Below are 72,089 nucleotides of genomic sequence, written 5' to 3' on the forward strand. Positions count from 1 at the left end.
TTTGTGTCATCTTTCATGTTCTTCAGTTTTAAGAGCACTTGTGATCTGCGTAAACATGTTGAAACGCACAACCGTTCAGCTTTGTACTACTGTGAGGTGGAAGGCTGTGTTTTTACTGCATGGACCTTGCATACCCTAAGGCAGCATAACAAGAGAACACATGAGGTGGGCATTAATAACATAGCATAAATTTGGGCTGTTTCCAAATATTGGTCTGTACAAAATTACATACATGGCTGTATGCAATTTTGCAATCCTTGATCTGGATAAATTTGCAGGAGAGAATTGTTGCACATGGGAGAGGTTAAGTCCCCCTCCTGACTATCAAATGTTATCTACAAACTTCTTGACCTACCATCTGTTTTACCTGGGAAGATGCCAAGTTGGAAATATGTATTGCTAAAGTAAAGTGTAGTTTCTCTCTTAAAAGGGCTTAACTTTTTTTTAAGGGCTTAGATTGCACTGTTGTCTTCATAGACCAACTCTTGGAAATGTTCCTTTCTTATACTGATGCAGGTTTTCAATTCTTAGCTGCACTCTAGTTCCTCTATGCCTCCACAAAATAACCATGTCTTTATATCAGTGGACATTTAGTTCCAACCAAGAACATCAAAGAGCTTTGTGGCATCTCAAAGCAGGGCTCTCCAAACTCAATAACAACATTCGATTTATATGCCACCTTTCAGGATGACTTAACACCACTCAGAGCACTCTTGGTTTGCTACACCAAACTAGCTCAGTGTGTCTGTGGGCATTTTCATCATTCTATGAAGACGGAGTAGGGAAAATGGTTGCCATGAGGGCAGGGCTAATCACAAAATGTTGGAAGTTCCAAGCCAAGTATCCTCCTATGTTTCTGAATGGGTACTCCCTGCAGACACATCTTGGACTCTTCTGAAACACCTTGTACTGCAGTGAGATGGAAGAAAGTTTGGACTATTTGTTTTGGTAAGAAATGCTTTGGAAAAAAGCAGATGGGTGTCAGGACCTACTGGTCACCATAGTATCCTTAGGCACCACGATGGAAATTACTGGCTTAAAATTGTTGTCACACAAGCTTTTGTGGATTAGAGTCTTCTTCATCAGATGTATGATTCTCAGTTGGTAGGGATATATACATATATGTACACATATATACTTCACTACAGAGAAAAATGTAGTGTGAGAAAAAGGCCATGAAATGGCCTATGTCAGTAGGTTACATTATATTATACACATTTTTATCTAATGCTTTTCCCTTTGAGTTCACAGTGACACACAAGTCTATTCCCCTTCTCCCCTTTATCTACACCACCTGAGGTAGGGTAAACTAAGAGGTAAGTGTTTGATGCAAAATCACCCAGTGAACTTCATTACTGAGCAGTGATTTGAACCTGAGTCCCTAGACCTAGACCAGTATTTATCCACTACTGTGTATTGGCTTTCAGTATATAGGTTTACCCTTTCAGTGCACAATGGCATACAATTTATCACCAGAACGATTCACTTTGATGCTTGTTTGTGGATGTTGGTTTGTTAGAACTTTTAAACCTCGACGTCATTAAGAAATCTGGTATATGCATTTCCAGATCTTTCAAAGGACTGAGCCCATTATTGGCTTAAATTCGACTTAGGTATACTGGAACTTAAGAACTGAGTGCTCAAAATACCATAGAAGCTCTACATTAATTCTTTCTGTTGACATCTTTAGCACTGGCTTTGATTTCTAACATTCATATAATACTTTTCCCACAGAAAAATGGCCATTCAAAATACAAATGCCATCTCTGTCAGAAGTGTTTTTCATGGTGCTATACACTGACTCTCCACCTTCGCAAAGTGCACCAACATGTCTGTAATTCTCGCTTCCGGTATGTTTTTTATTGCTATTTTGAAGGGGGAAAAGTCTTCGTGTTGTTAGATAATTAAAAAACCATGAGCAGAGCTTGCTTGTGAAATAGATCTTTCCAGTCTCCCCTTCCTGCTGCATCTTGCTGTAGACGACTCACTCCAAAATCCACTCCTGAGGGCCAGCAGACTCTCAGGAACAGGGTGGGATGCAGCACAGGAGGAGGCTTTAGTAGAAGAAGAAATCTGTGGCAATCTCGGGCCCTGCTCCCCCATATACAAGTGTACATATTCATGCAGGTTAATGGAGGTGGTATTGCTCCATCTCAGTTTATTTCAGGAAAAATGTTTTACTTAATATGGTAGAACAAAACAAAAGAGATATAGTGTAACACTGTTTTTATTTTTGGAAGAAATTTTCCAGACTGGGATAAAATCAACTTAAGAAATAGAACAAGACTTTTATGGTATCATTTCTTCAACAATACAAGATAGATTATAAAATATAAAGGGAATAAAATGCAAAACACATGCAACTGTTTTGTAATCCTTTTTGTATCTAGCTATCACTTGGTGAATTTTATATTTTATTTTATTTATATCTATTTTTCCCCAATGGGGACCCAAAGCAGCTTACATCATTCTCCTATCCTCGATTCCCAACCCAACAAACCCTGTGAGGTAGGTTAGGTGTGTGATAGGCCTAAGGTCACTTAGTAAGTTTCCATGGCAGAGTGGAAAATCAAACCTACATCTCAGATCCTCCGTCACTCTAGCTACTTCACCATGCTGGTTTTCATATTTGGATATGAAATTTAAGTTATATTGTTAAACTTTGAAGTTCATAGAGTTTATACCATTTGTGAGTCTCTGGAATGGAGCCATATGTGCCCCAGATGGAACATGTACCTCTTCCTCACAAGAATGGTCTTCTTTGTTCGGCAAGGCTTCTTAAATTAGCTGCTGAAGCTGCCCTCAGTTGGGCCACTATTACCACTGGAAACATGAATGAGTAAAGAGTAACATCATCTTATTTACATTGTTCCCATTTTGTTTGCCTTAGATACAAGGAAGATGATGACGGATATTTGAGGTTGAACTGCGAGGTATAATACACCCCTGACAATTTATGGTCTTCAGAACCAAATGTTACTAGAGAGGTCTTCATTAAGTCCAGAAGGCATTGGAATAAAGACCTATGCTTCTTGGGGGAGAGGATGATTCATTAGCACAGCCTCATTCCATAAGATGGCTGCCTTAGCTGCAAATTTCAATAGAAGGAAGTATGTGAAGCCAGTGTAGTTTGATCTGAATGCACTCCCCCTCTGCATGAGTCCTTCAGGTGGTGGTGGGAGGGTAATTCTGTTGACTTCCCTTCTTGCCCCATATCCCACTCTTTTCCCAGGAGCCCTCTGATCTTGAGGAGCATCTGATCAGGATTATGCAGGAAGAAAGGGGAGAGAGCTGTTATATGAACTAGTTCCATTCACAGTTTGTTTGACCCAACTCTGTATCTTCCATGTACAAGAAAATGCACATTCCTACCTATCCATTGCCATATGTGATAAATACTCATGTCATGTGTTTATTTCACTGCATGCACAACAATAGCAGCAGTTGGCAGAAGCTTCCCAGTGGATGCATGTTACATATATACATGAAGTGCACCTGCAAAAGTGTAAATATGTTATGAGCATAGTTTTGTACAATAAATTATATTCGTGTATAAAATTTAGCCTGTGAAGTAGTCCTAAAATTCTTCATTATATATCTTTTAAAAATACAGTTGTAGGTTCTTATATGAAAACAGCTTTGTCTTAAGCTGCTATTGAAACCCCACCCAAGAACTAGATTTGTACTTTTGCATCTGGATATTTTTAAGGCACAATATTGCAAAGTAAACTCACCCATCCTGTTCTTCAAGAGAAGAAATGCAGGAGAATAAATCAAAGGAGGCAGAGTCAAATTAGACAAGTTTATTTTTCATTGTCAAAAATGCACTGGGGTGGGGTGGGGACTGGGCAGTTTGCATGTTGGTTACAGTGTTGTTTCTCCTAATTGTAACATCTGTGAAATATCAATTTCAATTAAAATAATAGCTACTGTATTTTAGGTCTAATTCAAAGTCCTTAGTTGGAATGTGATCACCTGTCAGTCCAGTTTAAGTGAAACATGGACGGACAGCCACTATTGGATTCAGTGAAGCAGCACCCTGATTATCCTTGTGCCACTGTAGAGGAAATAGATCCAGGCCAGGAGAGACTGTTTCTGTTTGCAAGAAAACTCTATGCCCTCTCTCATGTTTGGCTGCAAGTGATAGCTTATACACAGGGATGGGATTTTGTGGTTTCTCCATTGCTAGTATGGCTGCAGATAAAGCACAGCAGCAACAGGGGTTTAATACGGCATAATTTCCTTGCCCAATCCCGTAGAAGTGGCCACCCCCCCCTTCTCCGGGGCCACTGGGGCTTCTGCATTTTAAAAAAGGTACAAGAATATTATAGCAATATGAGGTTGTAACAACAGGTGTAACATGTCTGAATTTTCCCCTTTCATTTTTATTAAAAAGTAACTCTGTAGTCCCTTCCCTTGCAAAGATATGCCTTTTCCCTTATATATCTGCAAGTGATCTGGATAGACAATTACTTTTTAAAAAATGAAAGCTGAGACCTGAGAATTCAGATAACCTGCTACACCTACTGTTACAACAGTGTATCACTATAATTTTTAAAATAATTTTTTTTAATGTGGGAGGGGGGGAATAGCTGCTGTAGGGCCAGGGAAAATGTTAGGGAAAACAACTGCCGTATAGGCTGAAAAATCCAAATTTTCTCACCCACAAGCAGCCATCCAGGTTTAATGGCATCCTTTCCTCAAACTTCAGAGCAAAGTAGGTTTGAGAATGATCTCAGAAAACCCAGGGACCCCCCCTCCCCCCAGATGCATGACTGCAACACATCCCAAAAGCATTGAACTCGGGGCAGATGACCCATGTGGAAGACTCCCTAGTCCCTGTTAGCATTCTGCCTATCCCTAGGGACTAAAAGGTTGATTTCTTTCCTAAGCGCCTTCAAGGGTGACGTTAGTGACAACAAAAGAGTTTACAATTTATTTACATAATTTATATGCTGACTCTCCAGAGGCCTTCTTGAAGCAGCCTACAGAGTAAAAGCAAATAGAAGAAAACCATAAAAATAACAACTGTAATGTGAATATTAAAACAAACCTTTTATAATTGTCCTTCTCTGTCTCAACTGATTTTTGGACTCAGCCCACCTGCCCCTTGAGTCACTTTGTGAATACAACAGAGGACTTACAGGGCAACTTTAAAATTACTTCGAAAAAACATCTACTCTTTGTGACAACTTAACCTTCTGCAAGTGCCCTGCTATACTCCCAATCATAGCGATTAAAAGTGAAGGGTATTTCCCCCCCAGGATTATTCATGGATGATAAAGGATGAAAATGCAAACATTGCAAAAGGCACGTGCAGCCTAAGAAACATATACACTACACTACACACACTAGCTTTTTTATTGAACTAAGATGTAACTATTCTTGTTCAGCTTACGTTTCTAACAATTCATAGAGACTTGGTAGTCAATGAGATCACTGATTTTCCAATAATTTCTTAAAGTCACATGTGGACAAAGTGGCTGATATGCAAGGAAAGCTGGCTATTGCTCTGGTACTTCATTGATTAATATGCTAAGTGTATGAAAATCTGAAAAGAATTATGGCAAGGCAGCAGCAAAATATGCTGTTGTCTTTCAAGGAGAAATTGTAGCAAACTGGAAAGCAATATACACAGGTATGTTAGTTACTACAGATTCTTTCATTGGCAGATGAAATTTTAAGGCAGTGGAGCAAGTCCATTTAATTTATTTTAATTAATTAATTTATTCAACTTATATACCTTTTTGCTAACATGTCTGGTGCTCAAGTCAGTTTATTTAAAGATCAGCTGCAGGACTAATATGGCTAACCATCTTCATCTGTCACAAACAGACTGTAAAGCATGGGCAGGTTGACTTGAAAAGCGACTGGTAATAAACTGCCAAGATGGAATTTACACATGCCACTTCACATACTTTTCAGTCTTATTCTCTATTTTGGTGTACGAATGTGAGAAACAGGTATTTTAATTGAAAAAAAATGGATTGGTTAACTAAAGAATCTTATTCAAAATTTCATGCACTTTACATTACAAGACTTTGGTCCTGCATGGCTATCAGTCAACTCATAACTTGTGCATTTATTTGTTTTTCACAGGTTACAGGGTTGCTAGCTCCAAGTGGGAAAATTCCTGGAGATTTTGAAGGTGAAACCTGGAGAGGGTGGAGTTTGAGGAGAGGAGGGACCTTGTATCAACCCAGAGACTCTCATCCCCTGTCCCTGATGGCTCGCCTAGCCACTCAGTTCCCCGAGGAGCCTCTAAGAGCTTTGGTTGTTTTGAAGCACTCTGGCTTCCTGGGATCTTTTGAGTGTGTGTACCTCCTTAGCAAGCAACACTGGTAAAATATATGATTGGAGTTTATTAAAGAAAGAACGTAAGTGTGTGTGCAAGGCAGAAACTGCTCTTATAAAGTATTTAGGCAAGACAGAAAACAACAGCTTGCTAATCTAAATATGTTCTGACTAAAATACTACTGGCTGGCTGGCTGACTAAACATTCTCTGAGTTGGTTCCAAAGCAGGTTGATCTTACCAAAGTCCATTCATGCCAGGCTCACTAGGCATCCTGGAGATGGCATGGAGCTGAGGAGCTCTCCTTTACATTGCAGATAGTTGATAATGGCTACAAGGTAGCAAGACTGGTCTGGAATGGTATGGTAAACTGCCTAGAAACGGAGAGGCTTCTTCAGATCTGGAGGGGGCATCAGCCCACTCAAGGAACCAATCAGGGCTCATTTCTTAATTGGACATTACCTCAGTGTGAAAATTTAGGGAGTATGGGAAGAGCTGAGATCATCACCAAGCACTGGCCTTCCCAAGGCCACTCTCTCAAGAGAAGAAAGCAGCCCAGGTGCAGCCAATTACCAGAGACTGTGCCTTTCCCAGTAAACAGGCCTAGTGAGATTTCCTGCAAGACATGAAACCTGAACCAAAGTTTTACTCTGTATTAGGTGGAACAAGGCCTACACCTTACAGACCTTGGCAGGAATAATGCCAGACAGTCCACCCTTCAGTTTCCTCTAGGGTAACAGAGCTGTGGCCGGGAGATTAGTTGTAATTCCAGGAGAGTGGGAGAGGGCTAAAAATAAACACCCATGTGTGGAATTTGGTTTTACGTGATTGGACCATAGTTGACAAGAAAGAGGCCTGGGATAGAACAAAAGACTACAAGCTAGCAGGTGTTTGGGCCTCTATGCAGCAAAAAAGGGGGCAGAGCAGAAAGAGAGCACTGAACCGAATATATTTCCTTGTTTGGGCGGTGTCAATGTCACTCGATTACAGATGCACAAGGGGGCTTCCAACCAGGTTGCCTCGACTCCTGAAAGCTACTGCCAAGGTGTCACAAGCCCCTCGACTGCACCCAACGAACCCCTCTGGAACTCGGTTCTTGTCACTGTTTAAAGCTGCGAAGTACAGAACAACAGTTCTCTAGAAATGCCCCCACCCCACTCGCTCTCTCCGCGCTAAAGCCTCCTCTTGTTGCAGCCTGCCCTGTTGCAACACACCCCCGGCTTCTTCCTTCCCTCGCTGATAGGGGCTGTTCGGATTACGCTCACAGGCGAGCGGCGAGAGCGAACCCAGGAAGTGATGTAATGGTTGGGCAAATGACTACACCTTGAGTCACCTGGGCCCAGACAGACCGAGGAGCAAGCGCGGAGGAGGCGGCGGGCGGTCGACCGGTTCGGCAGCGCTGTCACACTGGAAGAGCAGAGCCGGGGGGCCGCATGGAGAAGGCGGGTGGCTCCCCGTGGGCCATGGGGCTGCTGAAGACCTTCGACTCTGGCGAGTTCGTCAGCTGGGAGAAGATTGGCTCCGGGGGCTTCGGGCAGGTGTACAAGGTCCGCCACGTCCACTGGAAAACGTGGCTCGCCATCAAGTGCTCGCCCAGCCTGCATGTGGATGAGAAGTAAGCGTGCGTCGGGGCTCGGGAGGGGAGCCCGGCTGTTCGGCTGAGCAGGGCCGAGCATGAATTCCTTCGCGGCGGTGGCGTCTGTCAGGAGCGAGAGAACCCCGTTGAGCAAAACTGGGCTTCGCTGGAAGGGGGTGGGGAGAGAGTTTTCTGTTTAAGCCACCGATACGTGCAAAAAGAGAAACGCGATGCTGCGACCGTCAAGTCCGTTAAACTTGAGCTCAAGGAGTTTAACCTTTGGAGCGGTTCCCTCCGTTGCAAGCGGTTGTTCCTCGGCAAGGGGTCGAGGGTTTGTCGTTTCGCCGCACGCGGCTAGCCGCTTCGGAGAGAGCCCCGTTTGCTGCTTGCAGGGTGAAGGTGCAATTCTAAGAACCTACTGAGAGTAAACTACCTGGGAATGCATTTCGGCTTGCTTCCGAATACACGTGTTTTGTTTGCTCTAGTTTAATGCGTGTTAAGAGATCGAAATTGAAACTTGCTCGGGTTCGTTCTTGGTTTTGTGTCCTGCGTAATTGACTGTCTGGCAGCAGCGTTTAAAAGGCATAGGTTTTCTTTGCTTGCCTTGAAAACCACCCCCTCCCCGGCTCGATTTATTAGGAAAAATATTTGTCTCTGCCTGTATGCGTTGCTCCTATATATTGAGCAAAAGCGGACCCAAAGCCGTTTTCTTTCCAGCTTATTTTGCACATTCCGTTGCAAACTTCTGCTTGCTGAGCGCTTGCAAGAAAAATCGGGAAGAAGTGGGGAAGGTTTGCAACTGCGTCAGTTCCTGGCACTTCCCACGGTCTCGAGCGGTGTAATTCCATATTTGTGTGCTGCAGCCCTACTGCCTCTGGATGTTGCCCCTGTGCGAGATGATTTCTATTATATGGCGTCGTGCACACGTGCTGGTTAGAAGATCGCGTTTGCTAAGCGATGCAGATCTGCTCGCATATAGATTGCGCCCATGGACTTCTTTGTAATACATTCGCTCTGTAAAGGCAGGCTGCTTTCATAAGTAACATGAGTTGACAGTAGGAAGGGACGCTAGAAGCAAGGGGCTTGGCTCTGTGCGCACTTGTTCTGCCTTTGCGTTTCCTTCAGGGCTGTGCCTTGGAGTTCAGCGGAGCGGACCGGTTCTTCTGCAAAGGGATAGGTGGTGGCATGCAAAAGAACTTGCGGAGGAAAAGGGAGCGGCTTGAGAGGTTTGCTAGGATGGAGCGGCCTTACATAGGTGGATGGAAGTGCAGGAATGCTTTCCGTTTTCAGTGGTGCTCTTGGATGAATGTCTTGCGCGAGCTTGCTAGTTGCTTGAGATCAGGCGCTTTTGCCGATTACAGTCGAGTCTAAGCTCCTTCGGAAGCACAGCCTGCCCCTTTTCTTGGGGGTTAGGAGGGAATTTTGTGCCTCGAAGCTTTTGTTTGATTGATGCCAACCTCTCGTTATCTATCCGCACCATTTCTGCAGCCAGAGTGGTGAGTGGTTGTGCACACGTATTTGTAGCTTTCAGTTATAATACACATTTACTCATTGCAGACAGTCAAGCTCTCTTTTTTAAAAAGGGGGCTTTAGTGTAGTTTTCTGAACAGTTTTGGACAATAGATGATGACTAGCAACTGATCTGAAATGGAATCTTCTGGAACAAATTTATAGCTATCAAACGAGATAAAAATGCTTGTTAGTTTTACTGTTATTTCCCGTGTGTGTGTGTGTGTGTGTACATGCTAAGTAAAGTTTTAACAACCTGTAAAAGTTATTCTTCTTATAATGTGCAATTGCTATAATAAAACAGTAATAAAGTCATAAATATTATGAAATAATGTGAAAGCAAGTAAAGGAAATGCTGAAAAACCATAGTTCAATTAAAATAGTGTCTAGTAGGGTCAGCTGATCAGATAATAATTCAGCAATTGCTAGCCACTTCTAGATACTGTAATTTATATATATATATCTTGATGTGCGTGTGTGTATACACCAATTAAGAAATACCAGAGCTAAATCCTGCTAATTTACACGTCACTCAGATCTAACTGTAAAGTGCTGGAATTTGATTGCTAAGATGTCATTATGTATTGCTAAATATATGTACTAGTAAGTATAATTCATGGCCCAAATTATGTGACCTAGTGCTATTGGAGGCATATTTTGCTTCTTGTATGCATAAATATGTCTTGTGGTTACAAGGGGTCCTGTTTCAGGAATTGTGTCAGAAATGCAATCTGGAACAGAATCTTAAAGGTCATCTATTCCAGTCCTTTTACTCAGTGTCAAGACTTATCCACTCACCAATTCTCACAAGTCAAGCTATGACCAAACTATGGTTGCCGCAAGTTAAAAGAAGGTACGGTACAAAACAGATAATTTATATACACGTTTGGAATCTGATCATTTGAGGTCAGGAATTAATTTTAATTCAGGCTGGATTGCTTAGTGATGGGAAGGTTGTATCTTCCCCTGAAACGTATAGCTTGACCCTTGAAGTTATCTTCTAAGACACTGGCAGCTCTGCAAACTCCTAGAGTCCCCACTATGCTTGATAACAGCTAGATAGAAAATGGCTTTAAGTTTGCAAGAGAGCATTCTAGAATGTTTTTTCAATAAATCGTCCTGCAAAAGTGCACCAAAATATTTCCCAGATTTTATGTAATCTGTAAGGGTCCACAAAAAGCAAGGAACGATTTCTCACTGAGATTCAAGGCAGATTGCACAGTGTGAGATTACTACAGTCAATATCAAGAACACTTCCATAAACAATGCCATAGGGTAAATAGACAAGTTCACAAAGACATAGCATTAGCAGAAATCCAATACAACATAGTGGTGAAGTCTATGGTTCCTAACTCATTAGTGGAGCATCTGAGATCCCTCCCCCTTACAATACAGCCCTCCTATCTGAGTAAAAAGCCTGTGCTGATAAGATGAAACCATTCTTCTTGTAAATGGACTGTACCAGCTCTTAGAGTTACACACCTGCAGTTTATCAACATTTCCTTACCTTCCTGAATCTATTATTAATGCTCCTGTATCATGGCATGTATTCTGGGCCTATAATTGTCTATCTTAAAGAGTGAAATGCTTGGCTCTTAATATTTTATGGGTTTTTTTGTTTGGGGTTTTTTTTGCAGGTAGAGGTAAGCACTACATTGTACAATTTTTTACTTTAACCCTCCTCCAAGGAGCTCAAAGTGGCATATATCATTCCCCCCCCCCTCCATTTAATCCTCACAACCACCCCAGGAGGTATACTGAGTGTGTGTAACTGGCAAAACTTCATGGGACAGTGTGGATTTAAACTTGGATCATTCTGGTCTTAGACTTATATATGTATTTATAGACTGCCTTTCTCAGTGAAACTCAAGGTAGATTAAAAACCAATAAAAGCTCCCTTCTATTAGGAAAGATCTAATAACAACACTCTTCTTTGCAGCCAAAACTTCACTGGCATTAGATTGGAAATCAAAGTCAATTCCCCTCTATTAACACCCGGTTCAATAAAATTTGGGATCTCTTACTGATGGAGAAAATAAATGAAAAGTTGTACTTAAAATCCAACCCCACCGGTACTTCAAATTTCTATGCCAAATGGGAACCTTTCTTAGAATTTTTGTCTAAAAATAATCTTATATTAACAAAATTAAGATATCAAGAAGCTGTCGAAATGGAAATGTGGGGACTGTGGTAAATCCTATTGAAAGAAATGTTTATTGAAGATACTTCTGTTATAACTACGGATCTCTTGAAATGTGACTTTGTACAGACAACAGTTAATTTTTGCGGATACAAAGATATATTTGTAGTTGTAATTTGTAATGGTTTGTAGTTTTGTAAGTTTTGTTCGTATAAAATTCTTTTTTAAAAAAACCAATAAAAGCAATGCAATCAATAGAGAAACAAAACTGAATTATAAAAGTAGATAAACAGTCTAACAGTATGGTATAGAAAACAAAGCAGTGGAAACTGCCCAAGGTTTCAGACCGAGACTGTGCCCCTAGTTAAGTTGGACACTCTAACCACTGTGCCAGGTACAAGGAGGCTGAGGATTGCTGGCAGTAGAATAACAAGAGTCATGAAAATAGTATAAAATCATTGTCATGTACTCCTTTTACTGTGACTGAGACAAAGGCTTTGGCTCCCAGACTGATGACTATCTGAATGTTTGACACTGAAGTATAAAGTGGTAAAATTCATTTCAGCATTTAAAGGAAACTTGGGCAAACAACATTTTTGAATCATGACCCATGTGGTGGTGTTTGTACTTGTTTGCTGGTACAGCTTAGAGATACAATGGTTATTTTTGTTTCTGAAAATGCCTTGCTGAAGGAAGTAAGCTAGTCTCATATTTGTAAGAACAATATGTGATTGAGTAATGCATAAATCATGGAATTAAAAAATACTCAGGTAAGTGAAAGATTAAATGTTTTTGGATTCCTTTTTTTTGCTAATTGGCTAGAGCAAAATGCAAAACAAGTAATGAAACAAGTTATTTAATATGTCTAGATATACAGTCTGTAAATGTTTGCATTTTGAAGGTAGGCCATAATATGGCTGGGTCCCTGTCATACTGCTCAGTATTATGAACTGGCTCAGATAGGGGTGCCAGGTCTCCCAGGGGCCAAACCAAGGGGGGCAGTGAGGTACTTACCTCCACACCTACCTGTTATGCTGAAAAATAACTTCATTTAACGGCATAACAAGAAAGCATCTTTGTGCTTAGGGTGCTGCCTCCCTCTTAGGTGCCTTCGCCTCCCCCCACTGGCCTGGTAAGTGGCAGCAGGAGGGCAGGGGGCAGGAGATCCCCCATACTAGTGGTGGGATGGCACCCATCGTACACCCATAGTATAAATGATGATTAAATAAAGCTGATAAACTTGTTGTATGTAGCTGATGTCTTTTACCTTAACTAAAGCAGAAAAATGTTGAGAGCAGCTCCAGCAGCCTGTGTGTTGCTCATTGCCAACAATGCCCTGGGCAGGTCTACGATTATGGGGTTTAACTACTTCAGGCTGCTGGCAAGTATATCATGCTAGCTCAGTTGAAATGTCATCTTATGCCCTCTTGGCTGGGAACAGTTCCCAGCATACTGAGCCGTGCCTTAGTTAGGCATGTGTTGGCTTGTCCTAATAAACTGTACCCGTTGCAGCTCCAGAGGTCAAAACAGGCAGCACTGAAGCAGGAAGTGCTTCAGGTGTTTTTTTTAATATCTGAAGTACAAATAAAAGAATGGAATGGAAGCAGGATTTTCTAAGCCCTTTGTAACACACACACACACACACACAGTCTCTTTTTAAAAACTAAGTCTGTGCTGGGGATGAGTAGAATGATTGGAAGACAAGTATAATTACCTTATGGCTTATCTTTGTTTGTATTAATTATCAGATGCTTTGTCAAGGGATAACTGGTGGTATAACTGCATTAAATTGTATTGCTGGTATTCTAATCCAAGTAAGATCTTGCATCCCATTTGGTTCGTGCTTCAAAATTGTCCCATTTTGTCATTCCATTTAACGTGACTTGATTTCAGTGGGTGGCTAGCTGCATGCAAAGGTACCATTCCTGGTATTGAGGTGTTCATTTATCTCTAAAGGTCAATGGAACATTTTTTTCTGTCAAAGAATGGAGAACTCTCTCCCACAGTCTCCCACACGAGTTCCACTGTGTTGACATCCTCACTGTTTTGTGGGGGAGGGTGAACTGGGTGTTCCTTACTTCCATTACCTAGAAATAACCATAGTTGATTGAGGGAGGCAAAATAGAAGAGGAGTGTTCAGAACTTTTTTGAGGGGAGAGCTGGTGTAACTATTTCCCAATATATCATTGCATCCGGTTCTGTCACCCTGAACTGCCCAAAGATCTCTGGCTAGTTTCTGTTGATTTTCTCTTGATCCTGTTTATGACTGGCATCTTCTTTTCACATTTCTCTCCAAAATCACCTTTTCTATAAAGTTACTTGTCTTCATTCCCAACTAAAACAGAGCAAAAAGTACACTGCATTTGCTTACCATCACTCATTTTTCCTCCCTTTGTTCTGACACCACTGTCAAACTGAAATTTATAATTTCCTTTGAGGCAGGGACCTTTTTTTGCTTATGCTGCTGTAAATGCACCCTGGTTGTTCATGATACTGTATATATAATGCACTAGAAAACTGTTCACAACTGCCACAGTCCTCTGTGACTAAAATGGCTTCCAGTGTAAGCAATTCAGATGTAAAACCTTAAAGTGATTTATTGTTGCTCTTAATTCAGATAGGGTGTGTGTAAGTGAAAGAATTTTGATTATGCTGAGTCATCAAGAGAAATAATGGGAAATTAACTTTGATTTTACATGTTTGTGGAGTATGCTGCTAAGCATTATCTGCAGTTAGTCTACAAACTTTAGGTACATACTTTATGAACTTTTAAAGTCTCTATATTAAACAACATTGAGTTTATTACAATAGAAATAAGTATTTACAAAGCAGAAATACTTTAATTTTATTTTCCCCATTTGTACTTATTCTGATGTAACTTTTTTGAAAATAAGTTCCTCAGATTTTCAAGGGAAGAATTGTTCCTATCCACACAGAGTTTTAGCCAGTATCTTCATAGCTTAAGTATTTGTTTGCTTTTTTATCACACAGTGTGCTGCTGTGGGCCTCTCATGCTTAACATTGCTGCTTCCTAAAGAAAGATACCAGCCCTTTACCATTCTGCATCCATTCTTTGGGCATCTCAGTGCACCTCAAGCATTTACTCCGTGCTACCTCCCACCAACTGCAGTCCACACCTCAATCATACTAACCAGATCCATTCAGATGCCGGATTGGGTGGTACAAAGCAGCATCACTGGTGAAGAAAGTGATAACATCTGTTCCACATAATGTGGTTCTCTTTGCCACTGTGCTGTAGAGAGACTTCATAGGGTCTGGAATGTGGTCTGCAGTTACCGTTTGGTTTTGGGTAGTGAGTGAACACTTCGGTGTAAAAGGCTGTTCTTTGGTAAGCATTGTACAGACTGACGTCTCCTATAAAACATTTAGCACTGAAAGCACAAGCCTTCAGAATGCAATGAAACCATTTGTACAGTATTTGATTCTAAATTATTTTTAAGTAATGCTAGTCATTTTTCCATTGTGTTGTTAAGTATCCCAGTTAACTGAGTATCTTCTGCAAATGATAACCTTTTTAAAAAGCATGTAAGACCCTGAGCCCTGCTCAGACCAGTAGTCAATCTAGTCCAGCAACATGTTTCAGACAGCAGCCAATCAGTTGGTCTGTAGTGACAACATACAGGTAATAGAGGCCTTCCCCTGGTGTTACCTCCTAGCCACTGGTATTAAAAAGTTTGCTTTCTCTGAATATGAAGGTCCTCCTTAAGTATGCTCACTTAGAGTGAGTTTTCTGGGTATTTGGCCCATGAAGACTGGATCCACATTGGGTTTCTATAATTCCACACTTGAGGGAGTTGAACTGAAGTAGTATCTGATTTTTTATTTCTCCAAACAGAAAAATGCCCCTTTTCTGCTGCAGGTTTTCTGGTGGAAGACAACATCAGCGGTTATGTCAGTGTGGTTTTATTTGTGCATGTGTTACAATATTATAACATTTGGACATTAGATGAGGTTGTGCTTAACCTCGCTTCACTCTTCTTGTACTCTAAATTTAACTAAATTTCTGTGTTGATTGGCTGGGGTGTTCTGGAAGGAGAGTTTAAAATTTCAAACTGGGGGGGGGTTACTTAAAAAAAACAATATTGCAACATTGTTTTTTTTTTAGAAAAAGAAAAACCTGGACTAAAAAATAGAGGAAGCACTCCTGTACAAGTTTGTGTTGGTGAGAAGACCATTTTACTACTGAGGTTAATGTGCACATGCAACACATGACAAATCATGCCTTTTTTAAAGGATAAAAGCAGAGAGCTGTGGGAGAAGAAATGGGGAAGGGGGAGAGTGTGGATAAACATTGCCGTTCAACCAGTCAGGATGCAGGGGGATAAAGGGGAGGCTGAAAGGCAGGGCCAGGGCTGACGCTGGAGAAAACATTCCACACTACAACAAAAGCTGTCTTTGAGTTTGCTGTAAAAAACAAACAAACAAACATTGGGGTGTGTGCACATGGGGAAAAACCTGCAGAAAATCCAAAGAAAATTAGATTCTGTAGCAGATGCAGCCTTTCACCATGCGAATGCAAAAAAGTATATAGGGAGCAATTTGGATTCGGATTCAAGGTATTTTTACCGTGTATGCAGAACTTTGGGCATGTATCAAAGCTTTATGGGGCCAGAATTAATGAAAGCACCCTGTGCAGAAAAGGCCTTAGTCACCATTGCTAGTAGCTTTTGATGGACCTCCATATATACATCTCAGGCTAATTTAAAGCCATCGGTACTTGTAGTAATCAATATATTCATTGCAGTGAATTCCACAACTTAATTTTTCATGGAGTAAAGAAGTATTTCCTTTTGTATTTCCTGAACTGATTCCCAATCAGCTTTCTAAGTGTTAGTATTATGGGAGAGGGGAAAGAGATCTCCTTCTGCTTTCTCCTCCTCTCTCATCCCCCCTCCCCCGTCTTTGCTTCTAAACTGAAAAGTCCCTGATTCTTCAACTTTTCCTCATAGAAAATGTGCCCCAACCCCTTCATCATATTGGTTCCTCTTCTGTACTTCCTACAGCTCCACAATATCCTTTTTGCGATATGGTGACCAGAACTGCACACAGTACTCAAAATGAGGCCACACCATAGATAATACACGGGCATTGTGGGATTGACCATTTTATTTTCAGTCTCTTTCCTAATTATGTCCAGAGTAGAGCTGTTCTTTTTTAACATTGTAGTACACTGAATCAGCCCAGTTACCAAACTATCCACTACAATCCCAAGATCTTTCCCTCTCAGTCAATCTACACATCCTCACTGTATATTTACAGTTATTTAAAGGATTTTGTTGTTTCAGTGTGCATCACTTTACAGTTGCCTACACTGTTTTTTTTTTTTTTTTTTGCTATGCTGTTGCTCACTCACACAATTTAGAGGGATCTTCCTGGGGCTCTTCCCAATCTGTCTTAGTTTTCACCATTCTGAATTATTTGATATCATTTATGAACTTGGCCACTGCCCTGGTGACCCCCCGTTTCAGATCATTTAAAGAGCATCGGTCCCATTACTGATCCTTGTGGGACCTCATTGCTTACTCCCTTTCACTGAGAGAACAATCCGTTTATTCCTACTCGCTGCTTCCTGGTTTTTTAGCCATTTTTATTCCACAAGAGGACCTGTTCTCTTATCCCCAGACTACTGAGTTTAGAAAGGAATCTTTGATGAGGTACTTTGTCAAAAGCCTTTTGGAAATCCAAGTATCGCCCTACTGGGTTGCCTTTAAGCACATGCTTGCTAACCTTCTTAAAGGCTGGTGAGGCAAGACCCTTTGCAGAAGCCATGTTGATTTCCCCTCAGCAAGCATTGATTTTCTATGTGCTTAAATAATTCTACCTTTATTAACAGCTTCTGCTAATTTATTTGGGGCACATATTAGGCTAACTGGCCTGTAACTTTGGAGATTCCTCTTGGACTTAACATTTGTATACTTTCCAGTGTTCTGGTACAGAGGCCAATTTTAGTGACCAGTTGCATATATTTGTTAGTATGGAGCTCACATTTGAGTGCCATAAGAACCCTTGGTGTATGTCATCCAGACCCAGTGATTTATTTTATTTTATTTTTTTAATTGCTAATATCAAAGAAAAAAACTACATACAGAAAAAGGAAAAAAAACGGGGAGAGGGAAAAAACAACATATAAAAACACAAACTACAGCTACAAGTATTGCATTCCCTTCATAATACAATTATTTAAAGTTAAACTTTCTAATATGCTATTAGATTGGTAGATCTTATAAGATATGAACTACAGTCAGGATCAGGTCTTCTTCCCCCCCTTGCGTCTCGGTCTCAGTTCTCTCTGAACAGCTACAATAGCTGCGCTCACTCCCTCCTCCCCACTCCCCACATTCTGAATCTTCTTCTTGCTGGAACTCTTGATGATTAAGCACAAAGTCCCTCAGCTGTACTTCCGATATTATCTTGTAGGCTTGGTCTTTATATCTGAACCAGATGGCTTCCGGAAATAACCATTTGTATTTTAAATCACGCTTCCTCAGAAGAGCTGCAAACCTTATGTACTTTAATCTTCTTTTCCGAGCTAAAAATGGAACGTCCTTCAATATCTTAACCTTGTTGCCAAGAAAGTCCAAGTCCACATTGTTCGAATTATATAAAATGGTGTCCTGAGTCTTCTTAGATGAAAAATCAATAATAATCTCGCGAGGCAGCTGACGCTTCGTTGCATATTTTGAAGATGTCCGACGGACTTCCAGAATATCGCTTTTTAACTCTTCTTTAGTTGCCTTTGCGGATGACGCCAAAAGTTCCAACACCAAATCCTTCAAGTTTTCACTTTCCTCCTCCTTCACATTCTGTAGACGCAATACCGTCTGAGCACGGTCCACTTGTAGTCCTATCAATTGATTCTCCAAAAGCTTTACTTCTTTGTTTGTTGCTCTCATGAGTGTTGCATTTTCCCGAGCAGATTGCTCTGCCCTGAACGCTACATCTTTAATGGTTTTCACTTCACTTTCAACTGAGCCAACCCTTTGTCCGATTTCATTTAGCTTATCAACAAAGGGCTTCATAGCTTCAACGACTGACAGTTTAACCACCAAGAGATTCTCCCTTCCCTTGTAACGCTGCTAGAACAGATTTGCTCACAGCAGGGCTCTGCTTTTTCTTCGCCATCTTGGGGGGGGGAGTCCGCCAACTAAGTTCCAAAACTCAGTGAAGGGGAATATATCCGAACCTTCTTAAGCTTCAACTCCCACCAATCCTTCGCATACGCTTAGAATGACAGAAGGGATTCGCTTACTTACAGGTTTTCACCTTAAATCTGCTTGTTGCCGTTCTCCATGGCCCGGCAGCATGCGATGTGCTGCGCAAGTCTGCTGGCCTCCATAGGAGCAGATGGGCTATTAACCCCCTGGATCGACTTCAGGGGGCTCTTCCCACAGCGCTCCGGACCCTGACCCCCTGACTGGGAGTCCTGGGGGTTAACCCTCGCAGGTCAACCACCCGGTCAGGCTGCTCGGCCGCTTCCTCCCGAACCTGCGGAGAGGAGCGTCCGACATGGCCGGGAAAACGAAAACGAATCCAGACCCAGTGATTTATTTATTTCCAGTTCACCTAACAGTTCTTGAACCTTCTCTCTAGTCTCTTCAGTTTGACTCAGTTTTTCAGACACCCTTCCAAAAAACAGTGGCTCCATTTTCTACAGTGAAAATAGATGCAATTGATTAAAGTAAAACTTCTAGTGAAGCTTCTTCCTATTAGTATTTCTCCCAAGATAGTGACTGTGTGATAGCTTCTCTAGAGAGACATGCAGCCTAGGAAGATACAAGTGCTTCTTAATTCCCACCAGTATTCTGACTGAACCATGGAAACAGTATGCCATATGCACAGTGTGTAGCCTAGGAAACTTCAGTTGTTGTTTGTCAGTGGTGCTGTGCTCAAAAAGCCAACCCCTGCTTTTTTGCTGAGCAGTGTGCCTTAGAACATGCTAAATATGGTCTTCTCATATTGAGCCGTAGTCAAGGGCAAGTACAACTAACTTGTTCTGTGCTTGGGTTTATGTTTATGTTTTTAAACAGTTAATCCTGATTTAGGGATAATTGCTATGACTGTGTATCCGCACAGTTACAGAAGCCACACACATCCATTTGCAGATGTTTTCATTAAGATGTTTAAAACTCTTACCCATAGTGTGTTATGGGAAGGTTAGAGTAATGCTAATACTGTCAACCTGATCTGTGAATATTCTGATAGTCATTGTAAACTGCCTTGAATATTCAGGGAAGGTTGTCTAGAAACTTTCAGAGTATATAAAACACTCTATTTTGGAGCTGCTTAAGCAAACCATACATTGGCAACTGCTATTGGCAACTCCTTCAGGGTCAACTCATTTAATACAGCCTCTAGGGAGGGATGGAGATTGTTGAGTACCTAGAATGATTTTTATATGTCTGCAGGTCCCAAAGAGAACCTGGGGCTTCAGTGAAAGAATGCCGTGGCTGTAGTTTTAGTGTCACTTCATTGCATTTCTGAAATCTAAGCTCTTTGTGCTAGATAGAGCTAGGAATAAAAAAGACTGGGTGTGCAGCCAATAATACTTTTTCTTTGCTTTTAAGATGGTATTCATGACAAAATCCATCCAGCTTCTAGAAACCTAATCTTTAAGACAACTTGATCTGTTTTTATTGAGAGCCAAAATTCTTGTATCTGATACCACCACTGAGCTGGTTCTGGCTAAGTAATATGCAAACAAGGTGCTGATAGATCACGGCTGCAACTTTGAGAATGTTGAAATGACAGCTTGGCTTCAGTTGAACAGGAAGGCAGCGAATAAATGCAATATTTGAGTCTGTGCAGGATGGTTGAAACCTGCCATACCTTCTGCCTGCCTTCAGTCCCCAGATCAGTTTTACACAAGGGGCCACATTTTTTTTTATAGCTATAGCAGATCTTCGGTTCTCAATCAAATGTGGCCATAAGGCAAGGAATTACAAAAAGAAAGCCTTGTTCTGCTTTGGTTTCTTGTACAAGTTAAACCAAAAGTAAAGGGCTTTGTTTAAATGCTGTATCCTTTCATCTGTGGAGGGAGGAATACAGCTGGTGAACAAACCAGCATTCAGTCTGTCACTATGGAATATGTCATGTCAGTTGCAAAACCAGGAAGAAATTCGACTTGCATCACACCTGAAGAATTTGCTGTCTTTTTCTGTAGAAACACAAAAGATGTTCAAAGGATATAGCAAAGCATATTGTCAGAGAGAAATTCATGAAGATGGTCTCCTGAAAATGGATGACTTAAGAAAAACATATCAAAATCCTGAAACTTCACACATATGAAATTTGCTTTCTGTGATTCCCAACAGAAGAAAGTATCTTGAAGGCTCTTTGTTGAAAATGTGTATGTGTTTGCAGCCTATAGCCAAGGGCAATGAGAGGGAGAAGGCAAGATGACAAACTCAGACTCACACTTTAGCTGGGATGAAAATGACCACAACTTTATTGAATACAGCATGAAGGAGGATTGGCGATGCATATGGATCGGATCCCAAAGCATCGGCTGACCCACCTGCCAGCAGATGATCCCTCACCCCCAGACCACAGCTGAGGGAGGGAACAAAGGAATGACATTAAGGGGGAGATAGCCTGGGTGTACACCTCTGTGTGATTTCCCCTGCCACCTGGGAGTGAATATGGCCCCTAGCTGGGCACATGCATCTCCACAACTCACTCCCATGATCCCTTATGGGGTCCCCTTAATGGAGATTGGGCATGCAGGCCCTGCCTCTCTCCAAAAGGGATCTGATCCAATGACAAACTGCCCAACAAAGTTGTGACAAAACAATAAACATACAAAACAGAGAGAGGTGGATGGGTTTTCGCTGGCCGAGAGCGAAGTATAGGGAGGAGCGGGGCATCAGCTGAATAAATACCAAGCTGCGGGACCAGAGGGAGAACTGCCTCCCTGAGGTCTGAAGCCCAGCCCTGCCCCTGGCGAGCTCACCCCTCCCCAGCCATTCCTGATAAGTTGGTTGGGGATTCAAAGTGATCGGCCATGGGTTCACCTGAGGATGCCAGGCGAGCCCTCTAACATGGCAGCCACCCTGCCTCATCCCTCACTCCTCGATGGCTGCAGTGAGTCTGGTGGCTGTCATTTCTTTTAAAAGTAGTTGAATCTGAAAGTATTTCTCTACTTGAAGAAGAAATGAGGGAACTTTTAGAATAATGACCTTTCTTCTAAGGTTTTTGTCTGTGAAAGTTTTGTTCCCATAATATGTGTTCTCAATCTGTATTCTACCACAATTGAGAGCCAATGTAGTGTGGTGGACTAGCATCTGGGAGATCCAGGTTAAAAAACCTTTATGCCATGGAGGCTTGCTGGGTGACCTTGGGCCAGCCTAACCTTCCTCTCCAGCTTGTTGTGAGGATGAAATGGAGCAGAGGAGCTGCTTTGGGTCACCATAGAGGAGAAAGATAGTGTATAAATTAAGTAAATACATACATTCTCTGAACACCAATAAGGTGCTCCTGGGTGCTCTTCCCACATTTGTTTCTGGCTTTTGCCTGTTCTATCAGTATATTTTTCCACTAGTGTGATAGTGTGGGAAAGCTAAGCTTGTCTCCTTCCCCTTCCTCAAGGTCAAATGCTGCGTGGTGCAGAGAACCTGCTTTGAAACGTAATAATTACATGACATTTAAGGCTAACTTAGCCATTTTCTCATGGTGCTCACACATAGAAGCCATCTTACGTGTATTTTGTCTTAAAATTATATTTCGAATTTCTATACCCTGGAAAATCTTAACGTAAATTGAAGGGGCAGGGTATGGTGACTTGCAGCCTTGTTACATCTTGCAGTATTCATCATGTTAACAGAATTTTATAAAAAGCTCAGATATATCATCATATGAAAATGCTGTGCAGATCAGCTTGTCATTGAAAGCTAATTGGGTAAGATGGTTCAGGTACAGAATACAGCAGCATTTTATTGAAGAACAAGTCTCCTTATTCAGTAAGTGAAGAGCGCAGCTGGGATAGTCTGGGTTATTTTAATGTCTCAGATGTGGCCCACAGTGCTTGAAATCATGGGTGAGATGAATCAGGTAGATCTCAAGAACAGGCTGCTAATTATCTGAAAGGCGTTAAAGAATGTGCAGTTGCTGCACTCTTCACACCTGTTCTTGCCCATACATGTCTGTGTGGCTCCTAATTGCTTCCTGCTGCATCTGGTACAAATATCCCCATAGAAACAGCTTCTGTTGGTCATGGTTTGAAAATATAATTTCTAGTGACTGTGAGTTCAGTTTTTGTCTGGTATGGCTCCACTGTCTTTTACAGTACCATGGCTGGCAGAAATTTAACAGGTAAGGATTATTTTGACTTTACAATACCGGGAACGGTTTACCTGTTGAACTTTACTCTCAAGGGCATGAGAACTAGATAGAAAAACAAATCGTGGCAGTTTGAACAGTGTTTGTTGTACTGCGTGTATAGTCTGACTTTCAAAATACTTATCCCCCAAAGACAAAAGCAGTAAATAGTGATACCTGTATTTGTACCCTGTACAAAAAAAGGGGGTTTATGGAGAAGGATGAGTTCTAGAAAGGTGCTCTTGAAGCTTCCTACTGGGAATAGACTGATATCCTCCTCCTGTAGCTTGTTCACAGATTAAATAAGCAAATTATTTTTTTTACTGACTTTTGCTGGATCTTTATCTTCCTTTTTGAAATAGCAATGAAGCATTTAACTGGCTTTTCTCAGGATGTAGATGCTAGAAACATACACTTTTAAAGTAGTACTGCTTGCCCATCCAGTTTTTTATAATTGTAATCTGCAGAGTACAGTCCTTTGGGCATTACAATAAAGTAGATACACACAAATTTATGGAGACAAAGGCCACTTAAATGATACAAAGAACAATCCAGCTGCTTGTAAGAGGGTACAGATGGAGCAGTAGGTTATGGTATTTCTTTAGGTTACTGAACAGCTCTTTCTGGAACCACCATAGCTATCTTCTGAATGGTACTGTCCAACAGGCATGGTATTCTTGGATCAGTTGAGACCAAAAAAAAAATCTGCCCCTAATTGATTAAAGCCATTTATATGTAATGAAGCTCTAAAACAAGGAGGCTTTCCCTTTGATAGAATTGCAAGGTTTTGCTGAGCTTGTCTGCTCTTCATGACTACTGCTCATATGCTGGTCATTCAGAATTCTGTTTTGAAGGATTACATGCTGTTTATTGACATAGTTCTGGAAAACTGGAAGATTATGAATAGGGACTGAATAAGGCTGGTGGTGATGATCTGAACAATTGTGTTCTGTTGACTGAGGCTGAAAGATAGGAAAATAAACCTAACATGATCTGTCTAGCAAACTTTGTATAAATGGAAGTGATGGAATAATAACAACAACATTCTATTTATATACCGCCCTTCAGGACAACACCCACTCAGAGCAGTTTACAAAGTACGTCATTTTTATCCCCACAACAATCACCCTGTGAGGTGGATGGGGCTGAGAGAGCTCTGGAAGAGCTGTGACTGGCCTGAGGTCACCCAGCTGGCTTCAACGGGAATAGTGGGGAATCAAACCTGGCTCTTCAGATTAGAGTCCTGTGCTCTTAACCACTACACCAAACTGGCTGGAACAGGACATTGCCACTAAAAGCCATTGATGCCTTTCTGCTTGGAACGTTGGTTTAATTACGCTTGGTTTAATTACGCACATGCAGTTCCTCTTACAGTATAGCACTTCTCATTGCAATGATCCACGTAGAAATATTCAAGATGGTGGTAGTATGAATGTCTGCCTAATTGAGGATAGTCATTCTAGTTTTCTCTGCTTTTTGTTGATTTGGCAACTGATAAAGCAGGAAACATCTTCCTCAGATAAAGCTTTGTTTGAAGATTTATGGGCTTCACGGAGCTAGTTTCTTCTAGGTTCCATCAACTTTTCAGTCTGAATATTGCCAGTGTGTGAAGCATGGAATATTGAACTCAGTTTTAACCCCAGTGCTTGCCCAACCTTAACATGAAAGCTATTCCACTATTGGATGTGGATGTGGAGATTCCAGGCACTGAACCTGGGACCTTCTGCATATAAAGCAGATGCTCTGCCATGTAGCCTTGTCCTTCATCTCTTACTATACCTAAATTGAAGAACTGTTGCTATTTAAAGAGAACTTTTGCAGAAATGGACTCCAAGTCTTATGGAGACTTGGCTCTTTAATTTGCTCTTTCTTCTTGTAATTCATCAGTCTTGTCTGTCAGAAATGTTAACAATTCACACTTTTAAATGTGGGGTTGCCAGTTAAAGACTGAAGATTTGATCCAGACCTCATTGAAACCTTACTTGCCAGTGGTAAGCCACTTAAAATAATGGGAAGAGGGTTTTTTTTAATGGCTCTTTATCCCTCCGACTTAGGCCCTCATGCATTTCCTCAGTGTTCCTCTCTTACAGGAGCAGTGTTTTGGAGAGCTAAATTTGCTTTGTTAGAAAGTTCCTTAATTTCCCTTCTGTTAGGAGAGCTCGGTCCTATATCTGTCATTGAAGAATAATAATTTTTCACAGTTCTCATCAAACTCCAATGAGAAACTTCCCTAAGAAGATGTGAATAATAATAATGGTAACGCATTCCTTTGAGCTGTAGGTACTTAACACATTACCAGTTCTCTTGATACTTAACTACTAAATGGGTGGCACAAATGCTAGGTTTTTCCTGTCTTCTACACCTATTCAGCTGTCATAATTAGACAAGGGCACGAACCGTATTACAAACCAAAAAAACCCATGAACCACCTGATCGTCTGTTCGTGAACTGGTGGTTCATGAGGGTCCATGGCCAATGAACCAGCGTTCATAAGAGGCCCGGTTCATTGTGTTCGACTGTGGTTCGTGAAGCCAGACAGTCAGGCACCATCAATCAATTCCCTTGGAAATGGAGCTGGGGGAATGCCTGAACTCTCTCTGCACTCCTTCTGTCGCCCTGGAAACCCGAAACGAAGCCCAGCTTACCTTGATCGGCAGGTCTTCCTTCCAACCATGGAGCTGCAAATTGGTTACAATTGGTTACATGGGAGAAGACACCCAGAGTGGGGGAGGGGTGTTCTGTAGCTATGGGCACTCCAATCTCATCCCTGCAAACCCTGATAGGCAGTTCTGACGGCCAACCCCTTGTACACTGGGCCAACATCAACTGGTGGCTCTAATTATATCAAATGGGAGTTCCCTGGGGGCCTCGGATTGGAGAGGGTATAAATCCAAGATCCCTATTGCAATCTTGACCAAACTTGGATGCTGGCTGGAGGAGAGCCTGCTAAACACTCCCTGGGAATATGGGCTCTCTAAGTCCAACAGGGGCCGTTCTGACGCCCAAGAAACTCAAACCGGTTCCTCAGCAGGAAATGTTCGTTTCGGTTCATTAGTTCGTGTTTGTTGGCGGCACCGAACCACGAACTGCTGGTTCGTTAAATTTTTTTGGATCATGCCCCTGTCTAGTCATCATACCCTCTGATTCTTTTGAAGAACAAGATCTCATGATTTCATTAGTGTGTACTGCATGGAAATTCGAAAAATTCTTTTGAGACCTGCAGTCAGACCCCATCTGGCTTACTCAATACCATACTAAATCCCTTGGTATGCTTAAAGTAAATAGAGTATTTTTGTATATCGTATTCTAATCTATGCTGTAGATTTGCCTTGAACATTTAGCAAATAACCTCAGAAAATCAACACCACCAGGCCTTTTCTGGGTATTATGCACATGTAAGCTGCATGCTAAAGTCAGTTTGTTACTGATTTTAAGTGAGTGGAATCCAGCAACTTAATCTCGTCTTGATAGATGTGTATGAGGTATGCTCACCAGTTTAATGGTTTTCCACGTCAGTAAGCCTGTGAGCATTAGGACTACCAGAAGGGGTTTAATGAAAACACAACTTCTTCTTGTAGGCAGATCATTTAGGAGGGTGCACAGTAACCTGGTTTGTTCTTGTTTCTTTCTCTCCAGTCATAAGGATGAATAATCCATTCTTTTTTTAAAAAAAAAATCATGGAATAGTTCACTTTAGGTCTTTCTCATTTTTTTTTACTGTAGCGCAGATAAAATACAGCACCATGTTGCACATTTCATGTTCATTATCAGGGGATGCATTATAATGAAAGAGTTTTAAGATACTCAATATGTCTAACTTTCATGCGTCTTTGTGCTGTGTTGACGGTAGGCTGTTTATTTATAAGCCAAAATAACTCTACTTGTTCTAGTTACACATAAATTATTTAGGTGAAATTAAGATGTAAAATAATACTTTATAGGTTTTCTTACTGTGCTTTATGTGAAGTCCATGCAATCTTTTAATGAATGGTTTTGACTTGATAATGTTGATTGCTAAATGATATGCATTTAATAAGTTAAACTTCCAGTATATAAATAGCACTGTTCATGATAGAGAGCAAGTGCTCCTGGCTTCCATACATCTCCTGCCTGTTGCCAACCTCGAATGAACTGATTGCAGTATGATTTAAGTACCAGGTTGGTTGTAACTGAGTACTACTGCTTGTTTTAACTGACTGGTGGTGTACTAAATCTGGGGCTGCTGCTTCTGGAGAACTCCCCTGCCTTTCCCAATAATGTCAGGTAGAATTTACCCATCTCATGATGTTAAATGTTGCTTGGTTTACTAAACAATTATGATGTGCCATTGCCACTAGTCTTCCATGTGCACATAAGAGAATTTATAGTGCTGGGAAAGAGGGCGCGCTTGTCCTCAGTCAATAAATAGTCTTCTGTTCCTTAACTCTCAGTAGTGATATAGTGGGAGTGAGAATATGTGGAATTTATTTATTACATGTTGGTTAAAATGTCAGCACCAACAAATGGGCGCAACATCATTAATAGAGATGATCTAAACTAGCCCTGTTTTTTGCTCTTTTTATTTAGAGAGCGCTTGGAACTGTTGGAAGAAGCCAAGAAAATGGAAATGGCAAAGTTTCGTTACATCCTTCCAGTTTATGGCATTTGTAAGGAGCCAGTGGGCTTGGTCATGGAATATATGGAGACAGGGTCGCTGGAAAAGCTCCTGGCCTCAGAACCGCTACCTTGGAAGCTGCGCTTCCGAATCATCCATGAGACAGCTGTGGGCATGAACTTTCTTCATTGTATGTCTCCACCCCTGTTACATCTGGACCTTAAGCCTGCAAACATATTACTTGATGCTCATTATCATGTCAAGGTAAGTCCTAAATTTTGCCTTCAGATGCATAGTGATATCAAAAACAAAAAGTGCCATAGAACTCTCCTTTTATTTTTTTTATAGTATCCCAAAATGGTTTCCCCATTGAACTGACCATATTAAGGTGGCAATTCTGGTATAATAAAAACTTAATTTGTGGGGTTCAGAATAAGTTCTTACCTGTCATGCATAAAGATTGGTCATGAGTTTAATAAGGTATTTTTTGCTTTAAAAGGTTATACAGCTTGCTAAGAACAGCTGCAGTGTCTGTACTATAAACAATGATTTTAAAAGCAGTACCTCGACCTAAAATAGGGCAAAAATATTTTTTTCTGCAGTAAACATAACTAGCTACAGTTTGTATTCAACACTGGGTAAATAAATGTGTGGAATTTTTCCTTGCAAGGAAGATTATGGTGGTGGCTTTAAACGTTTTTCTGTCTCCCCGGCCCTACAAGCAATGTGGTGTAGAATTCATGTTTTGTGTGTGGACGAAACTATGTAAACAGATGCTGGCTGAGATGTTGGCAATAATTCCTTTCTGTATGTATGGGATCTTCTAATTCTAAAGCATAGGTACTCAACTTGTATCACTCTGCAAAATCTTTTTTCCTATTATTTTAACTTGTTGCTTTAATTTTCTTTCTGTTGTTCCCCATTTTCTCTCTGCAGTCAGGAGTGTTTTCTCTTTTTTTCTTCTTTACATGCTCAAGTCCATTCCCTTTTTTATTCCTGGAGTATCTTGGGTTTGCTCATCTCCTCTCCCTTATTTCTGTTCTTCTTACAGAACATGGTGACAACTGTGTACACATCTTTTTCACTTTGTGCACAGGCAGCTGGCAAATACCCCCCCAGGCTGTTTATTTATTGGTTTGTTTATTTGATTTAATTTATACTCCGCCCTCCCCATGAATGGCCTCAGGGCGGCTCACAGCATCCATAAAATACAATAAATTAATCATAAAAGTATAAAACTTTTTCAGCTTGGGAAAATGTTATGGGGACAGACTCCCCTGCTCTCCCACTTCATGGTCTTCAGCCGGATCGGATCCCTGCAGTGCTTTAAACGGAGTTTCCCCACAGCTACTATGTGGCTGTGAGGAAAGCAAGATGGATCCAGGGAAGCCAGACCACCAGGTCCATTACATGCATTTGGGTTACCTAAAATCCAGCTGAAATTCTCCAATATGGTTCCGCAATATTAGAAAAACCCAGATTTATTCAGCCATTATTTTCTATGGGGAAAATTATCTTGAGGGGTGTGTGTGTCATTTTTCAAGCAAACTCCACCAGATTTGCAGGGAACCTACTTCTGATTGTCCTGTAACCCCCACCCACCACCACCAAGTTTCAGGAAGATCAGACTTCAGAGTCCAGTTCTGTGGACCCCTGAACGAGGTGCTCCCAGCCACTGTCCTATGAGGAAAAAGTCAAAGCTCACTCCTACTGCATAAGCATACTGGGGTAAGGCTGCCATTGTCAAGACACACTCCCAAATGCAAAATCAATACACATAACACCCAACAGGACAAAATTGATGTCCCACCAAAACCCAAGTGCCCCCTGAACAAGCTGCCCAGCCACTCTCTATTGTTTCTTATGGTTGGAAAGTTTCCAGACTGGTTTCCAGGCAGAAACACACAGGAGCAAGGCTGCCACTGGTCAGAGGCACACACCCAAATGCATCCTCAATCCAGAGAGAGCCTAACAGAACTATACTGGAGCAAGAGAATGGAATCCCCCCAGAACCGAAATGAAGCAAGACCAACATCAAACCAGAGAATCATATTAAAATTCAGAATTCCACACAAACCAAATTTAAGCAAAGGACGCTGTTGTAACTTAATTTAACTGAACCAGTTTAACTGAACCAGTGTCACTCACAGAAGCCAGGCAGACAGAAGAACTCCTACACAGATTGGCCACTCACTTTCCCTCCCTGCCTTATTTGCCTTACTCCTCCTCCTCTCTCTCTTGGGGGGGGGGGGAAGTGGGAGAAGCTCAGGAAGGAGCCACCCTGAGGCTGAAGCATTGTTTCCTGGATAAATCCAGATTAATTCTAGATCCAGGTGCCAGGATCTGATCTGGGATTTTCTGATTTGATTCAGGAAAACTGGATTTAGGCAGATTGGCAATAAATCTGGCTTTCCCCCCAGACTTAGGATCTGAATCACACACCCCTACTGTTTGCATCAATGAAGAACTGAAAACTCTTAGAAATGTCAATATTTAGGGAACATACATGAAGGCTTGATTTTTATACTTTGAATCAAATGAAAGTTTGCAGTGTCTCATGGATTCTTGGAGTATTTTTTTCCCAATTGCCAATTTACTTGTCTTTTAAGAGTGTAATAATACTCTGATACCGTAATAACAAAATTTATTGGAAAGGAACACTTGTAGTAAGTCTGTTCCTTAGGATTGAAATCTACAAAAAGGTAAACTACTTATTTACTATTACTTGGGTTGCTATTAACTTGGCATTGCAATTTAAAGTAACAAATTGTAGCAATTTGTAAGTGCCAAATATGACGTGGCATCATATTGTCACAAGTCCCATATAGCAGATATTTCTCCAGAAAATGCATCCCTTTTTTTCTTTAAATGTTGTAACAGTTTCTAGTTTGGATCCAGAGTTTGTGTGATGTGAGTAGAAGTTACTTGCTTGTGAAGGTGTCACACAAATTCTCCTCCCCTGCCTCCCAATCTGCAGCTCTCTATGCCATCAGAATATTATAATAAAAATTATAATATACAAACTAGCCTTTGCTTCTACCTGCATTAACTTCATCTCTTAACAGTGGAATTTCAGTCTAATGGAAACTTAGAGACCAACAAGATTTTCAGAATGTCAGCTTTTGAGAGTCAGAGCTCCTTTCTTCAAACAGGTGTCTCTAAGGTGCCACTGGATGAAAATCCTACTGTTCAACTGCAGACCAACACAACTACCCACCTAAAACTTCATCTCTTAGCAGTTGTTTTTTTTGCACTGTGGAAGAAACATGTCTCCTAGTGACATCTCATCCCACTTTTGTGCCTAGGAGCTAAGAACAGCATTATAGCCTGTTCTCAGTGCTGAAGTCTAAGAGATGAGTGGCCCAAAGCAATTTGAATCAATGATGTGTTGAAACCTAACTGTTTCGCATTTTCCTCAGAGCCTTCCTCTGAGGCAGTAGGCTTCACCATCTAGGAACTGCTTCAGATGGTTATGATCTGTTCTTGTTCTTCACTTTCTTAGTTGATGGGAAACTGGTCCATTCAACCAATTGTTGAAGGCAACTTCTTCAACAATGAGTGAGTGTGTAATGAGTGTTTGTGTCAGCTACCAAGTCATGTAAATGTTGAGATGGCTGATAAGTCTTTTAGAACTCTTTCACTGACGTGGAGGGTTCTAATGCTGTTTACTCAGCATTTGTGATGCCAAAATACTGAGTGTTCCAGCTTTCCACATACTACTGAACTGCATTCTTCGCCTTGTCCAAAGGAGAGAGAGATGGTCAGAATGGCTGAAAAAGCCTTATTTTAAAAAATGCACTCAGTGCAATACAAAGATGACTAAAATGGGTGGGGACTCTCTTTGCCTCGTCTGCTTGGGAGAGGGGCATAATGTTAGCTTGTGCAAACACTGCCAGAGCTTAACCTCTAACGCCAGAGCGGAAAGAAGTACCAGGCTCAAGGCCACTTTATGGAAATGGGCATTGTTGGCCACGACTAGCTTATCTACTAAGTTGGCTAAGTCCTTGCAGAGCTTGATGATCAGCTGGATCCAACATCACCAGCCATTGTGCTCTCGGAGGCTCCAAGCCTCTCTTACCCAACCACACCGTCACAGATCCGGAAACATCGCTGGACCTTGATTGCACCAAGTTCATCAGATCTAGCTCCATCTCGAACCTGTCAGTCAGCTTCAGGCACCCTGAGCCCTTTGGATCCAGCAACTTCACAGATCCAACAATACCAAGCTTCAAGCACTCTGAGCCCATTGGGTTCGACAGCTCCTCAGATCCTACAATGCTCCAAATCTAGAGAGCCATCGGATCAAAAGATAGGAATCCAGTCTATGACATCTGCCTTTATGGATCTGCATTCAGCTTCGAGCCTAATAGGGCATAGATCCGAGGGAACTGTAGGGCCAACTTCAGAGTCTCTGGAATCACTCAAAAAGATGACCAAGTCTAAATCAAAGCACTCCAAACATAAGGGTTCTCACAGGATCCAGGTCATAGACTTGGAGGTCAGAGATCTAGAGGTAGTGGAGACCCCTCACACCCCTTCTCCTTACTCAGGTTCCCACTTGGATTACTCCTCAGAGGATGAAGGGGAATTACCCTGAGAACCCTCTTACATGGTCCTTAGGGGGCATGAACAAATTTCACACCAAAGCTGCTGTACACACAAATGTCCTGCATGGTATCAGGGAGTACCTTCATCTTTGGGAGTTGACTGGGGTGAACCCTACAGAGTAGAAGCTGTAGGACTCACATCTGATCTTAGACAACCTAGAGTGCACTATTGACAGTACTCCATTCTATGCCATCCATGGCATTTCATCTGCCTGAATCAGACTCAGAGCCCTACCCGGAAGAGCAGAACCCAAGTCTGCCATCTGAACTGACACCAGATGAGGCTGTGGGAGATAGGGAACCTGTTTGTCCCATAGATGACTTTTGACTCTTTGCCGAGCACATGCTCCAAATGGCAAAATCCTTAAACATAGACGTGGCCTCTTCTGAGCCAAGACCCAAGGACAAGTTACTGCAACACCTCTATTCTAAGAACCCTGCCAACATCACATTCCCCATGATTTGATGTCTATGCTTTGCCAGAAGCCAGCAATCTATTCCCCCTACATCTAAGAAGGCTGAAGGACTTCATAAGACCAAGGAAGATAAATGCCCTTTTCAATTTGCCCATCCTCCTCTGTCACTGTTAGTTACAGAGGAGATGCAATCAAGACATAGGAAATGTCACCATTCTATGCCAGCTAACAGAGGGGGAAAGAAACCGGGTAGCCTGGGATGAAAGGTCTATATGTGTGCAACTTTCAACATAAAAATTGTTAATTATGCTGCTATTATGGGGGCTTACCAAATATTCCTTTGGAATAAGATGGCAGCATATAATGAGCATCTGCCAGACAACCAGAGGGTCCAAGTCAAACTGATCCAAGAGGAGGCAATCAGGCTTTCAAAGCATCAGATAACTGCCAGAAGGCACATGGCCCATTCTTCCACCAGGGCTCTAGCATCAGCAGTAGTTTTTCAGAGGCATGCAGGGCTCTACGGTCCATGGCTCTACCTATTGTGATGAGAGGCAGGATGGAAGATTTACTGTTCAAGGGAGAAACATTATTCTCTTGAAAAACTGATGAATATTTATCCCAAAAGCAGAAGGACTGGCAGGAAGCAAGATCCTACAGAGTGCAATCAAGTTCTCAACCTTTCTGCAGGCAGCAGCAACAACAATGGTACAGAGGTTGCTACTCCAGGTACCAACCTTACTAGCATGAGTATCCTCACAACTGCCCAAAATCTATCAGTCAAGGGCAGTATCAGAGATGTAAGCCTACTCATAAGTTGAGACAAGGTGTCTCATTAACAGGGAGCAAGGATCCGAGCCAAAGTAAGAAGCAATTCTGACTACAGCAGGGGAAACCTGTTGTTTTCAGTGATAGACTAACTCTCTTTTACACAGCCTGGGCATCCATCACCACAGATGTTTGGATATTAGAAGTTATCAAGAGTGGTTATAAAATTGAGTTTAATAGTTCCGCATCTATGAGCATTCCTCATAAACCTATTCAAAATACGTAACCTGGGTTGGTGAAAGAGTTGTCAGCACTGCTAAAGAAGGGAGTAGTACAACTAATATGAATATCCAAACCTAGACTGGAATTTTACTTGAGGTTCTTCCTAATCAAGAAGAAGGATGGGGTTTTTCGATCCGTATTAGGCCTGAGAGACTTAAATAAGTTGGTCAGAATACATAAATTTAGAATGATAACACTCAGTATAGTATTGCAGTTGCTACCCTACGATTCTTGGTTTGCAGTCTTAGACCTTAAAGATTCTTATTTTCATATTTCTATCCATACCCCACAGAGAATTTTTAAGATTTCAGTTTGAGGAGACCACGTATCGATACCAGGTCCTAAAATTCGTGCTAACTATGGCCCAAGGGTATTTACCAAGTGTATGGCTGTAGTAGTTGCACAACTGAGAACTCGTGTTCAGTTTACCCATATCTGGACAACTGATTGATTTCTGCTCATTCTAAGGAGGGCTTAAAGGAGCACATAAACCTGGCTTTAGAAACGTGTCAACACTTGGGGTTAATGGTTAATTTTTAAAAATCCAACCTCAACCCCTATAGAAAAGTGCTATTTATTGGTGCATTACTAGACTCTTTAAAAAAGGCTTTTCTCCCACTGGAGTGAGGGCAAAAACTAAAGGCCAATCAGCTCTGAAAATTCAGGTGCTTTTTGGACTGGTGGCTGCAACTACAGCTGTGATTCCTCTAGCAATACCGCATATGAGGGGCTTACAACTATGGTTTCTATCTGTCCATAATCCCTTCATACATTGCAGAATAGAAAGTATTCTATTCCCAGAGTGGTGGTTAAGTCGCTACACTAGTGGTTGCTAGATCCTCACCTGTTTAGATGGGTTCAGTTTAGTTCTCCAAAAATCAAAATCACAATTACTACAGAAACTTCAGTGGAAGGTTAGGGGGCACACGGTGACCATCTCACAGTACTTGTTTGAAGGGGGAGAGAAGTTTATGTACTGGTGTGTTAGAAAAGAGGGCAGTTTGTTATGTTCTTATCACCTTCGCAGATATTGTGCAAAACAGTCATGTCCTGGAGGCACTGCTTCTAGGACTTTGTCTGGAATCCATGTCAATCTGGGATTGGGCAGTGTGATGCAGTGTCTCCCTCCAGGCCATCCACATTCCAGGAACATCCAATCTGATTGTAGATAGTCTGAGCAGGATTGGTTTTTCCACTCATGAGTGGTCACTTAAGGAGTCATGTATACAGCTGATTTTCCAATAGTGGAGATTCCCAGACATAGGTCCTTTTCACACTTGAACTTTAGCACCTTTTCTGCTTCTCATGTTTGCGGGACTTTCACACTTGTAAGGTAGTCATGGGTCTCAGAACTGATGCTTGTCTGCGGCATCCCCGATCTTTCCCCCTGCAGACATACTGTAAGTTTATTTTGAAGCCACTGCTGAGTCGCGGCTGGTGTGATCAATATCAGTGTGAACTCTGTTCTTCCCTTCTGCTTCTCTTCTCCCCCTTCTCCTTTTCCTCGGGAGCTGATTGGTCTGTGCAGAATTAACCACTCCCACCCTCCTCAGCTCTCTGAACTCCTTGTCTGCCATTTTTTTTTAGTAAAGTGAGGTAAGAGTCATAAGGCTGCTTCTCTGTTGGCTTCCTTCCTCCCGCGAATGCACACACTCTCTTAATTTTGTTTTCCAAAGCCAGGAATGATTCCTAAGCTTGCTACTAATTCCCTGCTGACTTTAAAAGCCAGGGAAGGGTTAAATGTGGAGAACAAAATGGCTATTCCCTTGCAAAACAGCAAAATGGAGGAGGAAAAAATCCACAGGGAATACAATACTAATTTACAAAATTACAAAGCTGTATTCAGAGTGCAAAGGCTACAAAATTTCATCATTGTATTCAAATAAATAAATAACAATCTCTTGATGCAGTTTTCAGGCACACACATCAACAATACAATAATCTTTTACATAATCATACAGGGCAAGTTACAGTAGACACACACAATTCCCAACAGTCTTCTTGGAATAGTTATAACAATTCTTTCCAGGGCCCTGAATTGTTATAACTATTCCAAGAAGACTGTTGGGAATTGTGTGTGTCTACTGTAACTTGCCCTGTATGATTATGCAAAAGATTATTGTATTGTTGATGTGTGTGCCTGAAAACTGCATCAAGAGATTATTTATTTATTTGAATACAATGATGAAATTTTGTAGCCTTTGCACTCTGAATACAGCTTTGTAATTTTGTAAATTAGTATTGTATTCCCTGTGGATTTTTTCCTCCTCCATTTTGCAGGGAAGGGTTAAATGGCTGCTTTCCCCTTCCTCCCTTCAGGTATGCACACGGTCTCTTTTTTAAAAAAAAAAAAAACAGGAATGATTTGTAATGTTGAAACATTATTGCTTATTCTCTCCTGGCTTTAAAAGCCAGGAAAGGGATTAAATGGCTGCTTTCCCCTTCCTCCCTCAGTGGTATGAGCACACTCTTATGTTTTTTCAAAGCTGGGAAAGTGTTGTAAGGTTACTCCTCATTTCTCCTGGCTTTAAAAGACAGGTAAGGGTTAAATGGCTGCTTTCCTCTCCCAGAGTCTTCTGCCAGCATTTTGCACAGTCATCAAGTCAAAGCAGCACGGAAGGAAAGAAGCAGCAGCATTTAACCCTTTCCTGGGTTGGCTTTTTAAAAAAATAAATGAGTGGTCCATGTTTTCCCCCAGAACTCTGCCACCAATTGCCTCTCCAGTATGCAGGGGACAGCCCAAACAGCAAAAGCAGGGGGGAGGATGGGTTCCAACATTGCAACGTTACTATGCCTGCTCAAAGATTTTTTTAAAAAAATACTTTGTTTTATTCCGAATATAACAACCCGTCACCAACATCACTCGTGTAGGGACCTCCAGGCGGTAGATACATGAATATTATTCCATACACTATTATTTCATATTCACAATTACTCCCAGTACAACTCTATTACTCTATAGGTCATTCCACTTAGCCTTATAATTAAATTAACCTCTCAATTTCCTATTAACCGACTAATCATCCCAGATTGATTAAACGTTTCTAAGTACTCCACCATCCTTCTAAACCAATTCTCCTCTTGTTCCCTAACCTTTAACCCATTCATTCTACGTATCTTCATCATAAGGTACTCTAAAACTATTATATTATTCATATTTCCCCTCCAGTGACTAATCGTCAATTCCTCAGCTTCTTTCCAATTCCTTGCTATAACCTGTCTTGCTGCTACTAACATCAAATTGATCCACTTAGATTCCTCTCTTAACCTTAGCCCCATTCCATCCAAATTAATAAGTGCCATTGCTTTAGATATTCTTACCCTTCTTCTCACTATCCTCGACATTTCCATACCAATTTGATCCCAGAACTTTTTTACTAAAGGACAGTCCCACCACATGTGACTGAATGTTCCCAATTCTCCACATTTCCTCCAACAATGTTTACTCCCTGATTTGGAAATATAATATAACTTAACCGGTGTATAGTATCATTTCTGTATCATCTTCAGACCTTGCTCCTGCATCAACCTAGATGTAGTAACTAAAGGAGGTAACCTAAAAATCATTTCCCACTCTTCATCCCTAATTTTACCTTGAATATCTATTTCCCAATATTCCTTCAAAAATTCTCTCGGTGACTCCCCTGTGCCTAATAAAACCTTATACAATTTTGAAACTATTTTTGTCTTATCTTCTCCATACCCTTTCACCAATTTTTCAAAGGGAGTAATTAATCTTTTACCAATATCGTTAATTTCTTCCTCCTTCAACAAGGAGGAAATTTGGTTTTTTTGCAGCCAATTAATCCTATTCAAAATATTATTCTCCTCTTCCACCATCCCTTCTGCTCCCCACACCTTTTTCAACTCTATAATCGTCATCTTCTTTAATTTATCTCCTACCTCCTTTGACATTGATTCCCTCAACGGGCCAAATTTATCATAATACCACATTTTGGTAAGAGGTGATATCCCCGGGGCGAGCTCTTTTTTCCACTTCTCCCATACCCAACAGGGTCCCTGAAAAGTTGATAATTTGTCGCCTATCTTCTTCCTCCTTTTCCTCCTATCAAACAAACTTTCCTTTCCCCCTACTACCTCAAAATTTTCCCATTCTATCCAACCAAGATCTTCTCCTAACTCGCCTTCCAACCAAATCATTAGATGCCTTAATTGATATGCATCGTAATACAAACTAATATTGGGAATCCCCCATCCTCCATCTTTTATTCCATAATATCTATACCTATCCGCCGTCCTTGGTTTCTTAGATGCAAAAACAAATCTATCTATAGCTCCTTGCCACTTCTTCAATATATATCCTGGTATATGCCAAGGTAGTACATAGAAAAGGTAAGTCAACCTTTTTTAAAAAGTGTGACGTGAACTGCAAAGCCTCAAAAGCCCGAAACTGCACCGAGGCCTCAAAGCGGGTCTGAAATGAAGCACAGGTGCCAAATCGAAACTGCAGTGGGCAGTATGAAATGAACGGGTGCAATGCTGAAGTCACTGTGATCAGGTTGAATGCTCATAAATGACGGTTTAAAGTGTAAGTGTGAAAAGGGCCATAGACCTGTTTGCAACAGAGGAGAACAGAAAGGTTCCATTGTTCTGTTCAAGGGGGGTAATGGGCTCAGGGTCCCTGGGAGATGCTTTTCAGTTAACATGATTTATGAAAAGTTGCCTGTACTGTGGGGGAAGAGAAGTGAATCTAATATAAATCTATTTCCATTTCAAAACATTCTTAAAATTTGGGAGGAGCAATAATTTCATGGCAGATCGTATGCTCCCAGGTTTATACCTTGACATCTCCAGTTAACATGGTGCTAGGAAAGAAGTCTGAGATCTAGGAAATTAACTGCAAGGCAGAATAAAGATTGCCCATGCATCTGACTCTGGTGTGATGCCGTCCTTGGTTCATGTTTCACTTGCTGCCTCTATATTGCAAAGACAAGTTGAAACAATGGTCCAAGTACACTTTCCAGAAAATTCAATCAATCATGTGTTTTTTCAGTAATCTTGCTGGTGAGAGAAGCTTTGGGACAACTGTGGCATTTCCTAGGCCACAGATTCATGGCTGGGCTGATTACTTTGCAATCTGTTCAGTAGTGCTCACTTCAGCAATATGTAGAATTTAAAAGATAATTTGAACTGAAAGATAATTTGAATGCATCTGATTGCTACTCCGAGGCCAAGTTCAGCATTAAATATGATTGTATTTGTTGATTTCCCCCCCTCCCCCAGCTTTTTAAAAATATTGTGCTTATTATCTAGCCCATTTTCAAATGGTACATTAAAAGTGTCTCATGCTGGTATGTGCTTATTAAATGTTATCTGTCCTCAAGGTCGGCAGGTTGCAAACCAAAATCAAATTATCCTTAATCAGTAGTTGCCAGTGACTTCAGTTTCATTTCTTTGTTTCTGTATTCCTTTTGCTTTTCCTTTGTGCTACATTCTGTGTTTATTTCTTTTATCCACAAAACATAAATATGTAGATGAAATAAATTGAAGTACATTTCTATATATCCAGCATATAAAGGGAAAGTTCTTAAGCCAGGTATTTCCCTTGAGAGGCAAGGAACTGCTGTGGGGTGTCCCTGCACTACTCTGGTAGACTTCTGGAGAGATCTAAGGTTCTTAAGATACAGAGTACCAGATCCCGTGCTTATGTTGTGCATAATGTCTGCAGAGGCATTGAACAATAACAGTGCCAATGATGTGACAAAAATGTAGAGTGTGTTAAGAATGTCCTCTGCATAATCTGGGAGGAAAACTAATGCATGTTAATGTGAAAACATAAATGAGTCGCATCTGGATGTCAACTCTTAATTGCTTGCTCTTATTCCAGAATTGTTCCCTTTACTCTCTCTAGCTATATTTCTGTGTAGGTGTGTTTGTTTCCATTACTTCATAGGTATGCAACTATTATTCTAGCTTCTGTGGGAAAGCTTGTTGATCACCATGCTTGATTAACAACTTCATCCAACCATTCAACTGACCCATCTGTTAACTGCTTCTTTTCCTTCCTTAAAAAACAAAACAAAAAACCCCTGTATATGTTTATATTTCTTGGAGAGACAAAGCAACATTAATTTTAGAAGCAGATCTAACCAGTGAGCCCTTAAGTATGTATTTTACATGCTTAATACAACATCACATTCTTTACTTTATTTATAGACCTCCTTTTTTTACTGAGGCTCAAGATGGAGCTTAATTTACAGTGAATAAGATCCAGAAGTGCTTAGAACTGATGATCCTAAGGGCCTGAAAATAGAGTTGCCAACTGCCAGGTATCATTCTGGAATTACAACTGAGGTCATGATGACAGAAATCAATTTCCCTGCAGCAAATGGCAGCGTTGGCGGGTGGACTTCATGAAATCACATGCTAATGTGGAGCCAACATGGTGTAGCAGTTAGAATGTTGGACTAGGATACGGGAGACCCAGGTCTGAATCCCCACTCTGCCCTAGGAGCCTGCTGGGTGACCCTGGGCCAGTCTCCCACTCACAGCCTGACCTACTTCACAGGGTTGTGGTGAGGATAAAATCGAGGAGACAAGGAATGATTTAAGCCACTTTGTGGATAAAAGTGGGGTATAGAAGAAGTAAATAAATCTTTTTATTCTCCTGACAATCTTTGTTTTCTTTAATAATTTTGGTAGATGTTCATATTTGTTATACATTAAGTCCCTAGAATCATTTAAGTGTAACTTTGGCTGAATTATTCTCCAAAGTTGAAGTCTTGAGGTTGCATAATGTGAAAAGTCAAGTAAACCCATAAACCTCTTCAGAGTGTCTTGAGCTGTATGTATTGTTGGTAAATGGAGGCCATATATATAATTTTATTAGCCAAACAAAAGTATTTCTAACCAAAGGCTTGTGAAAAAATTGCCTACTGTAGGTAGCCTTAGTTTTGATCAGTGTTGGTCTTATATAAACTTAAGTTGCTTTTAAAAATCTGTGTGACTTTATTTTATAACCTAAGATAATACATGTCTTTTCTGGACTCTCCAAGTGTATTTCCAAGACAGAATTGTAAACTGCCATTTAAGAACTTAGCAGAGTATTGTAAATGGAGCATCTAAAAAATAAATGTTCCAGTTAAACGTCTCTTAAATAATTTTGCATGTGTGGCTTTCTTTTACCAGATTTCTGATTTTGGATTAGCCAAGTGCAATGGTCTTTCTCATTCCCACAATCTCAGCATTGATGGACTTTGTGGCACAATTGCATATCTGCCTCCTGAACGCATTAAAGAGAAGACCAGATATTTTGACACCAAGCATGATGTCTACAGGTCTGTAACTTTTTAATGAGTGTCCTGATAGTGCATGTTTAAATATCCAGAGAATCCCTTGTTAGGTCAAAAACTGAGCAATTACTCTTTTTTTACATTATACATTTTTTTATACATTATGTATACAAAATGTATATGTATACAAACATATGCATAATGTACACATATGTCAGGAACATACATATGTATACATTATATATTTTGATACATATACATTTTTTTACATTATACATCATAGCATCAACAATTAGTGTGTATAAAACCCAGTATAACTAAAGGGATCTAAGGGAGCTGCTGTGGCTTGAGCGCAGAAGATACTGATTTTGTTCAAGTGTAGTTGGCACATGTTGAAATTTCTCCTTATGTTTGGCCCCAGAGATTCTAATTGGAGAAATGTCTATATTGTTTAGAGGGAGTAAAATTGGAACATAATTTTTATCCTGTGCTTCCCCTTGTTACCATCTGGTTCAGTTTAACATGCTGATACACTAAGTTCAAGCAAGTATCCTGCTTTAGGCTTGAGAAAGTTCCTCCAGACCACTAAAAGCCTTTATCAAAATTAATTGGCACTGGAGGATTCCAGTTGGTGCAGAATGCTGTTGCTTGGCTGTTATTGTGAATGAGTAAGCATGAATATTGCTCCCATTCCACAGTTACTCCGTTAGCTACCAGGATCAATTCAAGGTGTTGGCTATCACGTACAAAGCTCTTCATGGTCCAGCATACCTACGGGATCACCTCCCTCTCCATATTCTTTCACAGCAGCTTCACTCATCTGAACAAGGTCTCCTGTACGTGCCACCCTGCACGTGGGCAAAATCAATAACTGCCTGTACATGTACATCCTTTGTGGTGGCCCCCATCCTATGGAATGGCCTACCACAAGAAGTTAGGAAAGTCTCCACTCTTGGCTTTCCTCAAACAATGCAAAACTGAATTATTCAAGAAGCCTTTTTACTTAGATAGGAGGGCTGTATTGTTGAGAGGTGGTCTCAAAGAGATGCTTCGCTAAAGAGATCTTTTACTTCAAGTATGTACATAGTTGATCATACTGGGTAGTTCTGCGTTGTTTAATATCAGTCTTAGAATTGCTTATGCTCTGCTTCAGCATTTCTTCAACTTTATATTGGGTTTTTGCTGATGTTAGGCCTTTTGTAAATTTGCATTTATATACCCTATGGCATTTTATTGAAATGTTTTTTGTTATTTACTGTACTACTCTCACACTATGTAACCTGACTTGAGTCTGAGTGAGAAAGGTGGACTATAAATGACATAAATAAATAAGACTCCTTGGAATGGAACAGTGCTTCAGACTTGGTTTATTGGAGTGGTAGAATGCAGGCCACAGTGTTGGAATGCTGTTACAATGGTTCATTCAGGACCCAACAAAATTTAGTCAGCTGGCTACATGGGGGAGGTGTAACGTCCAGATGCCCCTTCATTTGCTAGTAACCTTCAATATACTTAATGATTTGTTTGTATCAAAGTATATATGGCCAGTGATTTCCACTAGAATCATAGCTTCTTGGTAGTAGAGTTTAGGAAAGAGTTGCGCAATAGATGTATAATATCCTTTTCTGGGGTCTATACTGTGTTCTGATCAATATTATCATAAGTAGTTACAGATCAGGAAAGCCAAGAATACTTTTGCAGACAATGCATAATTAACTTACAGAATGCATATAGCAAGATGGGGCAATGCTCCCTAGCTTATGTGGCTTTAAAAATCTGTAGAGGATTGTTCTGTCATTGTGATTGTTAAACTGAATCTCCATATTCTGAGACAGCAGATTTCTGAATGTCAGGAACACACAGAGCAAATATAACTCTCATCCCGTGCTTACATAACAGCTTCTAGAGGCATCTGGCTAGCTGTGTTGGACTTGATGGATGTTGGCTGGTTACAACAGGGCAATTGTCATGTTACTAAGACCAGGTCTCGCTCTAACATTATTTCTGATGGACAGCATGGCTAGACAGTTGACAGGCTGTCAATGTTTCTCTTACAGTTTTTCCATTGTTATCTGGGGAGTCCTCACACAGAAGAAGCCTTTTTCAGGTAAGCAAGTAAATATACATTTGTTTGGATTGCACTTGAAATGATTTATAACAAACTCCTCCCATAATCGTGTGTGTTCTAGCAAACTTGTCATGATGTGGCTTGCATTTAGTACACTGAACTTCATAATGGCATTGCAGAAAGAAGCTTAGACAGAGTTTGATAAAGTATGATGACATGTATAAGTCATGTGTCTTCTAACATCACCAGCAGTCTCAGGGTCAGTGGCCAGTATTGGATCCTAAGTAGAGATGGGCACGAACCAGAAAAAAACGAACCGTGCAGTTCGTGGTTCATCGCAGTTCACGAACCTGCCTCGGTTTGCGAACCGGTTCATTTGGTTCATGAAAACATCACATCCAGATCAGCAGAATGTCACTTCCGGGTCAGCAGGAAGTCTGCAGGAAGTCCATCTCCTATTGCCTAGGAAACTGATTGATCGGTGCCAGGCTGTCTGCAGTGACAAACCAAAAAATGAACCAAACGAACCAGCCTAAAGTTTGTGGCAGTTCGTCAGAAATGGACTCTGACGAACTGCCGGTTCACGAACTACGAACCAGCCTGGTTTGTCACGAACTTTGGTTCGTATTTCGGTTCATGCCCATCTCTAATCCTAAGTATGATGATAACATATCCACAAAGAAAATGTAATAGAGCACATCTCTGTACTGCAGGGAGTGATGGAAGAGGGAAGATAGGACAATACTCTTGAGTCACTCTAAATGTGCAAAAAGAGTGTGGGGAGGTCCCATTTTTTCTGCTCCACATGGAAGCATTTTGTGCACATGAGGCAGCAGAAGTGGGAAAACTGCCCCCCCCACACACACACACTGTTTTCGCACGGGAGGTGGGGAAGCTTGGGAGAAAGGCAGGAGCTCTCCTCTCCCCAGCAGCAGGTTTTCGTGCCCATTTTGGCTCTCCTTTTTTTATTCAAGCCACTCTCCCAGAGCTGCTTTGTGTCTGCGTTAGCCCAGGTTCTCTTTATGGAGAACTCATGAAGGAAGTAAAGTTTAGAGTGACGCTCTGTCAGCATTGAAGCTGGGATGGGCAGTTCTGGTTGGAGCATAGCCATTCCAGAACAAAATAGGCATACGAATGTTTTGAACCATCAGAAGCCTTGTAAATATTATACATTAATTCTTAACTGTTATTGATGTTGACTACTAATAAATTAATATCTACTCTGTATTCATCTTATTGTTCTCTCTTGTATCTTTAAAGTATATCTGCTCAAGCTTTTGTATATGCAAACAAGCTAATAAAAATAGAATGCTGTATCTGTTCCTGAAAAACTTGCATGTAATATTCTCAGAATTCAATAAAAGGCTTGTTAAGGGCCAAACTAGCTGTGATATTGGAAGTTCAAAGCATTTTTTAAAATAGCATCTGTACGGGGTCCTGATTGGGGCTAGGCAGGAGTAGATTTCACCCTTCCTCCCTGTTCCCTTGAATTTATGTTTGCCCTGCAGAGCTGCTGCAGGTCAACAAAATGGCAGCAGGTGATGGAGAGTTAAACATGACTCTCGTTCACACCAGGGTCCTGATCCAAACTGCATCCCTGCACTGCGGGTGTGCTAAGAGGGAAATGTACTGTGGCCCTGAAACTCCCAGTGTTGCATGTAGTTTGGTTTTGTGTGCTTCCACAGCTAAAAAAGTATGTTTACCTGGGGAAGGTGGGGAGAGGGGAACCACGTTGGGGGAAAAGCAGGTGGCTTAAACTGTCTTAGTAAGGATACTTCTCAAAGAGAGAATTCTAACATGCTTTTTCTTTGCAGAAGAAAATAACATTCTACATATTATGGTGAAAGTTGTTAATGGCCACCGTCCAGAATTGCCAGCTCCCTCTAAATCCAGTCCCCACGTGTGTAATAATTTGATCAAACTGATGCAAAAGTGCTGGCAGGACGACCCTAACAGGAGACCAACGTTTCAAGGTAAACAAATAGTTGATAATATAATAAGTGACTTCAGTGTTTAAGGCTATATTAATCCCTTACAGAACTCTTGTAAATTGATTTATGCAGCACGCACATAATCCACTGTTGTGCTCAGGCGGAAGAGTGGGGAGCTTCCTTGCTACAGGGAAGGCATTAGAAGAGAACATGTCTGATCATGACTGGGTGTTGATGTAGATGTCAGAGATGTGTGGGTCCTGCTTAACTCCCCAAATTGCTGCCTCAGGTGAACTTTCTAAGCTGTATGTTCTAGGTGTGCTGATTTAAAGCAAGGCAAACATAGATGCCTTGTCTCTTGTTTCCTCAGTGTCAGGGATTCTTTTCACACCGGTTATAAGTTGCTCCTCTTTTTATGGATAACCATACATATTGAAGACTCATACTGTGATAGAAAATGCATATGTGTCTAGAACCTCCAGTTTTCATTTAATTTGCTTTTAATACAAATTTTGTGTTTAATCTGACAGTTTCTGCTAAAAATAAATAGAAAAGACTGGTGGTGAAGAAACTCCAGTCCTGGCAGGGAGGAGACACTTTTTTTTCCTCCATCCAGTCCACCTACTGATCTTCCCACTTTCTTAGTCGTTTGTGACTAAATTTACAAATGGCTACATATCCTGTTCAGTTGTGCAACTAGCATACTTCTAGTTCAATAGGTTTTTATGGTTACATAATATGATATTTACTGTACAGAATTTCTCCACTACTTGCATAGAGGAAATGAAGAATATTTGGTGAAGATGTGGGAGGAGGAGGAGTGATGTTGTACCTCATGTTTTGCATCTTGAATGATCGAGGGCATGTATCTGCCACTTGAAACTATGCAGCGTTATGCAGAAGGAGTGGTTGACTCTACTTACAAGCAGGAAGCAGAGTCTCCTGTACCTTTCTTCATGCACAGAGCAACTAATATTTTGCCTTGAGTGGTATAAGACTCTGTTTAAAAGGAAATTGTAGTGAGTGGAAAGAGTTTAGAGCTGCTGCAGCCATGCATCTTTTGTGACCATCTCTTTCTTTATATGTTTCTTTAAGAAATCACTTCTGAGACAGAAGATCTTTACGAAAAACCAGAACATGAAAATAAAGAAGTGATAGTTCAGGAAGATGCAAAGAATACTCAAGAGTTGTACTCTCAGGTATGCATTGAACAGTATATAAAAGGCAAAAGAGAACTTGCCCTTCTTCTGACCCTTTGAAAAGCCAGCACTGGATTCCTTTTAAAATGCGAATCTTTCTTTTCCCCATCTCTTCCCCCACCACTTTCCAGGAAATGTCTGTATTATCCCAACTGAAACAGGCGTCTGATCCCACATCGGTTAAGGATTTCAGTCTCTCAGAGTTGTTGTCCCAGCTGGATTCAGGAATTTCACAGACAGAAGAGCCTGAAGAGCTCAGCCGCTGTGCCTCTGAATCCAGGCTTGCTTCCAGCGATAAGAGGCTTTCTGGAGTGTCTTCCGTGGACTCGGCATTTTCTTCACGAGGTTCCTTGTCACTATCATTTGAGAGAGAGAATTCTGGGAGTGGTAAGTGTGTTATGATTTGGCAAGACAAGGCCTAGGAGATAGTTTTCCCCACCCAAAATGCATACAAAAGTGTATCTTCGTGTCTTGTATTCAAACAAATTTTGCTGTGAATGGATTTGGACAACTATTTTGAGAAAGTTACTGGATGTAACAGAGCTGACAGAGAGCTGTTGTTGTTGTTGTTGTTGTTGTTGTTGTTGATGATGGGTTACAGCATATCAGAGCCTTCACCCAGGTGTGTGTGTCAGTCACTGCATGCCACCTCTGGAGGCAGTCCATGTTTCACAGGGTTTCCAGGTGGTGGGAAGCCATGGTCATGACACATCTACTTTGCTGAGTTTCAGCTGGGCAGCCTGTTGGTCTGCTGTAGATGAGCAAGATTCAGATCCCATAGTACTTTAAAGACCAACAAGATTTGCTAGGGTATAAGCTTTCAAGAGCCATCAGATATGAGTGACATGAAGATCTGAGATTTTATTTTATTTTTATGAGGGGGATAAAAAGACTCATATCTGATGAAACTAGCTTGATACTCAAAAGCTTATACCTTGGAAATTCTTGTTGGTCTTTAAGATACCACTGGACTTAAACCTTGCTCATTTGCTGAGTGGACTGTCTCAAAACAGCTGTCTTCATCTTTTTAATTTAACCATCCAACCAATAGTGGGCCTTTTGAACACCAGGACTCTGTGTGCGTGCGCGTCGGGGGACGGGACCCTATGAATTAACGACCTCATTAAGTGTCTTGATCTGATCTTGCAAACTGGAGGCTGTGGCTTCATTTAAGGCATCTCATTTTGGGTCTTCCTTTTTTCCTGCTGCCTTCCATCTTTCCTAGTATTGTATTTTCCAGTGAGTCCTCATGATGTGACCAGAGTACAAAAGCCTCATTGTTGCCATTTTAGATTCTAGGGAGGCTTGACTTGATCTAGAACCCAGTTATTTGTTTTTTTGGATATCCACAAAATCTCCCCAGACATTAAAACCTACCAGGTACCTGAGAATAGATTCACACTTCTAAAATATTTGCCAGGGTGAACTACTCCTTAGAATGTTTGTGTGGCGTGGGCCGTAGCTGCATTTTTAGTAACTGTTTTCATGATACAAACACATTTCTTAAAACGTTAGAATTGCAGAAATAACTTCCAAACTGTCTCTATGAAGTGCCTAATCATGTTACATTCTCCTCGTGAATGTCGGTTGGGTCATATCACATGTGTGAACACTTGACTATATGAATGGGCTCTAAGTGTTTACTTCTAGTAAGGTCTAGGATATTTATTTAACAGGGTGTGTTCAGAGACTCCCAAAAGATGCTACACACACATTTGCTTCTGATTTTCCTTTGAAATTCAATAGGTCTTCACCTAAGTGCTCAAAGTACTGTCATTAAAAGCCTACTAGTCTAGCTTTGTGTGTGCGCTTATGTACTAATTGAGTGCATGTGATCCCAGTATGTCACATGAAAGCTGTGCATCATAACTGCTGATACACTGACTGCCCACAACATGATTATTACAACCCAGATGGGCTGTGCTGAAACGTTCATTTGTGCAGGGGAAAAAAGTGGGTTGAAGGGAAGGTTTATGTTTCTGGATTTGTGCTGAAATTGCCAGTATGGAACCTAGAGTTTCCATCTCTCTCTTCAGTAGGGCTAATACATACAGTGATACATGTGGATTTTTGATTATAATTAAATTGATGTTACTTTTTTCTCTCTAGATATTGGCACAACTGATATTCAGAAAAGAAAGCTGACAGAGGCGATCATATCTGGGGACACAGGCAAACTGATGAAGATTCTTCAGCCTCAGGATGTTGACCTTGTTTTAGATGGCAACTCCAGCCTTCTGCATTTGGCAGTTGAGTCAGGCCAAGAAGAATGTGTCAAGTGGCTTCTCCTGTATAATGCCAACCCCAATATGACCAACAAGAGAGGCTCTACTCCCCTCCACGTAGCTATAGAGAGAAAGAACAAGAGCATTGTGGAGCTGCTCCTGTCCAGGAAAATTAATGTGAATGCAAAAGATGAGGACCAGTGGACAGCCCTTCACTTTGCTGCCCAGAATGGTGATGAGTTTAGCATGAGAATGCTGCTTGAAAAGAATTCCTTGCTAAATGAAGTGGACTTTGAAGGGAGGGCTCCTATCCACATTGCCTGCCAGCATGGCCAAGAGAACATAGTGCGAATCTTCCTCAGAAGAGGGGTTAACATAGATATGAAAGGAAAGGATGACTGGGTGCCTTTGCATTATGCTGCCTGGCAGGGTCATCTACCCATTGTAAAACTTCTGGCTAAGCAGCCAGGTGTAAATGTGAATGCACAGACAGTGGATGGAAGAACCCCATTGCACCTGGCAGCTCAGAGAGGGCATTACAGAGTGGCCCGTATCCTTGTAGAACTGCAGTCCAGTGTCAATATCAGAAATGTGTTTCTTCATACTGCTCTCCACATAGCTGCTGAAACTGGTCACACCAGTACATCTAGGCTACTTCTCAACCGGGGAGCAGATGTGGAAGCAGTGACAGCAGAAGGGTATACTGCCCTCCACCTGGCAGCTCGCAATGGCCACCTGTCCACTGCCAAGCTCCTGATTGAGGAAGGTGCTGATATCCTAGCTAGGGGCCCTTCAAACAGGACGGCACTTCACTTTGCTGCTGAAAATGGACATGATGAAGTTGTAGAGGAACTTCTCAACTCAGAAAATATAAATGATCCTGATGAGGAGGGGTCAATAGCTCTACATCTTGCAGCAAAAGGTGGACACACTCATGTGGTTGAGGTTCTCTTAAAGCATGGTGCCCTCACCAATGCACAAAACCTTGCATTTCAGACCCCATTGCAATTGGCTAAGCAAAGTGGGAACAGTGCTATGATCATGCTGTTCAGTGAAACATAAGTAAACAGATGGTGCTTGCTTGGGTGTTGATCTTTCCAATGAGACTGTGGAGACTGCAAACTGCCTTTGCAGGGAGGTCCTCTTGGACTGCTGTTATGGAACATACTTATATTTTGTGGGCCAATCTGAATTCCGGCCAAGCAGAAGCTACCTGTAGCAGTGCTGGCAAATCAACTGAGTGAGCATGGAAGCAAGAGCCAGCAAAATCATGAGCACAGTCTGCTACTTTCCTAAATGCAGAGTTGAGCAAGCCTTATGTAACGATACTGTATTTCTGGTCCTTCAGAGCAAAGAGGGGCTTGACTCTCTCCATGGTGTGAGGAGCATCTTTAAATAGGGTTAAGCAAATGCTTGTCTTTTGTAATGTAAAGTCCAATATCTAATATTTCAATTGTTTTTTACATTTATATAAATGATTAGAGGGGCATAATGCCACTCTAGAACATTTTTGAAATAATTTGTGTATATTTTCATTATGTAAAAGTCAGTCTGAAAATTGGCATTGATGGAAGAAAGTAGTTTTAATCTGTTCTTGAAATGCCGGATTCCTAAAGCACAAGGGGGGGGGGTTGGAGGGGGGGGGAAGAATGTGTAAAAGACTGATTTCAGTGCCTCACATTTCTGTATTCTAAGACGGTAACAGTTTTCCATGGTTGTCATTGGCTAGTGCTTGCAGTAAGAACTGTAAGCCTCCTAATGCTAAGTCTAGGGAGTGTTACATAGAAATTCATTTCTGAAATACAGCGCTAGCTTATGTCTATACAGGGTGTCAGCACTGGAAACGAGTGCCAGAAGGCAACTTGGAACCCACAAAAGCAGGTGGAGGCCCAGATATGGCACATTCTCCCACTCTGTTGACCTTAATAGTATTTGTCCTTTGTGCTGCTTTAATAGTTTTTCAGGGTCCTCAATCCCCAAGCTGATGTTGGAGTGTGGTGGGGCCAATGCTCCCCAAAAATTAAGCACCTGGAGGGCCAAATAAAAAAAAATTCAGTCTGTGCCCTCAGGTACACCACCTCTGGTGCATACAGATGATGTTGTTGATGGCTGTATATCAATATGAATGGAATGAAATGTAAAAAAGGGGTGGTTGTTGTGGGTTTTCCGGGCTGTATTGCCGTGGTCTTGGCATTGTAGTTCCTGACGTTTCGCCAGCAGCTGTGGCTGGCATCTTCAGAGGTGTAGCACCAAAAGTCTTTTGGTGCTACACCTCTGAAGATGCCAGCCACAGCTGCTGGCGAAACGTCAGGAACTACAATGCCAAGACCACGGCAATACAGCCCGGAAAACCCACAACAACCATCGTTCTCCGGCCGTGAAAGCCTTCGACAATACATAAAAAAGGGGTGTTTGCTGGTTGAACATATGAAGCTGCCTTATACTGAATTCAGACCATTAGTCTATCAAAATGAATATTGTCTGCTCTGACAGGCAGCAGGTCTCCAGGGTTTCAGGTAGAGGTCTTTCACAAAGCTTGTTACCTGATCATTTTAGCTGGATATGCCAGAGATTGAATCTGCGACCTTCTGCATTTCAAGCAGATGCTCTACCACTGAGCCATGTCCCCTCCCAGGAAAGAGAAACACATGAGTGTAAAAAAAGTATAATAGACTAGAAACTTAAGAGCAGTTTTAAATAATGTAGATTACCGAACCACGTGTACAGTAGTCTTCTGGATGAATTAACTGTGTTGACAGACTAATATAAAATATACTGTGTATATAGTATTTCAGTCCATTGTACATGGTTTTTCTACTACAGAAAATTGAGACTCTTCAGATTTGGGTATGTTTTAATACACCTTTTAATGGTTGTTGTTTTCAGACTTTCAATGTGATCTGTTTTATCAATAAAATAGTTCTATTGAACTTGTTGCATGGCTTTTGATAAACACTGAAGAATTGTATGTATTATGTTTAAGAAGCAAATGCAAACAGCAGTTTTGAATTTGGATGCATGTGTAGTCCTTTCTGGAATGAGTCTCCATTTTATTGGGAAATACCCCTATTTTACAGACACTGGAAATGAAATTTTGAATGATTTGACAAAGGCCCCCCACTGATTCCCTCAGCAAATTAATACTAGTTTTCATTAGAGAGCATAATGATGCTTAGCCTTGTTTCTAAGAACAGTCCCTTGTGTAGTCCAAACAAATTTCAGTTGTATAAGGTGTTAACAGTAGAATAAACACTTTCTCCATTAAAAGGAATTTAACTCAAAGTTTTGACAGGCAAATCAAAACAGTTTTTATTTCATATAGCTCAATATTATTAGCTGAAACAGATTGACAAAGTGACAGATTAGCCGAGATAAACTGAATTTTTCAGCACTGTACCATAAAGGTGATAATTCCAAAAATGAAACTATAGCTTGTATATAAGCTCTTTACTGACTATGTTGTTTAAGTTTGAAATTTTAATTGAGTCTGAAAACGGGTGCCATGTTGCCAGTCTTGGAGAATTAAATTCCTTTTAATATTTTTGAGGCAGTCTTTCACAGTTGCAAGCATATGAATCACATAACTAAGCACTTTCATACCATAATCACATAACACCATCAAGTGTTTTATGATGAGTTCCTGATCAGTACTATTAGCTGCGGTCTCCAGCGTACCAGATTGTGAAAGGCTACAAGGATTGCCAACTGGCACCTAGAATTCACCATGAATTCAAGTTCTAGGGCAGGTAAGATTCCTGAGCACTCCGCTGCAGTCATCTGGTTAATACTATGTCACCAGCTGCCTAAACAAGTTCTATGAGGGTGTTGCTATTTCAGTGTATGTGCTGGTAGCATATGCTTTGGTGAACATGTCATTAATAGATCAGTGACTCACTGGGAGGAGAGAGTTCCATGTGGAACTGTCTTCTACCCCAAGCTGTTTAGTGTTTTTCTGCTAACTTGATGAAATAATGGTGTATGCTTGGCAAATTTTAAAAAGACATTAAAATGAGAGAGAATGCAGACACTTTAGAAGATGGATTTACAACTGGTTGATGAACAGTGAAATTCAGAAGAGGTCAAAAAGGACGGTCCAGAATGGAGATCCAGTCAGTCCACAAATGAAAGGATTGGTTGAGGGAGGATTCCTGAATGAATGTTTTCCAATAAGTTCCATGGAGGAAATTGTTTCTAGTGTCAGGAGTGCATGAAACTTCTTTGAAGAGAGGCCCTGGAAAGTTGCACACTCTAAACTGCCCTTGTTTTCAATGTGTGAAGGCAATCCTGGAAATGAAAGTAGATCTCCAGAAGAAATCTCTTAACTGATAGCTGATTTTCTCTGAATGTAGAGGGAGGCTTGGCCATCGGACACTCTCTAGTCTCATATACCCCTCCGTAAAGAGTATTCTTAGTTCTCAAAAGCTTGTGTGAATCTAGTTTTTCTGGTAAACATGTCATACGCAGTCATGATTTTGCAACGGAAGGTTTATGAATGAAAGGATTGAGATTTGCCTGCGGGGTTGTAAGCTATAAATCAACATTCTTTTCTGTTGCCACAGAGGAACCTGATCATGTTCAAACGGCGGGCCTGTTCATTCGTTCTGGGGCTTGTAGGAACAAAGCTCAAAGGCTCTCTTATTAACACAGCATTTTAATAAATCTGTCAAATGAAAACAGTGTATGATACAAAAGCTGGTAGTATATCAAGGACTTAATTGTTGATTGAAGATGAATGTCTCAATTGCAGGAAAAAGCACTGAAAGGGGAGTGCCACTGGGGGTTAACTGCTTCTTTCAGTACCCCCTGTTCGTTTCTGCAGAAAGTATCAGCAAAGTTCCCTGTTTTAAGTCCACAACTTTTGTTTCATTTAGACAGAGTTTCTCAGGCATTTGTACACCTTTTTCACATGGGTTAGCCCTCTCAAGTTTGATGTTCAGTTTAGAAATCCAAGATTCTCTTGGGTTCTGTGGATCTATTTATAGTATTTAACCCTTTCTCTTTGTGCATGTATTTCTTTTGTGCTGCTTTGTTTTCCTTCAGATATGAAGTCCATAGGCATTTCTTGTGATTGTGGGCACAGACTATACAGATGCACAGGCATCTTGTGTGGGGAAAAAGAACCTGGAAACACCTTCATGGAAATTATTAGGTGGAGTAGGGCAAAGTTTGGAAACAACCTCCTTGCTTCCTCCTTCCCACCCCTCTTTTGACTTCCCCCTCTGCCAGTGAGAATTACCAGGCCAAATTCATGACAATTCTGATGGGATACAATGGCTGGGATTATGGTTTGGTGTTTATTGAATACATGGACTGAGTTTTTTCAAGTGCTACTTTTATTTATCCTTCCTCTAAGGGCCCAGTAGAAGGTTCTTCACTTCCCCTCCAATTAGTCTGTCTTAGGAGGGGAAGGGCTATTTGAAAGGGTTGAATTGATGCCTTTGGGTGTAAATAGAGTTCTTTTGATGTCCTCTGAAAAAATGCATGGAGACTGTCCAAACTATCTGCACTGTGAAACTGAAATGATTACTTTTTATCAAGCATTACATAGTGAAGTACTTCCCCTGTTGGACCTTAGTAATAGCTTCAATATAGGCAGAGTTTGGTTTAATAGATTGCCCCCACTCCTGCACAGAACAGAGAATGTTGTTGTATCTACCCTATAAGGTTGGTTCACTGCCCAAGTGGCTACTTGGAGTATCATTATCTGCAGAGGATGGTGACGTGACAATATGACAGGCATAGTTTGTACCTGTCATGAGCTGGGTGCAGATTGCACTGCAGAGACTTCTGTAGTCCATCCTGGACTCTGCAAAAGCAGCTTGTTTGGCCGCTACTGGGGAGTCCAGGATGGGCTACAGAGATGCCATGTATGAAGCCCACTCCATAAATGGTATGGCAGGAGGACAGTTGGTCCAGCAGCATAGGTCATGCTAGCCACTCAAAGACACAATCAGGTGTCATTTGTTTGGTGGTTGTAACTTCTCCAGAAGAACATGGCCATTTCTATATGGATTGTTTGCCCCAGATTTGATGCTGTTGGGAAGCCTTCGTCCCCCGCCCCATTTCCCCACAGTATTGTGTATGTGTGCACCTCACAAGAGTTTCCCCAGCTTTCCCCCCAAACTTTCTCGAACCTGTTTTCCTGCAAAGTTTTGGGGAAGATTGCAGCAGTCTAGATGGCTGCCATGTGGATTGGAAAGCCTGTATTTTCCTGTTCACATCCATAGATTAGCCATTTCCCTTCTCTCTGTCCTCGTGACAGCCATTTCCCATTAAAAACCGCATTGTTCGCCTATGAGCAATGGATATCAGCAACCTGACATTTTTAACTTCTACCATGGAAGAGAAGTTCGTACCATCCAAGGTACAAAGCAGATAACTGCAATCAGAATGCCCTCCAATGCTACTGATCCAGAGAACAAAAAATGTTTACGAAGAAGTCATTGTTCTACTTTAGCCAGTGTTACAAGACTTGAAATAAGCACAAATAATCAACATATAGGTAGATACTGCTGTATTCCCAATTCTGTGGATGAGATGGAGTATAAAATCGGTCATAGTGTACTCTCCAGCACTGACTAACCATAGCATTTCTTTTGGCTTATAAAGCTTGCTAATTCACCTTATCCAGTGCTCTAGGTTTGTAGATTTTGGAGCGCTGATGGGCGGGGGGTGGGGGCACTGATACTTTTAATAATTTTATAGGTTTAATAAATCTAATAACATAGAAAGCTACTTAGGCAGATAGTACAACAGATTCTAACTTGCCAACCCATGGCAGTAATTCAACTATGTGGTATAATTTATTGCATTCAATAAAGTGAAGCTTAGACTTGAAATAACCGATGTGTTACTGGGCAGAATCAGGAAGTGTGGAGAAAGTAGTATGCTACCATTCCTTGCAAATATATGATCCTAACAGAGAAGTATGGAATTTAGTATTTAATGGCTGGAGAGCAGCAAATTCCATATTTTTTAAAAGGCAAAATTATTAGTGCCCTTAGTAATCAGCTGTTTTTATATTTTTTTAGTTAGCCACTTCCATATCTTCCTGCTATTTTCAAAAGATGAAAAGTACAATCTAGTACAGGCTCTGCCTGGTACCATTTTTTCTTTGAAAACCTGAGTGGGTTCCAAAGTGGGGACAAGAAAAGGCATACCCACTGTGAAAGCTGGATGCAATAGAGGTGCCTCACATTCTCCCCATCCCCTCCCTCCTTGTTGCATTAGCACAAAAGCCCTGACTTGACTAGAGTCTCACCGGAGCCTCCATAGCCCAGCAACCTCCCCCACCCCAATAGCAGAGCCATAGCTGATCTGTGTTGTTTTGCCTTTTTGAAAAGAAAAAGCTGTATTAAAAGGCAAAAAGGGTTGGGAAAATTCTAGAACTGAAGCATCACCATTTTGAAATTCTACCCCCTCTTTGGATTGGCTGTGGCCAGAGCTTTCCCATGGAACCTCTTCTTTGGCACACAGTTTCCCCTTTACAGTAAAGGAGGTTTTTCTTTGCTCCAGCTTAGAGCACTGCATTGTGTAGAATGTCCTAAATAAAAGGTCATGCTGTTTTCCACTAGGGTGAAATCCCTATGTGGACGAAGCCTTTTTCAGTGTTTCCCACGGGATTCTTTAAAAATCTCTAAGATCATATCCTGAAATACATCCCCATCCTTTCCTCCAGCCTGATGGAAAGTTCTGGAGAACTTGAATCCATCTATGTTGTTTTATGTCACTTTGGCCTCATTTTGTTTTTGAGGATTCATGGTTAAGAAGGTACCACAGACACAAATACTGATCAGTGTTAAACAGTAGGTTGCTATAGTAAAACTTCTGTGTCACTGTTCCTTCCCAAAATTCCCAGACATTATTTCAATCAACTTACATATTTACAAGACATTCTAAAAGGGGGGTGGGGGGAGGATGAGATCTCCGGACCTCCTCAGGTTAACTATTTCACAATGTCGCCCAAATTGCCCTGGACAGACTGCTCTGTGTGAGGGCACAGTGAGGAGGACATAGTTGGAGAGGTGTAATTGCAGTGAGGATCATAATGGGAGATGGTTTATTTAGATATGATGGTCCTGGTTTGTGAAGGGTTTTTCAGATAAGAACCAGCACCTTAAACCTTGGCACCAATAAGAAATTGCTGAAGGTGTTAAATTACAAGTGTTACAAACCGGGGACCCACAAGCCACACAGGATGAAATTCATTTCCCTCCACAATTGGCCGCCACCTTGTCTCTCTTTTCAAGCTTCACTCCCAGCCCAGCTTTCCTCCCTCTTTTTCAGGCTCTGATCCATTTCCCCTTCTCTTTTCCTAGCTTCCGCCTCCCCACATTGTCTTATTCTCTCTCTTTGCACCCCTTTGCATTCCCCTCCCTCTCTCTTTCCCCAGGTTTTTCATGCCCTCCTTTCACAACCACCATTTTTCTCTTTCTTTTTCTAGGTTTCCCCCAAACACTTTCCCCATTCTTTCTCTCTTTGAAGACCCTCCCACACATTGCTTTCCTTGTTTTTTCCAGATGTTTCTCTCCTGCCTTGTGCTCTACTCTGTCAGTCTTCCCAGCCTCTCCTCTACCTGTTCTGCAGGTAGAATTGCCTAGGTGGAAGCTCTAATGCCTTGGTTGCTAGGCAACCTCATAGAGGCAACTCTGATCTTACAAGATTCTGCAAGATCTCAGTTGGCATTCTTCATTTCGGTAAAGTTCCCCACTCATCTTTTATTGTTCTGTATTTTTCTGCAAATCTGGGGGTTTCCTCAGGTCTGTAGAAATTTGCTCCTTCATTCTCTGTACATGGCCTTAGTATGTAGATTTTTAAATTCTATTTTTGTCAATGTTCAGAATTACAGGATTGCCAGCCTCCAGGTGGGGTCTGGAAACACCCCAGAATTACACCTTATCTCCAGATGACTGCTTTGAAGGATGGACTCCATGGCATTATACTCCCACTGAGGTTCCTCCTGCCTGAGGCTCCACTCCAAAATCTCCAGGAATTTCCTAATCTAGATTTGGCAATGCTAAAATATATGCTCGAATCAGCTAGCCCCAGACAAAAGACATGCTGCTGTGTTTTTCTCCAGCTGAACCTTCCAAGTTGTCTTTAAGAGCATCCCCAAACAAAGCACATCATACTAATCTAATTTAGAGGAGAATATAACATAGATCAGCTTTATCACCTTTTCCCAAAAATAAAGCCTCTATTCAAAGACTAGAACATTTTTTCCAGGATAGTTGGCAATCCCACTTATAAGTGAAATGTAATTGAAAGAAAGTGCTAATTTAGCACTGGTGCCAGTCTGCTTCTCCCAAAGCTGTGCTGGGATCAAAAAGCATTCTGAAGTTCTTTTGCATCCATCAGAAATAACTTTACCCATCCCTAACTGGAAGATCTCTACCATAATATCTGAATTCCCATCTTATATCACCTTAGATTCAGTTTGTTCATTCTCACTCACATTGGGAGTCTCTCATGACATCTTACAAGTGAAAGATCTTACACTTGTTCTCCCATTGCTAGGGAGACAGACCACACAGAAAGTAAACCACGTGAGCATCCCCCTGTAAGATGTCTCATGAAGAGACTCGGGGAGTCACATTCTTGAAGGATGCCTCTTACTTTGTAAGAGAGTGGTCTGTATTCTTTTCTTTAGAGTGATAACTGACTGCTTCAGCCTGTCCAAGGTCTTTATCTGCAGCATTCCCACCATCATGCTTAGTTAAATGAGGACTGTGCCCTCTTTACTAACATTTGGAAAAATGTGCAAGGCACAACTGTTTAGGTGGGCCTTCTTGGTCATGGCACCAAAACTCTGCCAAGTCCCTCTCCAAAATCCCTTCTCCCAAGGGAGATTTGTCTGTCCCTCTTCTGTAGCCATCTTCTGCTACCGGGTGAAGACTTTTTTGTTTCATTTGAAGCTTCCTCAGTGAACCCTCCATCCTACTCAATGCTTCAGTTTTTCTTTTTGTGTCTTCAAATGCATTTTAATCGTGGTTTTCATTGATTTAATGATGTACTGTTCTGTTTAGTTGGTTTTGAACGGTTTTAAAATGTGATTTTCTTATATATGTTTTAATTTGTTAGCCTTTTCAGTGGCCCTTGTGAGGGCAGAAAGGTGGGATATAAATTTTGTAAAATAAATAAAATGTTGGCACTAATATTTTTAGTTATTTGATTTTAAATAATAGTAATAGCAACAACAGCAACAATAACATTCAATTTATATACCGCCCTTCAGGACAACTTAACACCCACTCAGGGTGGTTTACAAAGAGTGTTATTATTATCCTCACAACAATCACCCTGTGAGGTGGGTGGGGCTGAGAGAGCTCTGATAAGCTGTGATTGACACAAGGTCACCCAGCTGGCTTCAAGCAGAGGAGTGGAAATCAAACCCTTTCCTCCAGATTAGCGTCCTGCCACTCTTAACCACCACACTGAACTGGCTGCTGTTATATTTTGTGAACCATTTTCAGCTTTTAGGAAATATTTAAATAAATGATTAATTTGCCAACTTGCCACTGACAAAATCATTTTAGACAAACTTCCCCTATCCAATTGAAAATGGAGATTATCCGTCAAAACTACTGAAGCTTTCTGTTCCATATCCAAATCTGAAGTCCAGTAGAAGTGGGTCCATAGATGTATCATCCAGGTAACCTACCACAACATGCTCAATTAAAGATGGTTTTGTAAGAAGAGATTACACCTTCTTCATGCTTCTGTGGAAATTTCCCCTGGATCAGAGATATCAATGATCTTTGCCAGGCTACTTTCCCTTTTGCAGTGTGATTTGACTGGCTGCAAGGGGCAGGGCTCCTGTTTTAGAAGGTTCACAAGTCGACTCCAAGTACCATGCTGACATCAATCAGGAAGATTTAACTATCCACAGATCTGAAGACACATTGATACAACCAACAAGCTATGGCATAGAATATACACTTAAACTGCCCTCTAAACTGGATTTGAATTAGAGAATGTTTGTTGGCAAAGAACCCAGCAAAATTGCCACAGCTAAATTTAAAAAAATAGATTCAAGAGGGGAAAACATACCCAAGTGTCAATAACTGTACAGGATTCAGCTGATGCCATAGTAACAAAGAAAAAGGTTATTTGCTGCTTCATGGAGCTTGCAAGTGGGCAGTGCAATGGGTTCTGTCTGATTCAGCAGATGTCTTCTTTCAACAATGTTTTAGCTGCCTTTTCACTCTGTTCAGGTCTCCTAATTCATTAGTAAACTGTTGATTTGTGGCTCTACTAAAAGGAGGAAGAGAATGCCTTGGAATGTCCCTATCAATTGCACCTTGCGAACAAGCATTCATTGTCCATCTTTCTGTGCAGCCCTACATGGGGACTGCACATGTGCAGGCCTGCTGAACAGCGAGGTTTCTACAGCTTTTTTAACCAGTGTGTGTGTGGGGGGGGGGGGATGCTTGTCTCTCTAGCGCATATGCACGGGTGTTTTCCCACCAAAACAGCTTGACTCTGGGAGATGGTGCCCCCTCACCCTCAGTTTATTTTTGGTCTTCTGTGCAGTCCCATATGGGACTGTGCACGCGCAGGCCTGCCGGTCAGATGGTTTTAAGGTTTTGTATCCACTAGAGGGTGCCCTCACTTCCCAATGTGCACGTGCGGCTGCTTTCCCACTCAGGTTCTTAGCGAAATTGTGCTTGGAGATAGAGAGAACGTTTCACTGCTTCTTCAAGGTAATTTGTGAGTTAAGATGTCTGAAAAAGCCTTATTCAAGCATTGCACTCAGTGCAACACTGGTTCATAAACCAAAAAAAAGTCCAAGATATTAGTCCAAGGAGAGTCCAATTCATAGGGGCTGTGTTAGACGGCTCAGCAAACAAGGTCTTCCTACCTGTAGAGAGAGTGCAGAAGATAAAAGGAATGATCCTGTCATTCCTAAAATGCCGTTTTCTGCCTGCTAAAAGGATTCAAACACTTTTGGGCCTCATGGCATCGACCACTGCAATGGTACCCTTTGCAAGGCTGTATATGAAAAAACTGCAGCTGTGGCTTATTTTGGTTTTTCATCAGACTCACAAGAAAAGAGATTCAACATTCCTAGAACAGTATTAAAACCTACATTGGTGGTTCACAGTCATGCACTTGTCAGGAGGGATCCCTTTTGGACACACAGTTTCTGATGTATCTATTACTACTGATGCATCCACTAAAAGGCGGGGAGCACACTGTGGGGATCTATGCTCATGGAACATGAGGAAGAAATGAACGAGACTTACACATTAATCTACTTGACTTATAAGCAATTCATTATGCCTTAATTTCATTCACAGCGTGGTGAGGGACAGAAACATTCAGATTATGACTGACAATTATGCAACCATGTTTTATCTCAGCAAGCAAGAAGGGACTACCTCCAGGGCTCTGTGCAAAGAGGCCATGTCATTATGGAACTGAGCTATCGGACATGGTGTAAACATAAGCACAGTACACATATCTAGTACAGCCAACATCATTGTGGACCGACTCAGCAGACTAGGGGTGAACCCACAAAAATGGTCCATTCAAGATGGTTACATAACACCTGTATTCCAAAGGTAGAGTTTTCCAGACATAGACTTGTTTCATACAAAAGCAAATTGAAAGGATGAATTGTCTTGCTCAAGGGGTGGCCAAGAGTGAGACTCAATGGGGGAGGCATTCCAGCTAACCTGGTCGGAACATCTTTATTATGCTTTCCCCCCAATTCCCCTATTAACCAGGGTAGTCAGCATGCAACATACAACCAGAGGGCATGAGGGTGATCATAGTGGCCACCTTTTTGCCCAGGCAACCCTGGTTCTACAGCCTACTGAAATTGGCCAACAACCAAATTCTTCACCTGCCCAATGAACCGGCTCTCTTGTCATGGCAAGGGATTCTCCATGTCATATATGCCTGACTGCATATCTGCCATGTATGTATTCTGTGTTATGTTCTGGTCCTCTGAGGGCATAAGAAGTTTCTTATAGATGTTAAGGCAGTAGGTTATTTCACAAGTATTTACTTTCTTTTTCCCCACTGCCTCCAGCGAGTGTCCTTGAAGGCTGGCTGTGGCCAGCTTGAAATGTATCTTTCTTGGGAACTGAGATGATTTCATTCTTTGATCTGTCTAGCCTAAACCTGGCTCCTCCCTTTCACCCCCCCCCCGGCTTCTTCGTGCCCAAAACTTTAACGGTCCCTATCCTGATGGAGGGAATCTTCCCTATAACTAACACTACCGACCCCACCTACGTCACTTCTGCCAATTTAGTTGTCTGAGCACCTTGAACTTGATGGATATCAAAGTTACTTCAACCAAGACACCTGTGTGTTTGCTATGAAGAACTTGGGGATTCTATCTGCCAATGACTGACACTCCATCACAATGTAGTGAAACTCAGATTGATGGCATGGCTGATAACCCCATGAGAACATTCCCAGACAATGTAGCACAGGTGATCTTGAATGCCAGCTGTCTATCTGCAAGACAATCATACGGACTGAAATGGGACAAATTCACAGCTTGGGCGGCAGAAATGAATATAAATGCAACTGACTGTACAGTGGACAAAATACTGGAGTTCCTGTTGGAACTAAAAGGGAAGGGACTATCAAACTCCTCAATTAAAGTCTAACTAGTGGCCATTTCAGCCTTCCATACACCAATTGACTATACCAATTTCACACTATACCTCCAAACTGTTTATGAAGGGGCTGAACAACATGTTCCCGTCATCTAAAAGAGCTTTGCCCCAATGGTCCCTGCAGTTAGTTTAGCTAAGTTACTTGCCAAACTGTTCAAACCAATGGCTACCTGTTACTCGAGGCTACTGTCAATGAAAAGACACTATTGGTGGCAATTACATCCACAAGGAGAATAAGCAAACTTGCAGCCCTCAGTATGGAACCCCCGTTCCTTAAAATTCACCCAGAGGACGTTGTATTGAGAACAAAACTAGATTTTTTTAACCAAAAGTGCCATCAAAATTCCATGTCTCATAGGAAATAATACTCCCTGTCTTCTTTCAGAGACAGTCAGGTGAAGCAGAGAGTGCATTACACACCTTGGATGTGAGACAGGCAATCTTATTTTATCTTGACAGAACCAGACCTTTCAGAATAGATTCACAGCTATTCGTACGCTTTGCAGGACCTAATAAAGGAGAAAAAGCAAGTGCACAAACCATTGCCAGATGGGTGGTACAGGCAGCAAAGCTGGGTTATCAGAATGATAACTTACCTTGTCCCCTAGAGGTCCACACCAGGTCACAGGCATCTTCAGCAGCTCTACTGAGAGGGGTGCCAATTCAGGACATCTGCAGAGCAGCAATGTGGTCATTGGCAAACACCTTCGTTAAACACTATGCATTGGATGTCCTCGACAAGAAGGAGGCAGTGGTGGGCACAGGAGTACTCCAGTATCTTTTCCTGTGAAGAGCAAGCTTCACCACCTAGGTAAATAGCTTGTTAAACTCCCATGTGGAATTCCACAGAAGACCGAAAATGAAAAACAGGGTTGCACTTACCTGTAACTGTTGTTCATTGAGGTCTTCTGTGCAGGCACAGATCCCTCCCTCCTTCCCCACTTACACTCTTCTACTTACCTGGAGAGTATGGCAGTGATAGAGGACTGAGGGTCAGAGGGTGCCGCATCTCCCTAGGGGCTGTTTTGGTGGGAAAGCATGCACATTTGGAGGTGAGGGCACCCTCTAGTGGATAAAAAGCTAAAAACCTCAGATCGGCAGGCCTGTGCATGCACAGTCCTGTGCATGCCTGCACAGAAGACCTCAATGAACAACAGTTACAGGTAAGTGCAACCTGTTTTTCCTCCTTCACCATCAGTTGAAGAGGTTCATCTATAGTGCTCCACGGTCTGCTCAACCTGAGTAGCCCTCATTGCTGTACTGAAAACTGTGAGTTGTTCAGATAAAATATGGCTGGTAAAGCGTTGTTTAAACATTGCACTCTGTTCTCGACCAAGATGACCCACGCAGATGGTCACTGTACTTGCCTTACTTGCCTTGGAGAAAGGCACAATATGGTGGCATGCAAGCTTTGCCAGAGCTTTACATCTAAGGCACGGGCAGAAAGGGCCACCAGGCTAAAAGCCCTATTATGGGAATGAGCCCTATCAGCATCCACTAGTCCAAGCATTAAAGCAGCAAAAATCTCTGTGATTGTTGAGTTGTAAGAGCATCCAACCCCAACTCTGATGTCAGCACTGAACCTGACTGGCCAATATTGAACAGGCGCCTTGGTGTCGATGGCTATGAGCTCTGTGGATCCAATCATTCCACCAACACTGGAAACTCAGAGCCTCGTGCATTACTCCAACTGACCTTGATGTCGACCAGCTTGTCGGAACCGATTCAACATCCAGGGATGACTCATCTCCTGAAATCAAAACGATTTCAACCACTCCCAGAACTAAGAACCCAACTTCGAAACCCTCGGGTCCAAAAGGCCTAGGAGCCAAGAAGGAAGACCACCACCCCTCCATCAGAATTCGATGATCCTCTTAGAAAGAAAGCAAAGTCCAAGACACATCACCTGCATAAGGTAAAACATACATCTAAACATACCCTAGGACAAAAACCTCAAATACCTGAGGTACAAGTTGTGGAAAGACCATGTACTCCCTTGATCTGGTGAAGGTCTCCCTCACTTCTCTTTTTGGAAGAAGAAGGCGAAGTCACTAAGATACCCACTCAGGTCTGGAGTCCATGAGACCCAACAACCCTGCTGCTTTCACACCTGCCAACCCTGGTTTTAGCAAGCAAGGCCATCTCAGTATGGCATAGATGTGGGCGAGCCATACAGAGCGGACTCAGTAGCATCCACCTTTGAAGGATTCTGCCAATCAAGAGGACATAAGTACTCATACCAGATACCCAAATAACCCATGGCATATCACTGAAAAGGGATCTGACTATACATAGAACATATGTTACACATGGCTAAATCTCTAGATATAGAAATTTGCTCTTTGGAACCAAAACCAAAGGACAAAATCCTGCAATATTTGTATTCAGGAAACCCAGCTAATGTTGCTTTTCCCGTCATCAAGGGCTTTTTTGAGATGATGTCATCTCTCTGCAAAAAATCCACCTCTGTACAGTCAACATTCAAGAAGGCAGAAAGCTTGTATAAAACTAGAGAAGACATTTGTTCTTTCCTATTTACATGCTCACCTCCATCATCACTTGTAACAGAGGAGATGCAAGCATGACCAAGACAAGGATTCCGTTTAATGCTCTCAGATAAGGAGGGTAAAAAGTTGGACATTTTAGGCAAAAAGATTTATACATCCACAGCCTTGATCATCAAGATTGCTAATTACTTGGCCATCATTGGTGCCTACCAGATTTTTCTCTGGAACCATATGGCTACATTTGTAGATCGCTTATCTGAGGGCCAGAAGGTCTTAGCGAAGTTCATTCAAGAGGAGGCATTAAAGTGACTTCTGGTTTGGGATTAATGGTGATCTGAAGGAGCCTAGAGATCTGGGCTGTCTGAGGCACTGTTTTTTTTGGAAAGTGAGGCGCCAGAATGCCTGCTACTGACCCAACTTCAGGGAGAAGTTGGGCTTGAACACTATGCACCCCGAGAGAGTGTGATCTTGGTGAGGGGGGGAGTTCTGAATTAAGGATTCTCCCCACTACTTTGAGGTCCCCTCGGAGAAGGGCGAGCTACTAACTCTGCAGTACCTCAGGAGTCATTCAATTGGCCTAAGATCGTCAGAAACCAAGCCTCAACAACAGCTTTGACCAGCAATAAACGAAGGAAACAACACAGACAACCCGAAGACTCGTCGAAAGGTAAAGATCATTATCGGACTTTGTAAATTGAAACGGAGCGAAAAGACCAAGATTTTTTTTAAAAAAAGGCTTAATCTAATAGGGTAAACAACAAGGAACAATTATTGAGTAAAAATTTTGATGCTGGTGAAGTTTTAAGCGATAAGAAGCATTGTTTATACATACTTGCGGTCAGAGGAGAGATAGCCAGCATGAGAGAGGAGGTGTGAGCTAGAGGAAACATCGTGAGATGGGAAGTAAATAAGGGAGGAGACAACTGGCTGCCTAGAGAGGACAGCAGAAGCCAGGAAGTAAGAAGACGGATTAGAAGAAAGAAGACACAGAAGCAAAACAAAGGAAGCATCGAGAGACTACAAGACTACAGGAACAGGAAGCGTGCCATCTTAAGTGAGGTTTGAAGCGAAGCCAGTAATCATAGAGAAGCTGCAGGGAAACCATAGAGAAAAAACACCCGACATTTTGGAGTTAAGAAAAACTATTTTTTAATTATTAAACAGCAGACGGGGAAATATATTGAGAGAAGATAAGAAGAAAAGAAGCCAAAATGGATCTAAGGAAAAGAGCAGATACGTGGGGAGGCACTAAGCCGAGTCCTATGATGGCGGGGGGAAAAGCAGATAAGGAATGGCAAGCCTCAGTGGATGCAGCAATTGAAGGATTGGGGGAAAAAGTTACGGAGAGCCATAAGGAACTGAGTCAATCGTTGCAAAAAATGCATGAAACTCTAGCAAAGGATTTAAAAGATATGAAAGACACAATTAGGGCGGAGGTAGCGGGACTGGCGAAAAATATAGAAGGAATAAAAAATGAATTGCAAGCAACCAATAATAAAGTTGAAGAGGTAGAGCAGAAGACTAAGGATCTATCAGTGAGTATAAAGCAGGAAAATCAAGTGATGCAAGAAAGAATGGCATTAATGGAATGTAAAGCGATGGAGAGGCAATTAATATTCAGGGGCGTGCAAGAATTGGATGTGCAAAGTGTACAGGAACAAATGACAGAAATTCTAGCAGGATTTTTAGACAAAGAACCAGAAGAAATAACAGCAAACATGGATCTAGTATATAGAATCAATTCAGTTTATGCACAACAAAAGAAGATACCAAGAGATATTATTGTGCAATTAATAACAAAAAGAATGAAAGAGGAAATTATCAAAAGGCACTTTGAAGATCCCTTATCAGTGGAGGGAAACAAGATCAAGATAATGAAAGAGATGCCAAAAAGGATTCTCCAAGAGAGGAAAAAATACAGGGAGCTGACCCAAAAACTAAGAGAAAAGAATATTAGATACAGATGGGAGTTACCAGAAGGACTAAGTTTTTATTTTAATGGACTAACAGTCATAATCAAGACAAAAGAACAGATGGAAAAGTTTTTTGAAGAAAATTTAGAGGACTTTCCCAGATTATTAAGAATGTAACACAATGAAGTACAAATTACTATTGTGGAATGTAAATGGACTAAACTCACCCCAAAAGAGAAAAGCAATTTTTCACTGGCTAAAGAAACAAAATTGTAATATAATTTGTTTACAAGAAACACATATTAAGGATCAAAATATCAAATATTTGAAAAATAAACAATTAGGAAAAGAGTATACAGCATCGTCAAAACAAAAGAAAAAAGGAGTAGTGATGTATATCAAAGAAGATATAGACTCTAAATTAATTTTTCAAGATCAGAATGGAAGGTATTTGGCTGTGGAAATTAATGTAAATGCAAAAAAACCCCACTGATAATAGGTTTATATGCATCTAATGGTGCAAAAGACCAGTTTTACAGAGAAATAATAGAGAAATTGGATCAAGACTCATATGACCAGATGATAATGGCTGGAGATTTTAATGGTGTGGTGGATTTACAAATGGACAGGAAGTTAAAGGGAGGCAAGCAGAAATCTGGGAAATTACCGAAAGTATTTTTTGAATTAATACAGCAAGAAAAGTTGGAGGATGTGTGGAGAAGAGAAAATCCTAAAGGTTGTCAGACAGTGGCTTACTAAAAGTTGCAATCCAGACTATCTCTTGCAATTAGACATGAGTCCATTGGTTTCAAAAGACTGTACTGAATATAAACAACCCTTATAGTCCACTATCCAAGATGCAATATCTTGGCTGGTACATGAGTAATATGGACCCTCGAGGTCTTTCCACTATGGGAGTCGACGGGGGCTTGATCTGCCGTTTGGGTCCCTTTACGACAGATCCATCTCGTTTCCCGAGTTGGGGCTTTCAGGTCCTTCTTCGCTAGTGAGGGCAGTTGGATCAAGATCCATAATTTCTTCTAGCTCTAACCCTTTCTCGGAAGGATTTCTCCGAATAGCTCCTCGCCTCCTTGTCGTTCGTGGAGTTGGCGTTGGGCGGTATGGTGGGGGAGGGGTGGTAGAAACTGTTCGCCGTGGTGGGAACGGAGTTCTTTGCACAGGCCTGAATGGACATTGTGCCATGAAGTGACCACTTTGGCCACATTGTAGGCATAGTCCTTGTTGCCATCTAGCATCTCTCGCTCCTCTGGCTGCGTATCCTGTTCCCCTTCCCCCTCTTGTAATTATTGAGGTCCACCGGTGCCCTGTCGCTTGCTGTTGCTCTACAAGCCGTACTTCTTGCATGCGGTTTTCTACTTCGCATGCCAATTGAATCCAACCCAAGAGTGTGGGGGGTTTATCTTGCATAAGGGCTCGGTCCAGCAATCTGGGATTCATGCCCTGTTTAAACAAAATTATTTTGGTGGATTCCTCACACCTTGGACATTTGGCGGCTAGTTGTCGGAATTTAGTAACATAGTCTCTGGCTGACATACTGCCTTGTCTAATGGTTTGCAACTCTGTTCGGGCTCTCCTCTCCTCTAAAGGATCTTCATATTGGGCTCGGAGTGCCGCTACTAATCCTTGTAGGGATTCTAATTCCGGGCCCCCCAATTCATACAACGCTACATACCATTCTGCCGCCTTTCCTTGCAACCGGGATCCCAGATGTTCAATTTGACTAGCTTCGTCCTCAAATAAATGTCCCCAACGATTGAAGAATTGCAGCGCTTGTACGAGAAAAAATCCCAACTTCGTAGGATCCCCGTCGAACGTAGCTTCTAGCTTTACCCATCCCATCGGTAACTCTTGAGGTCTGGCTACAGGTGCCAGAAGTGGGTAGTACGGTAAAGGCGCTGGCTCCTGTCTCGGCTGAAGATCAGGTCGGCGTGGGATGGGTTGCATTGGGAGCAACATTTGGCAGCTAGTTGTCGGAATTTAGTAACATAGTCTCTGGCCGACAAAGGTAAAGACTTTACATACTACTCTGCAAGGCATGCATCTTTTTCAAGAATAGATATGATTTGGACATCAAAAGAATTAGCTTTACGGACAAAAAAAGTGGAAATTTTGCCAAAGGTGAGTTCAGACCAATATTATGGAAAACTATAATGGGCCGGAAAAAATTACGATGGAGAATAAATGAAGATTTATTGCAAAATCAGGAAAATATAAAATATTTAAAAGAAGAGACAAAGCAATTTTTCCAAATAAATAATAACAATGAAGTTTCAACCCAGATGGTATGGGACACATACAAGGCAGTAATAAGAGGAAATTTAATTTCACTAAATGACAAGGATAAGAAAAGAAAGCAAGAGAAGTGGCAAGAGATACAGGAGAAACTATATAAAAAAGAACAGGAGTTAAAGAAAAAACCTGGGAAAAAATCAATAAGACAAGAGATCAAAATACTGGAGGAACAAGTAAGAGCCATTAGTAACAAAGAACTAGAATGGAGATTAAAGACACTTCAGCAGAAATCATTTGAAGGAGCAAACAAACCAGGAAAGTACCTAGCCTGGCAATTGAAAAAGAAAAAAGAGAAGAAAATTATTAATAGGATAATGGAAGGAAATGAACTGAAAGACCAGCAAACAATTAAGCATGCCTTTTACAAATATTATGCGAAATTATTTCAAAGAAAGGCAGTAAACTTGGAAGAAATAGACCAATATTTACAAAAAACGGATTTATCAAGGATATCAGAAAAAATGAAGCAGAGACTGAATGCTCCAGTAACAGAGGAAGAAATTATACAAGCAATAGAAGTAGCAAAGATTGGAAAAGCACCAGGACCGGATGGGATCACAGCTAAATTTTATAAAGTAATGAAGGAAGACCTTGTACCGATATTAAAAAATATAATGAATGATATACTTCAAGGAAAAGGGCTTCCAGATACATGGAATGAAGCGAGCATTGCTCTGATCCCGAAAGAATCACAAGATTTGACAGATGTGAAAAATTATAGACCAATTTCGCTTATAAATAATGACTATAAAATATTGGCAAGAATATTAGCAGACAGACTTAAAATATGGCTAATGGACTTTATAGGAGAGGACCAGGCTGGATTCCTACCAAACAGACAACTAAAAGACAACTTGAGAGTGGTCATAAATGCCATTGAATATTTTGACAAGCGACCAGATAAAGAAGTTGGCTTTTTCTTTGCAGATGCAGAGAAGGCCTTTGACAACTTGAACTGGGACTGTATGTTCTCATCAATGGAAAAGATGGACTTAGGTAAAGAATTTATAGAAGCAGTAAAAACAATATATAAGGAACAAAGAGCGACAATCTGTGTCAATGACGACCTGACAGAGAAGTTTGAAATAAGGAAAGGTACAAGACAAGGATGTCCACTATCACCATTGTTATTTGTTATGGTCTTAGAAATATTACTAAGGCAGATTAGAGAAGATGACAACATAAAAGGAATAAAAAAAGGGCTCTTCATACAAGTTGAGAGCTTTTGCAGATGATGTGATGTTTATAGCAGAAGATCCACTACAAACTTTGCCAAGACTACTGCATAAAATTAAAGAATCTGGAGATTTGGCAGGCTTTTTTATAAACAAAAAGAAGTCAAAAATAATAACCAAGAATATGACCAAGAAGAAGCAACAGGAACTGAGTGAATTAACAAATTGTGAAGTGGTACACAAGACTAAATATTTGGGAATAGAGCTGACAGCTAAAAATATTGATTTATTCAAGAATAATTATGAAAAGCTCTGGACACAAATTGAAAGAGATATGATAAAATGGAATAAATTAAACTTATCGTGGTTTGGATGGATTGCCACAGTTAAAATGAATGTGCTGCCTAGAATTATGTTCCTAATGCAAACAATACCAATCATAAAAGACAAAAAACAATTGGAAAAATGGCAGAAGAAAATATTGGAATTTGTGTGGGCAGGGAAGAAACCAAGAGTAAAGATGAAAGTACTTTGTGATGCTAAGGAAAGAGGTGGAATGCAATTACCTGATCTTCGACTTTACCATGAGGCGATATGTCTAGTCTGGTTAAAAGAATGGGTGTCTTTAGCCAATCATAAATTGTTAACTTTGGAAGGCTATAACAAACTTTTTGGATGGCATGCGTATATGTGGTACGACAAGTATAAAATGGATGCATTGTTTCAGCACCACTATCTGAGAAGAAATTTATTGTTGACTTGGCTAAAGTATAAAAAATTTATAGATCAGAAGAAACCACTGTGGATTATACCAGCTGAGGTGATCAACCCAAATCTAGAATATAAAGGAAAAGAATGGCTTACCCTCAAGGACTTAACAGAAGTAGAAGATGAGATAAAACTCAAACCAAATGAGGAGTTGCCATTTAAATATGGTTGGTTACAATATAGACAAATTAAAGACCTATTTGATACAGATCAAAGGAAGACAGGTTTTAGAATTAAGAATTCAGAATTTGAGGAACTTTTGTTAGGAGACAGTAATAAAGCAATTTTTAAAATGTACAAATTGTTATTGAAATGGTTCATAGAAGATGAAACAGTCAAGGTACAAATGGTAAAGTGGGCAATAAACTGTAATAATGAAATAAGGATGGAAGCATGGGAACAATTGTGGAAAAATACGTTAAAAATATCAACATGTACCAGTATTAGAGAGAATGGCTATAAAATGTTATATAGATGGTATTTAACACCGAAAAAATTAGCCATTAAATTAAAAATTAGCAGCTATCTAATAAGTGTTGGAAATGTAAGGAGCATGAAGGTTCTCTATTTCATATGTGGTGGACTTGCTGTAGGGCTAGAGACTTTTGGGCTAAAATATGTGCTAAGATGTCTTTGATACTCCAGGATAATGTGGTTAAAAATCCAGAAATGCTGTTGTTGTCTTTGCATTTAGAAAATGTTAATAGAAATGATTGGACATTGCTATATTATATGATAACAGCAGCAAGAATATTATATGCTCAATACTGGAAGAAAGAAGAAATACCTGAAATTGAAGAATGGACAAGCAAATTGTTGTACATGGCTGAAATGGACAAATTAACAAGAAACCTGAAGGATCAAGAACCAAAAACATTTTTGGAAGATTGGAAAAGGCTGAACAAATATATGGAAAAGAAATGGGATGTTAAGGGACAACTATGGTCTTTTGAAGGGTTTTAATGATGCTAAGTAAGATAAGATATAGTTAAGATCTTTACCAATAACAAGATAAGAACAACTATAATATAGAAATAATGTGATATTAATAGTGGGGGGTTCGAGTGCTGTTGGAAGTCAACACTGAAAGGGGGCAGGGGAGGGGGTGGGGATATATACTTGTGGGAATTGAATTGGATTGTATTTGTGTTTTAATCTGAATATATATTGACCCATCCAATAAAAATTTATTAAACAAAAAAAAAAGAGGAGGCATTAAAGTTATCAAGGTAACAAATCAACACCGGAAGGAATTCCATCAATTCTTCATCAAGAGCCTTAATGTCAGCTATTATACTTCATAAACATGCGTGGCTCCAGTTGACATCCTTGCCCATTGAGACAAGGAACAGAGTAGAGGGCCTTCATTTTGAACGGCAGACATTTTTCTCATCTAAAACAGATGGATACCTGTCTAAAAAATGCAAGAACAGACAAACAGTGTGTTCTTATGAGGTTCTCCCTCTGAAACAGCAATCCAATCAGAGGCCTCCATATAGATAACATTCCTACAGAGGCAGATCGTATTGCTACCAGCCCTACCAGTATACTCAACCCTGTCAAAATTCCCCTTACCGGGGTCAATAC

At 41.1% G+C, this 72,089-nt stretch overlaps 1 protein-coding gene across 1 annotated transcript; it reads left to right on the forward strand.

The window, feature by feature from the left end:
* Window positions 1-7,655: 7,655 nt before the first annotated feature.
* RIPK4 (receptor interacting serine/threonine kinase 4) lies at window positions 7,656-50,417 on the forward strand. The gene is made up of 8 exons (XM_054975043.1): window positions 7,656-7,908; window positions 27,419-27,710; window positions 40,669-40,817; window positions 42,830-42,879; window positions 44,655-44,813; window positions 45,867-45,970; window positions 46,102-46,357; window positions 48,080-50,417. Exons 1-8 carry the CDS (start codon window positions 7,727-7,729, stop codon window positions 49,255-49,257), a joined length of 2,370 nt encoding a protein of 789 aa, XP_054831018.1. The 5' UTR covers window positions 7,656-7,726; the 3' UTR covers window positions 49,258-50,417.
* Window positions 50,418-72,089: the final 21,672 nt, after the last annotated feature.

Source organism: Eublepharis macularius, chromosome 3 (genome assembly GCF_028583425.1).
Source record: "Eublepharis macularius isolate TG4126 chromosome 3, MPM_Emac_v1.0, whole genome shotgun sequence".
Taxonomy (NCBI): domain Eukaryota; kingdom Metazoa; phylum Chordata; class Lepidosauria; order Squamata; family Eublepharidae; genus Eublepharis; species Eublepharis macularius.

Excerpts from the sequence above, each read along its gene's own strand:
- RIPK4 (XM_054975043.1), top strand. The coding sequence starts at position 7,727 with ATGGAGAAGGCGGGTGGCTCCCCGTGGGCCATGGGGCTGCTGAAGACC. Across the intron at positions 7,909-27,418 it reads AGCCTGCATGTGGATGAGAA|AGAGCGCTTGGAACTGTTGG; the intron begins GTAAGCGTGCGT and ends CTTTTTATTTAG. Across the intron at positions 45,971-46,101 it reads CTCAAGAGTTGTACTCTCAG|GAAATGTCTGTATTATCCCA; the intron begins GTATGCATTGAA and ends ACCACTTTCCAG.